We start from the raw sequence: 72,089 nt of genomic DNA on the forward strand, positions 1-72,089 counted from the left end.
CCATTTGGTTCACCTATTCCCTTACAATCTTTTCATCTTTTATGCGGAGGGGAGTTTTTTTGTGGGAATACTCTTTAGCCCTAGAAGAGAAACCCCATTTTAGCTTTTATCTCTTGGAAGTAGGTGGGCTCTTATAAAGTTATCTCTTCTAAAGAGGCATAGGCTACACACTCTTTGCCAAAAAATACCCAAGTCTTCTTTGTAATGTATATTGGTCTAGTGATATGATTACTCTATTAGAAAATCTAGTCTCTATGTTAGCTACATTGTTTGTGTTGGAATTCTTTACAATAACTAATACGGGGGTGAATTATTTATCCAAGGTCTAGATGCAAAATTAAAACTCTTAACAACTTAGTGAACTGATATCCATAAATCATTTCCATCATGTATGCATCCATTAGATTATACAATCACTTAAACTTGTAGGTTATTATCAAATCAATTAATAGATTATACAATCACTTAAAAATGTAAGAATGAGACATAATAGATTGAACAACACATTTGACACAATAATTTAACATGGAAAATCAATTTGAGAAAAACCATCAATAACATGCTACTCATTCTCACTCTTTTAAAGTGATGCCCATTAAAAGGCCAACCATATTAAAGGTTACGATGCACACTATTAAATGTGACCTAGTTAAAGGATTTCAATTACCATGTTAGTTGCGAGCCTTGTTAGAGGATTTTAGATCATTCACTTGGAATATTACTCGGTTAAAGGATTTACAAATGACTATTAGGTCAACCTTAATCCAAAGGATTTACCCTAGACTAGTAAAATGATTAAAAAGTAATAGTAAGGCTTGATCTTATAACAACTTACAACTCCATTTGCAGATTACAAATCTTTGTTTCAGTTCTCCATTCTTCTTGGCTTTCACACACTTCAGCTCTAATAACTTACTCACCCTTCAAGTATTCATACCCTTAGCCTTCTTTCTTTGCTTGCCAATGTAGTCTCTTATCTTGGGTCACTAAATGAAGCAATAAACTAGACCCCTTTTCTTCCTAAAGTTCTCACACATGACAACCTTTTCTTCTAACTAGCCATTTCTATAAATAGAAAATTAAGATCTTTGATGTTCATTCTCTATCATCCATTTTAGAATTAGGTTAGATTAGGTAGGATTCAATGAATCTACCCATCATTTCATTCCCTTCTAGATACTTGTTCTTCAATCCTCTTTGAGTTTTCCTCAAAATGGTTCACCTTGAATTATGTGCCACCAGCTCAACAAGCTTATCTTGCACATGATTCACACAATCCAAGAAATCAAACTTTTTGGATTAGATTTATTGAATTCACAATCTTTCTCATAATTCTTACACTTGGCATTAACTTGCTTCTAATGCTCAAGACATACTGTATTGCTCAAGATCCACTATTAAAACACTTAGTAAGAACTAAAGTTTACTGGTGCTCAATATCAACTAAACTTTACATGGCTTACACTATATCACTTCAGTTACATTGAACTTTGACTTTACTTAGCTCCAACTATTTTTTTTCTCAACCTACACTAAGTTTACTTGGCACCTACTATGCAAATTGTTAAGCTTGGTAGACATACTTCATTTAACTTGTTCTTCTAAACTTATTCAATGTATCCATCCTTTGCATCCTTAAGTAGATTATCAATACACTATAATATTACTATCTTAACTAATCCTTGTATATCTTTTCCATATCATAACACAAGCTTTCCTCTAGGTGCTATTGTTACCTCATTTAATCAAATCCTCTTCATTAATCAAAAAAATGATAGTAGTTAAATCATCTAAGCAATTGTCTTATGAACAACTAACAAGTTTGACATTAGGAAAAAAACAATGATTGAAACACATTATCATACTTGTATCAATCTATTTTCAACAATCTCCCTCTTTAGCATTGATGGAAAACCAAACTGACCAACTTAATCAGTACAACCAAAAAAATACCAAAAGGGAAAATAATTCCTTATATTAAAATCTCTCCCTCTATGACCAGCAACTTTAATCTTTTGAATAGGTCACAAAATTCTATTCTAATCAATAGAGAATTAATGAACTCATCCTTATGATACCATCTCAATCACTTCCTATATTTCCTTTGACATCAAATCCCTCTTAGTAGGTATTCATGTTTATTCTGTGTTTACTTTTATCTCCCTTTGTAGTTAGGATTTCTCCCTTAGCAAGATCGGGAGGATCAGGATTTCTCCCTCATTTCTCCCTTAGTAGAATTTCCCCCTCTTTGACAACAATATGAAATACTTTTCATCTTAATATGCCAATATTAAAAAATTTAGTTTCCCCCTTGATCACCTAGCATGTCACCAATTTGTAACTGCAACACTTTGATTTCTTTAGGAAGCTCCTAAAGTATGATCCACTACATCAATGTGTAACATATGTCGATCAATTTTTTTGATGTAGTGCAATTTTCATGCTTCTTAGATAGCCTTTGATAGGGCATCACCCCTAGTTTACCTCTTAGATACTCACAATATTCGTTAGGTAATGCTTTTGTGAAGATATCAACTATTTTCTATTTTGTGTTAACATATTCCATTTTCACCTCTTTATCTTGAACTCACTCTCTCAAGTAATGATACTTGATTGCAATGTTCTTAGATCTTGTATGCATCACAAGATTTATAGCACTTGTGCTATCACAATAAAGTGTCATAGGTTCAATCATTTCCTCCTTCATACCTTTGAGTTGTTGTTTGATCCATACAATGTTTGTATAATTTACGATAATCGCAAGATATTCAACTTTAGCAGTAGATTGAGATATATAGTTTTCTTTCTTGCTAGTCCATCTAACTAGCCTTTTTCCTAAGAAAAATGCTCTTCCATTGTTACTCTTTCTGTTATCAATATTTCCAGCATAATTAGCACTAGTGTAGGCTCTCAATTCAAAATTTTCATTTTTCTTGTACTATAGACCATAGTCTTCTATTCCTTTTGAACAGATATCTCATTATTCTCTTAACAACCATCAAATGATTCTCCCTATATTAGGAGAGAATCTTTCAACTATCCCAATAGATAATGCAATATCAGGTCTATTGTGTACTACATATTGTAATTTTCCAATCATAGACCTATACAATGTTTGATTTACCTTAGCTAAATCATCATTCTTTGACAATTTATGTCTTGTCACCATAGGTGTGCTTACTTGCTTTGAATTTTCAAATCCAATTTTTTTTAATAGCTCCTTTACATATTTTGACTGACTGATGTATATACCATACTTCATCTGATGCACTTACAAACCCACAAATAACTTGATCTCTCCAAACATAGACATCTCAAATTCTCTCTTCATTTGATCTGCAAAAGATTTACACAAAGTATCTTGACCTCCAAATATGATATCATCAACAAAAATTTTAGATAGTAAAATATATTTTCCTTTCTTTTTCTTGAAGTAGAGATTGTTGTTATCATCAGTCCTTTCAATCCAATCTTCACAAGATAATTATGAAGTATTTCATACCATGCTCTTAGTGATTGCTTCAAACCATATAAAGCTTTTTGTAGTCTATATAAAATTTTTATTTTATTAGCATCAAAGAATCCTTTTGGTTGTTCTATATAAATCTCTTCCTCTAATATACCATTCAGAAATGCAAACTTAACATCCAATTGGTAAACTTTGAAACCTTTGTATGTAGAGTAAGCAAGCAAAGTTCTTACTCATTCCATTCTTGCAAAAGGGGTGAATGTTTCTCCATAGTCTATCCCTTGTTCTTGGAAATATCCTTTACAAACTAATCTTTCATTGTTCCTTGTAACTTCACCATTTTCATCTAACTTATTTCTTTACACCCACTTGGTGCCAATCACATTTTTATCTTCTGGTCTAGAAACTAGAGTCCATGTCTTATTTTTCTTAATTTATTCAATCTCTTCTTTCATGGCTTTACTCTATTCCATATCTTCAAAGGCATATTTCATTGTTTTATTTTCTTGCATGCTTACCAAACATGTATCATTTCTCAACATGTTCCTTGTCATTGGTATTGCATCTTTATCTCTAATGATTTGTGTAGTAGGGTGATCACCCTTAACATACTTAGACAATCTTGGTTCAACTTAGCTTTCCTCATTTGGTCTCTCAAATTTTGAATCACTATGTACATCTCTATTAGGTAGTTCAAAATCTCTTTCATGCATACTAATCTCAAAATCATAATGTGCCTCAACTTCATTCTATAACTCAGCACCTGAATATAGCTTGGTTCCTGAATGCAACTCGACATTCATAGTATGTGACTTTATAGTCACTAAAACTTGGTGTTGATTTACAACTTGATTTACAACATCTTTATTAGTAGACATACCTTCCTAAAAGTATACGAATGATTTTTATTCTTCTAGTTTCTTCATAGGTTTAGCCTCATATACTTCTATATATTCATCAAATTTCACAATTGTACTTTCCACAACTTTGTTAGTGTTAGTATTTAAACACTTATAAGCTTTACTTATTGTGGAATAACCAAGGAATATACCTTCTTCACTTTTTGCATCTAATTTACTATTCTTGAAATCCTTGAGAATGTAACACTTGCTTCCAAATAACATAAAATATTTTACATTGGGTGAGTATGCATACCATAGTTCAAAAGGTGTTGAATGAGTATCTTTCTTGACTTGCTCATGGTTCAAGGTATAGATAGTTGTACTTATATATTCCCTCTAGTATTTCAAAGAAATATTTTTTCTCCATCATGAGTGTCCTAGCATAGACCATTACAGATATGTTCCTCCTTTCAGCAATTCCATTTTGTGGAGGGGTCCTAGGAGCATATGTTTGTCTTTTGATTCCTCTATCATTACAAAACATCTCAAACTCATTTGATGTAAATTCTCCTCCTTTGTTAAATCTCAAACATTTAAAAACTTTTGACTATTTCTTTCTCAACTCTTGCTAAGTACCACTTAAACATTTGGAAAACAATGAAAAAGGATGTGGTTAAAGTGGTTTAGGAGTTCTTTGGAGCCAGGAATTTGCTTAAAGAACTCAATGCTACCTTTCTAGTTCTCATCCCTAAAATCTTGGGTGTTGATTCTCTAGATAAATTCAGGCCCATTAGCCTCTGTAATTCCTTCTATAAGATCATTGCCAAGGTTCTCACTTCTAGGCTCCTTAGAGTTCTCCCTCTAATTATCTCTCCTCAGCAAACCGGCTTTGTCCCTGCTAGGCAGATCCTTGATTCAATTGTTTCAGTTCATGAGGTCATCCACTCTCTTGATGCAAGAAAAAAGGAAGGTTTCCTTCTTAAGCTGGACTTGTCAAAAGCTTATGATAGGGTTGACTGGAAGTTTCTCTTTGTTGTTCTTCATGCCTTTGGCCTCGATGATCAGGTCTGCAAACTCATCTCTTAGCTTGTGTCTTCACCCTCTTTGTTGGTTCTAGTCAACGGCCACCCCTCTCCTTTCTTCTCCCCCTCTAGGGGTCTAAGGCAAGAAGACCCCATCTCTTCGGTCCTATTTGTTATCATGGCGGAATACCTTGGCAGACTCATTCAAAAGAAGATCAAGGATAGGTGTTTAGTGGGTTTGAGGCCTTCTTTGGGTCCTTCCTCTTTCACTCATCAGCAATTTTTGGATGACATGATTTTGGGGGGCAAAGCTTTGGTTCAAGAGGCCAGGACCTTCAAAAGCATTCTTAATTCCTACACCAGGGGTTCTAGCCAAGCTATTAACTTGGACAAGAGCTCTGTCTTCTCCCTCAACACTCCTCTAGAGAGGCAGAGGAAAATTGCTCGAATTCTAGGTTGTGGCATTGGGTCCCTACCAGCGACTTATCTTGGGCTTCCTCTAGGCTCCAAACCCCCGAACTCCTTTTGGACAAGAATTATCAATAACTTCAACAAGAAACTTGTTGCCTGGAAAGGGGCCACCCTCAGTTAGGTAGGTAAATGCACCCTAGTTAACTTGATTCTCCAGAACCTCCCCACCTATGCCCTTAGTATCTTTGGGATTCCAGTTAAGTTTGTGGATAGAATGGAGAGGACTCAGAGGGACTTTCTCTAGACTAGAACTGATGACCATAAGAGATACCACCTGGTAGCCTAAGACTAGGTTTGCTTGCCCAAAAGCCAGGGAGGTCTTGGAATCAGGAAAGTTTCTCACCTCAATCAATCCCTCTTAGCTAAACTCCCTTGGCACATCTTCCAAGGCACAGGGGTTTGGAGGGACATTTTGGCTAAGAAGTATCTGGGAGGCCTGTCTCTCTCCTCCATTTTCCAGGGGGCTGAGCTACCATTGGGTTCTTACATTTGGAAAGGTATTTTGAAGGCCCTCCCCCTTGCCAAATATAGGGCCAAATTGAAAATTGGAATGGGAGACAAAATCCTTTTTTGGCAGGATAGCTAGCTTTTTCAAGAACCACTCAATAACCATCCTTCTTTTGGCAGGTGGGCTGATCAGGCAATAGGAAAATATGGTATGTTGGTTAGGAACTATAGAAATGGGAATGATTGGCATAATCTGGTGGAACTTTTGTAGGATCTCGAGCCTTTGATGGCCTCTTTGAATGCTACTAACATCAACCAGATAGGCAACGCCTTAGTCTGGGGACACTCTTCTGGAGGCCATTATACTATAGCCTCAGGCTATCTTTCCCTTGTGGGAATAGGGGAGAAATCTATTTGGGCCAAGGCCTGGACCCCTTGATTAACGCCCAAAATCAACATTTTCTTTTGGCTCCTCTTGCAATAAAAGATCCTTACCTTGGATAATTTAGCCAAAAGAGGCCAAATTATTCCCAATAGATGTTGCCTCTATAAAATTGACCTGGAAACAGTTAATCACATTTTCATTCACTGCCCCTTTTCCTTTAGAGTGTGGAGTCTTCTGATTTCCAATATGAACTTCTACTGGTGCCCACCAGCCAGTATCCAATATTTCTTCATTTAGTAGAGAAGAAACCAAAAAGGCTTGGAATCCCAAATTTTGAGTTCCTGGATTATCCCACACTTTTGCTGGGGAATCTGGAAGGAACACAACAACAAGATATTCAGAGACAGAGACGCTCCTGAGGGTATTATAGTAGAGAAAATTGATAGCCTCATGAAAGAGAACTATTCCACAACTAGAGATGGAAACATAAAGGATGGAGGGAAAATTAAGACTAGGAAAGAAGACATGATCAAAAGAAGACAACAGGCTTCTTGGTCTTTCCCCCTCGAAAACTTGCATAAAGCCAATTTTGATGGAGCAGCTAAGGGGAACCCTAGTCCCACCGGATGTGGTGGAATCATAAGAAACAGCTTGGGAGGGGGCATTGCTGCTATCTCCTCCCCTATTGGTCACCAAACCAGCCATTTGGCTGAAATGAGTGCAGCTAGACTCACTGTTAAGCTGGCCCTGGACTCAGGGATCAAACAACTATGGCTTGAAGGTGACTCCTTAAATATAATTAATTGTATTTTAGGAGTAACCAAACCATCATGGACCATTGAAAGCATAATTGAGGACCTAAAAATGGACTTGATAAAATTTAAAAATTACCACGTCAGCCATGTCTACCATGAAGCTAACGTGGTTGCTGATTGGTTCGCAAATGTAGCGATCACATTCAATTCGCTGATGACATGGGGAAACAATAATCATTTTCTAACGGTAGCTATTGAGCTCATTCGAAAGGAGAAAATTCAAGGTACCAACTTTAAATATTTTTATGATGATGACACATGCTAAATCATGTTTTAAAAAGGGAATCAATAGGAGTTATGCGGAACCCCCATCATTTCATAACAACATGTACAGATTACACGAGCAGAAGAAAGCCAGAGTTAAGCCCAAAAACACACGCATTAAAGCTCTTGTCCTTAGCAATTTATCCATCTTTGAGCTCTGTAATTCTATTTAGGGTTTAGAGTTAGAGTGGCATAAAATCACAATGGTGGGAGAAAGGATTAGAAGAGAACCATGAGGAGAAATGGAGAGCTGGAAAGGAAAAGGGCAAGTTTGGAAAAAACTCCAAAAGGGCGGCATAACTAGCTTCATGGAGAGGCTTCATGGTTTTGACACAGGGGTTACCAAGATAATGATTGAAACCTTGCACAAAAAAAAGGTCATAATTGATGGTGTTTCCCACCAAATCATAGAGGGTTTCATTGTGGAGTTGATAGGCTTCTCCCAGGAAGGCATTAGCTTCTTCAGGGATAAGAAGATGTTTGCCAATGTTGTCAACGCTTTCGTCAAGAATGACAAGGAGAAAAGAAAACTGATAAAGATTGACACCTTCTACAACATAGAGTCCATCAAGAAGTTCTAGGGGCTTGTTCTAAGGATCATCATAGAGTATGTCACTTTGGAGCCCAGGTTTGATAGAGTCAGAACCCATCATTTTGTTTTGCTTAATCATTTTAGACATAAAGTGAAAATCTCCTTTCCTTTCTATATTTTTACTTCTTTGACTAAGAATATAGAGAGTTACAAAAATTGTCCTATCAAGAATCCCACCCTTCATGAAGGTCTTCTTCTCTTCATTTTTGAGTTTTTGAAAACCCAAACAAGAGTCAAGCCCATTGGGGCTTCCAGTCGCTCCTCAGAGGACACTGCTAGCTCAGAATCTGGGGAAGTCCACGTTGTGAAATCTATCAAGTCTGAAACCCCAAAAGCCAAACCTTGTCCCTGCTTCCCTAGTAGGAAGAGCCCCAGGTGCCCTCCCCCTAACCCCCCTACCCCTCATCCTAAGGAGTCTAGTGAGGAGTCAGACACGGAGTTGGAGGAATCGGATTCAATGGCAGAGAAGGAAAGTGCGTTGGAATATGACAAGGAAAAAGATAAAGACAAGAAGGAAGTAATCCCCTTGGTAACCCAAGATAACCCCAAGAAAAGAAAATTGGACCAAACCCCTACCCATGATCATCTCAACGATAACGCTAATTTTCCCCCCAGCCCCACTAGGCCCACCTCCCCCTTGGAGATCCCCATTTTTCCCCTAGAAGAGATGATAGAAATTATGGTTGAAAAGGGAGGGGAGGCCATGAGGAAAAACAAGAGAAGAGCCTGGCAAAATTTCAATATGGATAGTGTTAGCATGGGCATTATTAGAGAACCTGCTAAAATCTAGGTGTTGGGGGATCTTGACAGTAGCACCCACTATGATGAGCTCCTTGACCCAAATCTTCTGGTTATCTCTAACAATGCCCATGAAACATGTTTCAACTTCCTCAATAATGCAAAGAATAGCTTGATTGACAACTTTCGCTCCATTAAGTGGCTTTTTCAGGAAATTGAGACTCTGAAGGACAGGTCCAACCAAACCAACAACAGGGGGGAAGTCAAGGATCATGAGGCCAGAGGCAGTAAAGACCAGGTGGGTAGCCAGGAAAAAGATAGAACCAAGGACCCCAATGACAATCAGGAGGATAGAATCACCCGACTTGAGTAGAAGGTCTAAAGGCTAGATTTTGTCCACCAGGTTGTGACTAAATAGATTGTGGATACCCTCCATACCTTGAATGAGAACATTGTTAATCTGGGGGACTATCTGACCAATGTTGATCTTGTGGGGAATGTGGAGCAGAGTATAGAGAATGGAACCAGTCGAGAGGATCCTTAGAAAGAGACTGGAATCCAAGAAAGCCAGGGGGACTAGATGCATTCCCCCCCCCCCCCCCCCCCCCCCCCGTGACCTAGGAGAAGGAGGCCATCTAGAAGGAAAGCGACGCTGTAGAAATCCTACAGGCAATGGAGAAGAAGGGACACTAGTCTGCCCACCAGGCTCTATTCCTGGCCTTTGCTTCCCTAGCTTTGGGCCTTTTGTTTCTGGCCTTTTGAGGTTGTTTTTTGTTTTTTCTGACTTTTATTATTTAAGTTGTTTAATGCTGTAAAACTTTGGGTTTTGGGATCCATGTAAAACCTATTTTCCTAATCAAAAACATTTGGAAAGCATCAAATTTCTATTTCAAAAACATAACTGTCATCATTCTACAATAATAATCAACAACTAGCATAATGTACTTATCTCCTTTGTAGCTTTGCATGTCAATTGGTCCACACAAGTTAGTATGGACAATCTCTAATATCCTTTAGAGGTATGCATCTTATTCTTAAAAATTGATTGTGAAATTTTTCCTAAATGACATTGTTTGCAAATTATATTGTCAGGCTTCTTCAACTTAGGTTAACCTCTCACTCTTCTCATGTTACTGATACTAACCAAGTTATCAAAATTGACATGACATAGCCTCTTGTGGCATAACCACACATCATAAAATTCTACAATTAATCAAGTAACATCCTCTATATCAAGGTAGAATAGATTACCTCTAGTTTGATCACCTTTTCCAATTAGTTTTCCATTAGTGTCATATATTTTAGAAATCTTGTTCTCAAACTAAACCTTACAATCTGAATTATTTAGCTATAACATAGCCAACAAATTATAGTTATGTTCTTCAACATAATAAGAATCATTGCATAAAATATTTTTTTGTGTGTTTGATAGAACCTTTTCCTTTTATCAGATAGGGTGCATCATTACCAAACCTTACACTATTTCCATCATAATAATTCAAGGCAATGAACTTACTTTTATCTCTAGTCATGTGATGTGAACAGCCACTATCAATGATCCATTTATCATTTTTGTTCACACAAGACACTAGAAAAATTACCTCATCCTCATCAAATTCAACCTTCATTGCAACATACACCACTTCATCATCAAGATCATTAGATCCATCTTTTGTTTCCTTAGAAATGTAGCAAGACTTCTTGTCTTTGTGTTTGTAATCTTTTTTGTCTTCATGTATTCTACATTTTAACTTGTGTACACCTCTATAATTCTTCTTCTCTTGACATCTAGTAGTAATATGAGCAACCTTATTAAAATTAAAATGCATAATAGGTAACTTATCTTTGAACTTTCTCTTACCTCTATGAAATCTCCTTGCTAGTAGTGCTTCATTTTATTCTACATCTTCCTCATTTCTATCTTTGTCACTAGAGCCTTATTTTTCCTTCTTCTTCTTCTTTGCATTAGGTTCCTTCAATGACAGCTTGGATTTGGAAGTAGATTTAACATTGCTAGGTTTGAAATTATCAAAATTAGATAGCTCAAAAATAGTGAGCATACCTACCAAACCTTCAAGATTCAGATTAGGACATGGTACACATATTAGTTCTTGTATTGTAGAAACTCTAATAGATCATAAATGGGAAACAATGTTCTCAAAATATTTCTTAGTACAGTTTCATCATATATTATACCATTAGCTCCTCTTATTGCATTAACAACATCTTTTATCCTAGAGCAATATTGAACAATATTCTCACCTTCTTGCATTCTCATATCATCGAACTTACCTCTAAGCTCTTTAGATTTGGCTCTTAGAACATTTGTGTCTCCTCCATAAATAGTTTGAAAAGCATCCAACATTTTATTTACACTATCATAACCCTTGATGGTAGGAAATCTCCAAAATTTCCTAGTTCTGTTCTTTTTTAAAGATATTCAATAGTTAGGGCTCCAACAAGATCAACATGCTCTGTGGTGATGGTAGATTGGGTGTAATCTCCAAGACCTCCTAGGTGTAGCTTCATCAAAATTTACCATGTAGGAAAGTTATCTCTATCAAGATTGGGTACCTCTCTTTTTGACATCTTGATATTTTTGCATCTAATACCTTCAAACTAGTCCTCTTAAGGAGATGGCTCTGATACCAATTATTGGAATTCTTTAGAATAATTGAGAGGGGGGTGTATTAGTTATCAAAAGTCCAGATGTACAATTAAAAATTTTCATAGCTTAGTGAAGTCATATCCATAAGTCATTTTCATCCTAAATGCATCCATAAGTTTATACAATCACTTAAACTTGTAGGTTATTGTCAAATCAACTTTGTATAAATATAAGCATGAAGCATAACTGTAGGACCAAAAAATGGGCCAATTTCTAACATACTATGAGCAAATAAAAAACCCAATAATCATATATTAATACCCTCTAGTCTACCATGAAAGCCATATAGATAGGGCATGTCGTATGGTTGTTGTTCAACACATATCAATCATGTGATTGGGCGATACTCCCATATCCAAATCTATAATATCACCACACCAACCAATTGTGATGTGGCTTGCAAGTATACCACCTAATGTAAATCATGATACAAATGTGCCTAAGTAAAAATCCCCTATGTAAATATCTATCATAATTCAACCATATCATGAATAATGTGTCTCCATGCAACTAGACATGGATGCCCTCACCAATTTGGAAGGAGGAATCTTCCTATTAACCTTGCATATAGGATTGTAAGTAATGGATAATACTGCAGCATCTGAAACCATGGGATTCTACCATCCTTGATGTCATCAATTGGAAAGAGGTATTTTCATGTCATGCAATCATCTATCTTATCATAATACACTAGAGTCCCTACCATAGAGATCTTGAGAATCCTATATTCATCCTCTAGTGATAAATAGGTGTTGTGGCTCAACTACCACTACTTAGCCATAGTTGTCAATAATCCTTGGTTTACCTAGAATCATAGCATCTAAAGAAAATATGAAATTCCACATCTATCTATAACATGTTGATCCTCTATTGATAATCTATCAGTTGACTCCAATGTCCATGGATACAACTTGCAAACCATGAGATTTCACCCACACACCTATTTATACAAGAATCAAACAATTACAATAGTCCACCAATAAAAATAATTATCCTACATCAATCATGGTCAACAACATCTAGCTACCTAGCTAATGATTTGATTAGGAACTAGTTATTCGTCTATCTCTACATCTTGAGTTAGACACAATGTTTTTCACACCATTGTATCTTGCGTAGGGAACAATGTATCTATCCAACCTATTGGATTGCTCCTACATATCACTATATGATTCCACTCCCATATTGCTTTGGTTTTGTGGAAAAATATTACTAATCATTTTTCACATCGAACTATCATTGTTTTGGAGGATCTATCATCAAAGAAATCCTACATTTGCTAAGAGACCTTCAACAATTACATTAGAAATTAAATGTACTACTATGTCATTTAAATGTGCTATTTCAAATAACAAATGTGATAAAACATTTTGGCCACTATTATAATCAACAAATGCACTACAAATCTATGCAAAATTGCTCTTATACCTATTGGATGTGCTCAAAGCTGAAATTTTTACACACTTTTCTCATGGAAAACTTGCACATATACATATGTGCTATTATATCCTGCATATGCATTATAATAACTTAAAAATGTGCTATATCATTAAATTGCACTTAACATATCAACTTATGCATCAAAAACACAATTAGATGTGCATTTTACCAAATTATAGCATCAACAAAAGTTCTACAATGCCCTATGGATGCACTACTATATTTAAATGTGCTTTTTCATGAAAAGCATACTTGTATTCCTCAAATCATGCTAAATTCAATAAAATCGATTACAAATCTAAAAATTCATACTTAAGGAGGTTTTTAGTTAGATATTGGGGCACCATACTTGACTGGATGCTAATATCCTTGGAGGTGTAAATATGATTAGGTAAAAGGGTCTTTTGACTTATTTAAGCCTGCTTAGGGGCATTTTTGACTTAGTTTTTACCCCTTCCTCTTATTATTTCCCTAAAAAAAATTCTACAATGTTCCTCATCAGCCATAATTATCAGTGTTATTCATTTACCAAAATTTCACTCCTTTGTGAATATTTTCAAAATTAAATCTAGAACATCAGTATCTTCAAAATCATAATTAATTTAAATTTCATTTATGAGGGGACATCATATCCATATCAACATACAACATTTTTTAACATTCAAAACATTATCTCCCATCCAAACATCAACCAATCAATCAAACAAGGGCATCTAAGCAAGGTTTTCAAAATAGGGGCTTTTTAAATAAGAAATTTTAAACATTGCAATACCTACATCAAACATCAAATCATCAACAATCACACACCATATTTTCATTAGAAAACAAACCATCAGTAATCAGGCACCACATCCTCATCAAATCATCAAATTATCAACAACTAGGCATTGCATCAACATCAAATTAGTATATCATTGGCAACCAAGTATTAGACCATAAAAGTTGACTTAAAAATTAGAAGAATCAAGATATTCTTTAAACTAAAATGATTTTCATTTTTGTTCAACGAGGGGTATTTAAAGACACCCTAAAATTGGAAAAACTATAGAACCATGATTTCCATCAAATCAGTAAAGATTAAGGACAAAATAAGATGAAATGATGAAAAATAATATGTTAGGATTAAACACAGACAGATATAACAATTACATGCAAACATACACAATATTAGAAAATATTGAATTACACAAAAGAGAAAAAAAGACACCAAGGTTTAATGTGGTCCACCCAATCCCTATACTAGGTCCACCAAACAACAAGTCCAATATGATTATGATCTAGTGATTACAACCTGATTACAATCTGTAATCCCTTACAACTCAATACCACTGCAAGAAGAAATTTATGTATCACACCTTATGAAAGATACCTAACTATAAGGCCTTTTATACAAGTATTTCTACCACTTTAGGGTTAAAGTTAATTACACCATGTCAGGCATAAAATTTTGATAAGATAGCCCCAAAAAAAATTTCTCAAGGGCTACACCCCCAAACTCTTGAAAGTTGAGAAATTATGGAGTATGTATAGTACTTTCTTGATCAGTCACCAAAAACTAACAATCTCCCACTTGGGGATTGATCAAGCTCCACAATAGACAACAATCTCCTATTTGGAGACTGATCCTATAGCTATGTTGCTACTCCATGAGGCTCCCATAGGATTAGAGCACCCTGGACTCTATTGTTCTTGTATTTTATTTAGTCTAGAAGACAAACCAAAGATGAAGAGGAGTTCATCTTCTCCCTTGTCACTACCTTTTCAAACATATCTGTTGGATTGTCATCTATATGTATCTTGTCTAGATTTAATTGTCCATCATCCAAAACTTACTAAATGATATGGTAGTGCAATTGTATGTGTTTTTTCTTTGAATGTAAAGTAGAATTATTTGCAAGATGAATGAAACTCCTTTTATTTGTAGACAAATAATTATCCTTCTAAGGGTGTCCCAATTATTCTAAGAAGAGTTGAAGCCACATCATCTCCTTGGCTATCTCTGTAGTAGTAGCATACTCTATCTCTATAGTAATAACATACTTAGCCTCTATAGTGAATAAAGTGTTCACCTTCTAAAACCTAGAAACCTATCGCACTGCTACCCCACCAATAGTAAATACTTAACCTATAGTACTTCACCTTGTATCAATATCCCCTTTCAAATTTGAGTCAACATAGCCTTGTAAATTAATATTAGATCCCCCAAAATGTAAATACTTACTAGATTCTCCACTCAAAATATCTAAAAATCCATTTTTTTACATTCCAATGCTCAAGCCTTGGATGACTCATATACCTGCTAACAACTCCCACTACATGTACAATACCTAGCCTAGTACATAATGAAGCATACATCAAGCTTCCTATAACTAAATAATAAGGTACCTTGGACATCTTATCCTCCTCTTCTTGAGTCTTTGGACACATCTCCTTAGTCAACTTAAAATGACCAAGTGTATCATCTTAAAATGGAAGCACTTTCACATTAAGAGCGTTTAGCCCTTTGAGTAACTAGACTGGGATGATGTCAAGCACCTTGAATGGGTCTTTGCATGGATTTGGATGTTCCCTCCTACTCTCTCTCTCTCTCTCTCTCTCTCTCTAGCCTATTTGTAAAAAATTGCTCTATGAAACTAAGGACTTTGGCCTCTGGGTCAAGGTCAACCTTGACACTGATCTACATCAAGGATAACCTCAACCTTGACCTAGGGTAGAGTTGAGCTCATCCCTAACCCCAAGTCCTATTTTTAATTTCTAGGAGTTTCAAGATCCTGAGCTTCATAAAGTTTCTTGTCCTACTTCTATGTTGGTTGTTTAGGGGTTTTAGAATGGTAGACTCTTAAATTACATTTAATCTAGGTCTATTCCTAGGGGTTAAGGTTAAATGGGGTTTAATGCTCCTATGTCAGCTATCTTCCCTCATTTTAACATCTACAGCCTATGCATGATCAATTTACTTTCTATCCATATATTTTACGAGTGCATCTACTATCTATGAGCAACTACCTACTTTTCAAGTGAGCAAGCATTCTATCATTCAATCACTTAAGTTCTCCATTGAAGATCAAGGATTGAAGCATTCAAGCCTTTGAAGGGATTTGATTCAAGCATTCAAGATTCATCATTCAATACCCTAGATCTAGCCATCATGGTGGTGTGATCTTCCTTCAAGATCCCTTGTTCATCTTCAATATCTATTCATACTTGTTTCAATATATAGGTGTAGAACAATGAATTGGAGAGCATATTTGGATACCCTTTTTGTCAAACTTGTGAGATTTTCAAACAAAAATTTTGTCAGAGCAGTGTAGGTCAAGGTCAACTTTTTGGGGTATAATTGTGCCCTCGAATAAGATTGTTCCTCTCCAACAGGGTCAAGGTTGAGGCCCCTTAAAAAAGACAACTGATTTCTGGGTTTTCTCTATCTTGACATTTTCAATCCAAAATAGGTTACAAAATTCCCCAAAATTGCATACAAACATCAAAAAATAGAACTTTCCAGGATCAAGGTTAGTATTTGACTTTTATCTCTTTTAGGATTTAAGTGCATACTCCCCCCTAACAGAAAGATTATATAAAATCCTTTCTCCCTATTTTCCATCACTTGATCCATTTCTGCATTGATCACTCTCTCTTGCTAAATCAATTTAGATCATTCTTTTTGGAAATTAGGGTTGAGAATATGTTTCCATTTTCTTTCTATTCATTTTAGTGAACCCGTGATGGAGAACTCTTTCCTTTTGTTACTAGATTTGTATCTTCAATTATATCTTCCATGTTAATTAGATTTATTTCATTTATATATTTCAAAAATATAAAATAAATTTTAACATCTCTTTCAAATTACAAAACATCTCTTGCATTATGTTTACTATGAATATAATGAAGATTCTTTAGTGTGTGGTTATGTTTGTTATTACTTTTGTTTTGGCATCTCTTTACAATAATTATGATTTTTGTTAGAGTATCATTCATTTTATTATGTTCATCATATTTCATTTTATTCTTTCTTTTTCTTTTGTGAATTTAACTGATACTAGTCTTTCTACATTTAAAACTTTTATTAAAGATTCATGTGGTAGAATTATTGTTCTTTTGGATTATGTGTAGGATTTGGTAGATGATACACCATCTCCTAATCTTCCTAATATAAATCCTATTATTCTTAATTTGATGCCTGATTCTCTATCTGTTAATCCTCATTCTTCTTATGATGTCATTCAAGCTATAGTTCAGAATACAAATGTGCCAAACTTCTTTGATTTACCTTCTCCTTTGATTCATGATGATATTAAGGGAAAGAGTAAAGACACTTCTTCCAAACCTATTATTTTTCCTTATACAACCTTTTCTCATGAACATGATAAACAATCATCTCCTATAGAAGATTTACATGATATGTATAATACATGATATATGATGATCACTAAACAAGGTTATAAAGGTTGAGGTCTTGGAGTTAATGAGTATGGTATTAAGTATCCAATACATATACTCTCTAAACCAGATTTGCATGGTGTTGGTTGTTTGAAATCTCATGTTAAGGAAGGTGATGTTAATCATCATTCTCTTCTTCATAAACTTCTTGATACACCTACCTTGGAAAACTCTAATATTCGTCAAGAGGTGGCTAAATAAGTATGTGTTGAATTAATGAATTCGAAAAAAATAAATATTAAAACCTATGATGAAAGATGCTTTATCCAATTACAATTTTCCTTTTCATTATAATAATACGAACTTACTTGTTGATTGTAGACATTTTAAATTGTATGTTTATGAACGAGCTGCTTTAGGAATTATATCTCATTATCATGTAGTTTTACAATTCCTTCATATATTTGATATGAGGGATTCTCCTCCTACTGATATAATATAGATCTCTTCTCCTCTTGTCTCTTGACTAGGGGGCAAGAGGTGTATTTTCATCTAGTCTCTTAAAGATCCATTAGGCTTTTGGCATATTTTGTGCCTTGAGCTTAATTGGTATTTTTTTTGTTCTATTTCTCTATTGTTTAGTATTATGTTTATAACCATCCATATAATCTATTCAATATATCATTTCTATGACATTTTTTTTTGCAAAGGTATGCCTTTTCTTCCTCCCTATGGGGCAAGGTACTTCCTTCTTTCTCTTTCTCTAGGGAACTATTTTCCATAGTTTAGTAGTACTTATTTATAGTGCAATATTATTTATTCATATTGATAGATGTTTTGACTATGGATAATATTTTTATATAAGAGGTTGTTGTCTTGGATCATCACCTCTTCTCTATGTTTTAAATTATTTTCTTTATAAACTCTTACCCTTTCTCTGGTGTTAGAATTTTTTTCCTCATTCCAATGACTCCTTTCCCTCTTCCTTGGAGGGGGCTTCATGATTGAATCTTTGGTCTTATTTGATTTGAATGATGGTATTTTATCTAAAAGAACTCCTCTATGATGTGCATCTTGTTGATAAGATCTTTTTTTCTTTGAGGATCCTTTTTCCATAAGTGGCATATCCTTTTCATGATTATCTATTTTCTTGGATGTAGGGATCAATATTCCTCATTAAGAATATAGTATACATTGTTGATTAAATAGGCTATCTCCTTGCCTTGTGAAGTAGTTCTCCTCTTCCTCTTCCTTATCATGTCTACTAGACAACCACGATAAGGAGGGGGGCATATATAGGGTCTCCCTTGTACTGTAGTTTTCTATTTATATGCTAAATCTCAAAGGGTATGAGTTGCTAAATTCTGAAGAGATACAAATTTTCCAAAAAAAATTATATATATGCTAAATCCTCTAAAGGTAATGCACATAGGTTGCTAAATCTTGAAAGGAAACACATTTCTAAATCCTCTGAAGGTAATGCACATAAGTTGCTAAATCCTTAAGAGATACACATTTTTCAAATTTTTAATAAGCTAAATCTTTCAAAGGTAATGCAAATAAGTTGGTAAATCAATTAGGAGATGTACATTTCATATTCATAGTTATACAAGAAGGTGGATCTATGAATATTCTAGAAGTTATTAGAAGATGCATTTATAATTGCAAGCATAGTTTATGGGTGAACTATCAAGTTTGGCCACTTGTTTGGCTCTCTCACTCTTTTGGTGATTCATGGTAGGGTAGGCATCTTACTGGGTGAGGTAATCACTTTTCCCTTTCTTTCTTTTACTCTCTCATGCTAGTAGGAATGGATCATGAAGCTATGTTATTTGTAGTATTTTTGTTTTCTTTCTTATGTAATCACTTATGTTTTTATGATAGATTTTCAAATATGATATTAGTGTGGGAAATATTTCTTAGCAAGGATTCTTGTGCTAGTTGATTTGGGTTTTTTTGCACTAACCCTTTTATGTTTTTTTTTTGGTTTTCATTTTGCACTCTCATGCATGTATGTTGAGCTAGAATCTTTAGCCTAGGGGATTATGTCCTTAGTTAAGTTTTATTTTATCACGTTATGAATCCAGTTGGACCTCTTCTTTCTTCTCTTACTTTACAAAGATTTTTCATTGAGTTTGTACTCTTGCTAAAATGGGGCTTTAATCTATCATCTTAAAATGGAAGAAGTACCATGTTAATAGGATTTAGCCCTTTAAGTAAGTGGTCTGGGGTCATGTCAAGTTCCTTGAATGGGTCTTTATATGGATTTAGATTTTTTCCCTTATTCTTTATCTCTCTCTATTTGTGGCCTATTTCTAACTAACTACTCTTTAAAACTAAGGACTTTGGCCTCTAGCTCAAGGGTGACCTTTTGCATCAAGGTCAAACTCGACTCTACCCTAGGTTAACGATGATCTTGACCCTTGTTGGTGCTCAAAATTGCCTGCTTGATTTTGAGTACTATTGAGAAATTTAAGCCCTATAAATGTTTTAATGCATACGTACCCGACTGTCAGTCTGAGGCCTAAGAGGTGTTTAATGCTTCTAGCACCTTTCATTTAGTATGACTACTTGTTTCATGAAGCTAAACTGACATTCTGAGCCTTTTCATGAAGTCCTATTTCAAGCACATTTCAAATCTATATTTCAGCCTATGTCAGATAGCGATAGGAGGCCTTGTTTGCAAGTGAATATCTCACACCCATAAATGTTTTGTGATACACTGATTTTTGAGTGTCTAGTGTCAATATCCAAGAACCTCTGTTTCAGATTTTGAGTCATTTCAAGTCCAGTTAACTAGGTTTTGAATCCCTCAAACTTGGCAGTTTAGTCTTTTCACACATAATTGCACACATTTCTGGGAAGCCCTATTTGACGAGTAATAACTTTTGTCCAGTTCACCAAAATGTTAAAATTCCTTTTGTGTTGCATTGTAGATGTTAGAGACTTGTTATGTTTCAAGTTTCAACTTATGACAAATCTATTTGATCCATTTTCAAATGTGATTCCAATTTTTATCTTTTTATCAGTGTCAGCATTTGCAGATTTGTTGAGACCCCTGTTCGAGACATCATAACTTGATATCTGTGAATGGTAAGATCAAATGGATTGTATCACTACATTATACTATAAAAATTTTCCAAGTGTCAGTTTTTAATTCTTGAAAAATCCATTTGCACACTTTTCTAGGTCAATTCCATTTGCAAAAATCGCTTTTCAGATATTGTTTCCAGTCTGTAAAACTAAAGTAGCCAACTTTGACTGCACGCCATTCACGCCCAGTTATTCATCATGAGCCCAAATCATATATTTATACTCTCCTCATGACAAAGAACCAACGCCCCATTTTTTATTCTTCCATGTGCTCATTTGCCCAATTTTCAAAGCCAAATCTAAACCCAGTTTGTTGTTTTCTGACTTGTTTACTTGCAGGTAATTCTGAGAAGGCAACTTTGACAACAAATATCTTTTGACTACGAATTCATCATAAGACAAGATCTGATAGGGTGAAAGTGTGTGGAAAAAAGAATCAATGTGTCAGTTTTCAAAGCTCGATCATAGGTTTGGGTTAATTTTTAAGCCCAGTCAATGGACCTCCTTGCACAAAATTGACAAGTTGTAGAAAGAGGTGAATTAGAGTTTCAAATGTTGATTTGGGGGTTGAATTTGATCTGGATTTGTATTAGATGACTAATGGGTCTACTTGACAGTTCAATTTTTTGAAAACAAAACAAAAATAAGCCAGACCCACTTTGGGGCCCGACTAATTCTATCAAACTATAAAGATGGTCGTAGGAGATTCATAGCTTGGTTGAGAATGATTTAATCTTAAAAATGATAGTAGAAGTATTTGAGTGTTCAAATTCACTAAAAATTTGGCTCATATCTGACACAACTTGTCGCAAAAGAAATTTTAAATCAAATTCTTGCACGAAGTTTAGAACTATTTACATTTGTGTATGAGTGTTATTTTATGAATAAATTGTGAAGGGCAATTTACTAAAAGTTTTTTCTTTTCACTTGAGTAGTGTGCTTGAGAAAAAAAACAAAGGAAATTCCTTACTTCATAGAATTCTAAAAGTGGCCCTTCACCTGGCAATGCTTGTAATGAAGTTACAATGTGTTCTTTGTGGGATTCATATTTGAACCTTAATGGTAATCATGGAGGTCAATTTTCACAATCCAAGGTGGTCAAATATAGAGTTGAAAAGAGTCATGCTATGGAAAGATGTCATTAGTTTAGAAAGGAAAGGCCTCTCTTTTCCTAGTATGATAGTGAGTATAAGAATGGGTTTAAAAGATGAGAAGAGGTCCCCATGGAGATGACTTTGAAGGAGATAATCAAGAAACACATGCAAGAAGGGGACTCTCTCAATGTTCTGCCTTTTTATATATGAGTTATTTAAATGTGTGAGTTTCTTTGATAAGGCAATTGGCACCTCATTCAGCTTGTGGGAAAACCATATCCAGATGTCAGACTTCAGTCTTTGTGCACGATGACTCACGGAGGCCAAAGAGATCTTGAAAGAAACCATTGGAAAGACTATGAACAAAACTGCAACACATATAGAACAAAGGCCTCATGCCAAAATGAAGCAGATGGAATTTGTGGACTACCACAGTGTGAAATGATGGATAGTTAGTAGTAGGGGTGATCCACGTTGAGAGAAAACTTGCCCACAAAGAAGCAATGATATAAAAGGCATGAACATCCACATCCAATGTGGAGAAGTTGCCAACAAAAAGGCCTACATCCTGTGCTAGAAAAAGAGATCCACACAGCATAAAAAACCCACACATTATAGGAGGTGAGCCCACTAAAAAGCTGCATATGAAATAAAAAGAAGTTGTCATTAAGAGAAGTCACCAGCAGTATGTGAAGAGATCGCTGCATGAAAATGAGCCTGATGGTGAAGACCAAAGTAATGTTTTTCAATTCATTATGCAGGTTGATTGGCCAATGATGAGATATGGCAACAATGATTTCTATTCCTTCCAGTCAAGGAAACATCATGATCAGGTTATCATCTCCTCACAAAGCTAGAGGAAGGGAAGACTATCATTGCAATTTGATCTATTGAGGCTTCATCGATTGGGCAATGTCTGAGCTGATCTGTCATCCTCAATTGATGAGAAAAGTCAGAGACAAAGTGGAATAATTTGTTAGAATGGAAGAGAGAGAAATAGAAACCCATCTTCCTTAGCTGAAGTACATACAAGCGGTTGTGATAGAAAACCCTTTGTTTGCACCCACCAATGCGACTGATGTTTCCGCACACATATCCAGAATCATTAAAGGAAATAGTGGGGTATTCTATTCCACTGAATTTGCATGTGATGATGAATGTGTGGAGCATAGCTAGAGATCCAAAAGCATAGAGGAAGCCACCAAGTATATAAAGAGAGACACCAAATTTTGACAGGGAGACCTCTGCTCATGTGTGAATTCTTTCACCGTGACTATTAGGCCTCGATGCCGACCCATATGAAGGTTTTTCAATATAGTTTGTTTGTATTAAAATCTCCTTTTGACGGCACTCCATGGAATTTGTAACCAATGTTTCAAGATTCATTGCTAGAACATACATTTCATGCTGAGTATGAACATTCATGGCAGGGAGTAAAGCATGTGGGAGAAAACATGAAAACCTTTTATCCGACATTGAGTGTGTGAGGACTTTTTGAGTGATTTAAATATAAATCCACTCGTATTAGAAGATGTCTACAAGAAAAGGCCTTTTGACAAGTCACAATGTATGTGTGGGGCCCCAATGGTCAATTTGGATGTGGATGCTCAGCTGGCACCAAAGAAGTGTAATTTTGAATTAAAGTCCACATGTGACGATGTGGTGCTAATGCATAGGATTGCACCACAAGGTGCATCCTGTGGTTGGAACATTCCTGCATTAATAAGTTGTGTGAAGGATAAGCAATGCGAGAATCCACCTAGGTGCCACGTGGCAGTGGGCTTGAGGTGCATTCCAAGGTGGTGATCTAGAACAAGTCCAAAATACAAGCGCTTAGATCATGCCACATGGTAGATCGAGTGGCTGGTATAATACCACAAAAGAAAGATGCTCACCAATTAAATAATACAAGATTGTGGGATGGTGACACGTGGTGTGGGCCTGGCTAGTGAAAACATGGAGATGTTGAGTAAGCATTGAGGTGGTAATGATGTAGATTAGGCGGGCCAATCAAGGGCTACCATGTGGCAGCCCGAGTGGTGCCTAGTGGGCCCAATGAGGAAGAAAGAAAAAAATTGATGAATATAAAAAATAATTTTTAATTATTTTTTGCAAAAAAGGGATGCGTACAAGTTTTTAAATTGTGAAAAGACATCTTCTAACGTTCAGACATTAGAATGTTTTAAAATTTTTGAAATTTTAAATTTCAAATAGTTATAGACCTAGACACCTATACCAAGAGGATTTTTTCAAATAAAGATTTTGAAGGTTTTTGGTAGGCAAAATATACACTCCAATATACCATCAAAACTGGAACGAGCTGAATTTTCTGAATATGGAGTTATTTTTTGCACAGAATGCCACTAGTTCATGGTATAGGAGGATTTCAATCAGAGATTGATTTGTGTGTTCTAAGGGGTGTTTTGACTATCCAGTTGTAGAATTTAGTGGAAAAACATCATAAAGATATTTAGTGACTATTGTATCAGATTATTTTGAGTTTTTGTGATGTTTTGGCCTCAATTTGATAAATTGGCACATATCCAATTTCAGTTATCAGATATTTTGGCAAACAAAAGTTTTCATCATTTTGACAAAGATATTTGCAAATCAATTATAGGATGATGATAGAAAACTAGATTAGATCAAAATGGTAGAGAGAAGAGAGAGGTGATTCAATTCCAAGAGATTGAATTTCAAGTGGAAGGTGGCAGTTGCATAGCAGATCCAAGAATTCACTTCTTGGTATATCTTTCTATCTTTCATCCATTGAAGGGAGTTCTAGTTTTTGTCACTGAGAAACCAGTTGCTTCCAATATTTGGAGAAAAAGTAGTCACTGCTGAGATACCAGGTTTTGGATCCAATTTTGATGTGTTCCCATAATGTGATACCACATATTTTTCAGCAGAATTCTCTTGTATGAATAGCATTAGGAATGTTAATACAAATAGTTTAGATCTATAAGGTATTTTCATGTTTTCATTTTCATGCATATGACTATATAATTTCAAGGAAATAACACAAAGAGCAGAGGAATTTCATTAGTTTCATTCTCATTCCTGTCTTGGGTCTCAATGAATTTTCAATGTTTTATAATATTTGAACAAAGAGCTTAGGTCATAGTTGTAGTCTGTTAAAGTTGTATGTTGTTTTATTGTTGCTTATGACTCAAGGAGTTATGTAAATGCTTTAGGGAATCAACAGGGTTGCAAGTTTATTGAGAAGGATATCATGTAAGAATGAGATTTAGATTGAACATGGATGTCTATTTACAAGGTGAATGGATAGATCGTATATTTGAAGATTCAAATAAGTCTCAGATATCCATATGTGTGTTTTTTATTCATAGATTTTCCCAATGGTTAAGGCACTGTACAGTTTACAGTATCACTAGGTCTTACTATTGCATATTTGAGAATTGGTTGAAAATCAACATCAACAATCAAACATTCTTTCCCTTTCATGTTGAAGGACTTAAATGATTAACCCTCACTCAGCTTCTGAGATTCATAGATTTGCATTTAGCTATTGTAGATCTATGTTTTTTCTTAAGCCATTAGGAGATATTAGGGTTTTCATCTGCTTAATAGATTTAGGGATATGTTTTTGCACTGGTACAATATCAACTGAATCTCAAGTCCTCCTACCTAGGTTTTGCAGAGCTTGAAGTAGAAGAAGGGTCAAACCTTATAGTTCGCCCAGTGTCTAAAATGGCATGTTGAAAATTTGAGTTAGCTACCCCTAAATATGTCATATCCTCATTGGGATAATTGAAAACCCTCCAACATTTTCAAACATGAACAAAATGGTGACTCTATTGGGGACTGTATTGAATCAGATTTAAGACAAACCTTGAGAATTTGAAAAGAAGAGATTTAATACAGTAGGAGAAGTGCATTAAAATGTTTCAGCAGTAAGTTCCCTGATGTTCTTTCCAATTTTCTTACTCCAAATTATGCACCCCGGTGAAGTTTTATCCATTTGCAGTAGCAGCTATGAGGTTGAATGTAGATTGTCTTGTTCTTACATTTCATTTTCAATTAGTTCAACTGGATCTTGTTTTCAAAGTGTTGTTGTAATTTCAAAGTTAGAATTGTTTAGCAATGGTTTCTCTCTTGTAAGTGTTTAAATTTTTTGCAAAATTCTATAAAGTGAAATTCTAGTTCAGATCTGTCATTATGATTTATGTTAAATCTTTCTCACAATTGTGAGTGGCAACTCTCTTTAAAAGGATCTCTAAACTAGTGTAGACCAGTTACATAAAATTGCTTTCAAGTGTTTTCAATTGAATCAGACAGATCTGGAAGTTGTGTCAAATTTTAAACAGAAAAGGAGAGTATATGAATTTTTGACCAATAGGTTTCAGAGTGTTGTTGATTTACTATCATAAGAATTTTTAATGTTAAATGTGAATCATTGTTGTGATTTCATTTTTCTCCTCAAGGAGATGGTGACTCTATAAAGGATTTGATTAGTGGTGTAAGGAATTGAGATCAACACTAGGCCAAACAACAAATCAATGTTTTCAGCAACAACACTTGAGGTATTTTACAATTTCATGTGATTTTGTTTCCATAAAAGTAAGCTTTACATATGTATTTTCTGTCAAGTGAGTTTCGACACTAAGAAGAGGAGAATAGCTTGAAAAGTTTCATAAACTTCATTGGTCAAGTTTCAGCTTGTTGTTTTAAAGTTGTAAAGTGTATTTGAAGTGTTCATTTGGTAGAGGGTTGTGTAGATCTTTTGCAAGTTGTAAATAAGAATTTATTATGGGTGAACAAGTTTCATATTTTGGAAAGAATGTCAAGTTTTATTTCACCTAGTATGTAGTCAGTCAGTAAAGTTTCTAGATCCATTTCTACCAAGAGATATATGCCATTAAGTTTCAATGGTATTCATGGTTTCCCAAATGTCATTCCTAATGAAATTTGAAATAAATTGCCTAAGTTTAGAGGAGACCATCTTGTTTCATCCAATCATCATGTTGAATTTTTCAGTGATTTGATGGGTGACTATGAGATTGCTCACGAAGACATTCACATGAAGTTATTTGTTCAAACCTTGGAAGGAGATGCTAGAGACTAGTTTTCATTTTTACTAGCACTTTCTATTTCATCCTGGAGTGAGTTTCATTTTTCCTTCATGGAGCAATTTGGAGAACAGGTAAGCATATCTGATTCCTATGATAATTTCTTGAAGATTCACATTGAGTGTGATGAACTTGTGCCTCAATTCAACATCAAATTTGCAAGAGTTTTGAATGAAATCCCTGAGAGTTATAGACCCGATGAACAAATGTGTTTGTCTGTTTACTTTGATGCATTTGACAAGAAAATGAATTAGCTACTAAGGGATAAAGAACCATAGACATTATATCAAGATTTTATGACTGCTAGAGATATTGAGAATAATTTGAAGTATGGATTGACTAGAGGTCATTTTTCCTTGAATGATTGCCAATATAATGGTCATGAAAGAAAATTTGACCATGGTGTTGATGCTTCAGTTTCAAATAAGAATATCAACACCCTTGTTGTAATATATAATCAGGTTGAAATTTCAAATTAGAATGTGTGTGTAGAGAAGAGTGAGTCTATTGAAAATGAAGTTACACATTTTCCTAGTGTTATAGCAGTAATAAGTATCTCAGACTTTGATAGGTTTGAGCATTGTGTTGATTTTATGAATCAAATATTTACTACAGTAGTAAGTTCCTCTCATGATAATTATGTACATAATGATGTTGCTAATGAGATTGACACACCTCGATCTTAGTTTTGTGCAACTGAAGAGGCTGAGAGTTATGTCTATGATCATGAGTTTGGTGTTTCTGATCTAACATGCTATGGAGAGAAAACACAACAGGAAGAGTGTGAGTCACATTCATCTCAGTCACAGTTAGAAGAACAGAGTGCATATATTTCCAATGCCTCAATAGTAGATGGTAATATGGATCAGTCGGATACACAAGAAATGATTTATCTTATTCATAGATTACATCATGTTGAAAGTGTTGTTAAATCAGAATTGGAAAGATATGCATCTCAATGTGAGTATGAGGAAGTTGAAAGTCATCTTCCAAGTGATGACAATGAAGTTTCTGATTTGATGTATAATCAAAATGCATCATATGAAGGAGATGATGAGAGTGGTTACTCGAGTCACAATGAGGAAAATGACACAATGTGTTCATCTTCACATGAATCTGATGTTGATTGGGAAGAAGAAAGCAATGATGATAGTGAACATTCATTCGAAAGTGAAGATATGAATTCTTTTTCTGAATCTAAAAAAGAAATTGCATCTCAATTCTTGTGTTACACAAATCAGTCAGCCAATGAAAAATTTGAAAGTGATTTGTCCACAAAGTATGAAGATAAAGAGATGGTAAAGTCAATTGATGTTAATGAGTTTGAATATGAAGATTTCAGTGATGATTTTTCAAGTGTTCTTACATTAGATAGTAAAGATTCAGCATATAGTGAGATGTTTAGGGATGAATCAAGGTCTATTCATAATGTTTATCCTAAACAAGTTAATGAAAATGATGTTATTATGAACACTATATGTCTAGTAGAAGAAATAGCAAGTGAGTCTTCATATAATTCGGACCTTTCTTCATACACTGAAAGTCTCCATGAAGACAGTGGTGTGAGAAGTGGTTTTAAATTATATACTAATGCTATGTATAATGAAGATCCTAATGATGATCAGCTTATGTTTTGTCCAGATGTTCAACAAGGATCACTACATGTAGTTATTAACCCACTGTTTGAAGAGAACTTTGAGTTTTCAAATTTAGTTGCGCTAGGTATAAATGATGATGAATTGTCATATTGTTGTGAGAAATTAGTTTATTCTTCTCCTAGATGTGATAATGAATATACTAATCGGCATTTTAATTGTGATTATGAGGACAAGGTGTTTGATGAGATGGTTATTGAAAATTTTCTTGCACCTCATAATGAATGTTATGATGAACTTTCTAATGTGAAGGCTAATCTAGTTCTTGATTGTGAAGAACCATTTAAAGATTATGGATTAGTTTCAAACTCTGATATGGATGACATATGTGAATACCAGTTAGATTGTTCCTCAGAGTACCATTCAGATATGCATAAGGATAGACAACTTCAAGGTGTGTGTGATCCTTTTCCCTATGTTGGATATGAAGCCTTCATATTCGAGAATGATGGCATGTGTGATTTGTCTAATAAAGAAGAGTTTCAATTTCAGTCTGATATGTTTGAGCATGCTAATCAGAACTTTCATAATGAGCAAGTGGTTGAAAGTGAATTTAGTTTTTACATGCATTATGAAGGTGAGGTTGTACATTCAGTTTTACCAAGAGAGTTGGTTCATGATGCTAAGATGATTGGTGAAATTGATAGAAGAAATATTTTCAGTTTACCTCATATATGTTTAGATGAAAATCAGATTTATGATAGAGGTAAAGGTTTTTGTTGAAGCTCGGTGGCCCGAGGCCATTGTTTGTACATAGTAGTGGTAGTCATTTTTTGTTTTCAATAAAGCTGTTTGAAAGAGTTTTTTCTGTCAAGTGTGTGGTTTAATTCCTCCAAAGATCTCAAATCTTCCATGCCCACAAGGGGCATGCATCCCCAGACAGAGCCACTATTGGTGATCAAAATTGCCTTCCTAATTTTGAGTACCATTGAGAAATTTAAGCCCTATAAATGTTTTAATGCATATGTACCCAGCTCTCAGTTTGACGCCTAAGAGGTGTTTAATGCTTCTAGCTCCTTTCATTTAGTATCCCTACTTGTTTCATGAAGCTAAATTGATTTTCTGAGCCTTTTCATGAAGTCCTATTTCAAGCACATTTCAAATCTGCATTTCACCCTTAGTGTCAGACACCGATAAGAGGCCTTGTTTGCAAGTGAATATCTCGCACCCATAAATATTTTGTGATTCAATTCTTTGGGAGTGTCTAGTGTCCATATCCAAGAACTTTTTTTTCATATTTCAAGTCATTTTGAGTCCATTTGACTAGGTTTTAAATCCCTCAAATTTGGTAGTTTACTGTTTTCAAAAATTTGCAAATTGCACACATTTCTAAGAAGCCCTGTTTGATGAGTAATAACTTTTGACCATTTGACTAAAATGTTAAAATTCCTTTTGTGTTGCATTGTAGATATCATAGACTTATTATGTTTCAAGTTTCAGCTTATGATGAATCAATTTGATCCATTTTCAAATGCGATTCCAAATGCATTTTTAATCTTTTTACTGGTGTCAGCATTTGCAAATTTTTCAACATCCCTATTCGAGACATCATAACTTGATATCTATGATTCATAAGTTTGAATGGATTGTATCACTACATTATACTCTAAAAATTCTCCAACTGTGTCAGTTTTTAAGTCTTGAAAGATCCATTTGCACACTTTTTCGAGTCAATTCCATTTGCAAAAATCACTTTTCAAACATTGTTTCTAGTCTGTAAACTCCAAGTGGCCTACTTTGACCACTTTCCATTTGTGCCTAGTTATTTTTCATGAGCCCAAATCATAGATTTAAACTCTCCTCATGACAGAGAACCTACACCTTAGTTTTCATTCTTCCATGTGCTCATTTGCCCAATTTTCAAAGCCAAATCCGAACCCAGTTTGTTGTTTTCTGACTTGTTTACTTGTAGGTAATTCTAAGAAGGCAACTTTGATGAAAAATATCTTTTAACTAGGAATTCATAATAAGATGAGATCTAATAGGGTGAAAGTGTGTGGAACAAAGAATCAATGTGTCAGTTTTCAGAGCTCGATCATAGGTTTGGGTCAGTTTTTAAGGCTAGTCAATGGACCTACTGGCATGAAATTGACAAGTTGTAGAAAGAGGTGAATTAGAGTTTCAAATGTTGATTTAGGGGTTGAATTTGACTTGGATTTGTATTAGATGACTAATGGATCTACTTGATAGTTCAGTTGCTTGAAAAATATTTTTTTTTTAGCCAGACCCAGTTTGGTGCCTGACTAATTCTGTCAAACTATAAAGATGGTTGTAGGAGATTCAAAGCTTGGTTCAGAATGATTTAATCTTTAAAATGATAGCATAAGTATTTGAGTGTTCAAATTCACTGAAAATTTGGCTCATATCTGATACAACTTGTCACAAAAGAAATTTTAAATCAAATCCTTGAAGGAAGTTTAGAACTATTGACATCTGAGTACGAGTGTTATTTCAATTTACTAAAAGTTTTTTCTTTTTAGTGGACTAGTGTGCTTGAGAATGACAACAAAGGAAATTCTTTACTTCATAGAATTTTGAAAGTGGACCTTCACCTAGCAATGCTTGTAATGAAGTTATGATGTCTTCTTCATGGGATTCATATTTGAACCTTAATGGTAATCATTGAGGTCAATATTCACAATCCAAGGTGGTCAAATATAGATCTGAAAAGAGTCATGCTATGGAGAGACATCATTAGTTTAGCAAGGAAAGGCCTCTCTTTTCCTAGTATGATAGTGAGTATAAGAATGGGTTTAAAAGATGAGAAGAGGTCCCCATGGGGATGACTCTGAAGGAGGTAATCAAGCAACCCATGCAAGAAGAGGACTCTATCAATGTTCTTTCTTTTTATATATGAGTTATTTAAATGTATGATTTTCTTTGTTAAGGCAATCAGCTCCTCTTTCATATTGTGGGCAAACCATATCCAGAAGTTAGACTTCATTCTTTGTCCATGATGACTCGTGAAGGCCAAATAGATCTTGAAAGAAACCATTGGAAAGACTATGAAAAAATTGTAGCACATATAGAACAAAAGCCTCATGCCAAAATGAAGTGGAGGGAACTTGTGGACTACCACGGTGTAAAATGATGGACAGTCAGTAGCAGGGGTGATCCACGTTGAGAGGAAACTTGCCCACAAAGAAGCAATGACATAAAAGACATGAACTTCCACATCCAATGTGGAGAAGTCACCAACAAAAAGGCTTACATCCTACACTAGAAAAAGAGATCCACATAGCATAAAAAACCCACGCATTATAGAAGGTGAGCCCACTAAAAAGTTACATACGAAATAAAAAGAGGTCGCCATTAAGAGAAGTCACCAGTGGTATGTGAAGAGATCGCTATATGAAAAGGAGCCTGATGGTGAATACCCAAATAATGTTTTTCAATTCAATAGGTAGGTCAATTGGCCAATGATGAGATATGGCAATAGTGATTTTTGTTCCTTCTAGTCAAGGAAACATCATGATCAGGTTGTCATCTCCTCACAAAGCTAGAGGAAGGGAAGACTATCATTGCAATTTGATCTGTTGAGGCTTCATGGATTGGGTGGTGTCTGAGCTGATCCATCATCCTCAATTGATGAGAAAAGTTTGAGAGAAAGTGGATTCATTTGTTGGAATGGAAGAGAGAGTAACAGAAACTCATCTTTCTTAGCTGAAGTACTTACAAGAAGTTGTGATAGAAAACCCTCTGTCTACACCTACCAATGCGACTGATGTTTCTACACACATATCCCAAATCATTAAGGAAATTAGTGGGGTATTCTATTCCATTGAATTCACATGTGATGGTGAATGTGTGGAGCATAGCTAGAGATCCAAAAGCATAGAGGAAGCCACCAAGTATATAAAGAGAGACACCAAATTTGCATAGGGAGACCTCTGCTCATGTGTGAATTCTTTCGTTGTGACTATTTGGACTCGATGTTGACCCTTATGAAGGTTTTTCAATATAGTTTGTTTGTCTTAAAATCTCCTTTTGATGGCACTCCATGGTAACCAATGTTTCAAGATTCATTGCTAGAACATACATTTCATGCTGAGTATGAACATCCATGGCTGGGAGTAAAGTGTGTGGGAGCAAACATGAAAACCTTTTATCCCACATTGAGTGGGTGAGGACTTTTTGAGTGATTTAAATATAAATCCACTCCTATCATGGGTTGTCTGCAAGACAGGGCCTTTTGACAGGTTGCAATGTATGTGTGGGGCCCCTATGGTTGATTTGGACATGGATGCTAAGTTTGTGCCAATAAGGAAGTGTAATTTTGAATGAAGGTCTGGATGTGACGATGTGGCACTAACGCATAGGATTGTGCCATGTTTTGCATCATGTGGTCGACCCATTCCCGCATTAATAAGGTGCACAAAGGATAAGCAATGTGAGAATGTGCTCGAGCACCATGTGGCAATGGGCTCGGGGCACATTCCAAGGTGGTGATCCAGAACAAGTCCAAATTAGAAGTGCTCAGATCGTGTCACATGGCAGATCAAGCTACTGGTGCAATCCCAGAAAAGAAAGATGCTCACTGATTAAATAATGTGGGATTATAGGATGGTGACACATGGCATGGGCTTGGCTGGTAGAAACATGGAGATGTTGACTGAGCAATGAGGTGGTAATGATGTAGATTAGGAGGGCCAATCAAGGGTCACCACATGGTAGCTTGCGTGGCACCTAGTGGGCCTTTGATGAATATAAAAAAATAATTTTTAATTTTTTTTGTAGAAAAGGGATGCGTATAAGTTTTTAAATTGTGAAAAGGCATTTTCTAATGTTCATACATTAGAATATTTTAAAAATTTTGAAATTTTAAATTTCAAATAGTTGTAGACCTAGACACTTGTACCAGGGTAACTTTTTCAAATCAAGATTATGAAGGTTTCTGGTAGGCAAAATATATGCTCCAATATACCATCGGAACTGGAACAAGCTGAATTTTTCAAATATAGAGTTATTTTTTGCACAGAATGCCACTGGTTTGTGCTATAGGAAATTTTCTCTTAGAAATTGATTTGTGTGTTCTAAGGGGTGTTTTGATTATGTAGCTGCAAAATTTAGTGAAAAAACATCATAAAGATATCCAGTGACTATTGTATCAGATTATTTTGAGTTTTTGTGATGTTTTGGCCTCAATTTGATAAATTGGCACATATCCAGGTTCAATTATCAAATATTTTGGCAAACAAAAGTTTTTATCATTTCAGCAAAGATATTTGCAAATTAGTTATAGGATGATGATAAAAAACCATATCAGATCAAAATGGTAGAGAGAAGAGAGAGGTGATTCAATTTCAAGAGATTGAATTTCAAGTGGACAGGTGGTAGTTGCATAAAAAATCTAAGAATTCACTTCTTGCTATACTTTCATCCATTAAAGGGGGTTCTAATTTTTTTCACTAAGAAACCAATTGGTTCCAGTCTTTGGAGAAAAACTAGTCACTGTTGAGATACTAGGTTTTGGATCCAATTATGATGTGCTCCCATACTATGATACCACATATTTTTTTAGTAGAATTCTCTTGTATGAATAGCATTAGGAATGTTAATACAGATAGTTCAGATCTATTAGGTAATTTCATGTTTTCATTTTCATGCATATGACTATATAATTTCAAGGAAATAATACAAAGAGTAGAGGAATTTCATTAGTTTCATTCTAATTCTTGTCTCGAGTCTCAATGAATTTTCAATGTTTTATGATCTTTGAACAAAGAGCTTAGGTCATAGTTTTAGTCCATTAAGGTTGTATGTTGTTTTATTGTTGCTTATGACTCAAGGAGTTATGTAAATGCTTCAGGGAAACAATAGGGTTGCAAGTTTATTGAGAAGGATATCATGTAAGAATGAGATTCAGATTGAACATAGATGTCTATTTACAAGATGAATGGATAGATCATATATCTGAATATTTAAATAAGTCTCAAATATTCATATGTGTTTTTTTTATTCATAGATTTTCCCAATGGTTAAGGCATTGGTCAATTTACAGGATCACTAGGTCCTACTACTACATATTTGAGGATTGGTTGAAAATCAACATCAATAATCAAACGTTCTTTCCCTTTCATGTTGAAGTACTTAAAGGATTAACCCTCACTAAACTTCTGAGATTCATATATTTGTGTTTAGCTATTGTAGATCTGTGTCTTTTCTTAAGCCATTAGGAGATATTAGGGTTTTTGTCTACTTAATAGATTCAGGGATATGTTTTTGCACTGGTATGGTATCGATTGACTCTTAGGTCCACCTACCTAGGTTTTACAGAGCTTGAAGTAGAAGAAGGGTCAAGCCTTATAGTTGGCCCATTGTCTGAAATGGCATGTTGAAAATGGGAGTTTGTTGCCCATAGATATGTCATATTCTCATTGGAATAATTGAAAACCCTCTAGTATTTTCAAACACCAACAACCTTGACCTAGGGCAGGGTTGACCTTGTCCCTGACCCTAGGTCCCATTTTTTATTTCTAGGAGTTTTGATATCTCTAGCTTCAAAAAGTTTATTTTCTCACTTTTAGGCTAGTTGTTTCAAGTTTTGAAATGGTAGATTCTTAAATTAGATTTAATCTATGTTCATTCTTAAGGGTTAAGGTTAAATGAGATGTAATGGTTCTATGTCAACCTTCTCTAGGAGTTGGTGCTCTAGATCTATGTGTAAGGGAGCCTTCTTCCCTCATTTTAACATCTACAATCTATGCACAATGAATCTACTTTCTATCAATATATTTCATGGGCACATCTACTATCTATGAGAAACTACCTACTTTTGAAGTGACCAAGCATTATATAATTCAAGCATTGAAGTTATCCATTCACGATCAAGGATTGAAGCATTCAAGCCTTTTAAGGGATATGGTTCAAGCATTTAAGATTCATCATTCAAAACCATAAATCTAGCCATCATGGTGGTCTTATCTTTCTTCAAGATCATTTGTTCATCTTCAAGATATATTCATACATATTTCAAGACACAGGTGTGGAACAACAAATTGGAGAGTAGATTTTGATACCCTTTTCATCGAACCTACAAGATCTGCAAACAAAAATTTTGTCAGAGCAATGTAGGTCAAGGTCAACTTTTTAGGGTACAAATGTGCCCTAAGGTAAGATTTTACCCCACCAATAATGTCAAGGTTGACCTCCCTTTAAAAAAAAAAAAATTCTATGTTTTCTTTGATGGAAATACAATATGGGAAAAGTAAACTCTGAGGGGGCTGAATGAGTACTTTAACCATAAATTCATTTACCACACATCCATCTCAGAATTTGCATGTAAACTAAAATAGCTAGATAAACATATTCATCCATAGTATGAAATAAAATAACATTCAACACATGTCTGTCACAAGACATTTTGTAACCTAGAAACCCTTTAATGAGAAGTTAAAACTATAGTGGGCATGACACCCAAAAATCTCCACCACTATAGTAATAAAGTGTACCCAATAAAGGTTTCAATGTATAATCATGAAACATGATCCACCCTGTGAAAGGTCTACCTTGTTAAAGGCTTACAAGATTGTTAGATCTTTCCCTATTAAAGGATCTCAACACCCTGTTAGAAATGTGTCTAGTAAAAGGACGTTAACTTACAATGAAGCAAGCACCCTATTAAAGGATTTACAATAGCACGTGAAGACTACTTTTTTAAGAGATTTAACTAATTCACCTATTAGAATGTCTTAGCAATGATCCTATGGTTAGAACTCTATTGCTACATAGCCTATCACCTCTTTCCTTATGTTTACTTGATCCTCACTGCTCAGATGTATCTCTTTTGTCCTCTAACTTATTTTCTTTGTTCTCCTCTAATTGATTCTACAATGCATCTCAATTCACAATAGCTTAGTCACCATGAATTCTTTATTTTTGCATGAAAACTTCTTTCTTTTATCCTTCTACATTAATAAAAAATTTAGGGTTTCTCCTCCTTAAGAAGACCTAGGTGACTTAGGGTTAGGTATGAATCAACAATTGTAATTCATCCATCTAGCTGCTTAATACTTTCCTTTAACTAATTGGTTTCATGTACTACATAGGGATTCTCAATTAAGATTTTCTCTCATCATATAGGATCACAAAACAATCCTGAAGTTGGGTCCAAAATGGTTTACATAGCACTTTGTGCTATTACAAACAACTATGTCAAAACTGTATTACAAGACAATTGAAGTCCTTGATGCTTGGCCTCAACTACAACTTCAATGTTGTAACTCGACATCTGAATGACTTGACATCTATTGGTTACTTTGCATATAAATCACTCAACATCATTTATCTTCTTGTCACTTGAGTGACTCTACACAAACTATTTACTTGGCACATACTAAGTATCTCACTTAGCATGCACTATCTGGCATGTTATGCTTGACATGCATTGAGTTCTAACTTGTAAATGACTCAAGTTTATAGACACACATATGCCAAAAACCATTTTGAGATTAAAAATATCCCTCTTTGGCATATATGGAAAAAAAAATGCTTGTTCATGCATGAATGATCTTAACTTATGAGCATAACTCAAATACTCACTATCTTTCTTCGACATATGTACAAAATTTTCCAAAACTTGTGTTAACAATCATACCTCAAAGTCTTATAACTCCCTTGAATTGATTGTGTTGTTTTGAATTTGAACCTATACTCCTACTGAGTAAATATTCATATGTTGAATTGTATTTTACTTTGTTTCTCTCTAGCTTTGACTCCCCCTTTGTTTGATCTCCCCCAAAAACTTATTACTCCCCCTTTTTGGCACTAATGTCAAAGGGTTATACACACATAGTCTGTTTTCTAAAGAAATATTTATGGACCTCAAGTATGATCTTCAAAGCTACATCCTAGTTATCACAAGCTACCTCCAATAACTTGATTTGGATGGCTAACTCGGTAGCAAGATGAACTAAGTCTTCGCGTGTAGAGATATCAAAATCTTACTTCATCATTGTTTCTACAACTGCTAATTTCTTATGTAGTATCTCCATGTGTGTAGTCAAAATGGACTGGATACTAATTAGTGTAGCCCAAATATTTGCATCTTGAGCATGCAGGGCTACCAAGTGACATGGAGAATTCATCAAATTCCCAAAGTTCTTTTGATTCTATGCTGGAGAATTGGGTAGAGTAGTAGTTGTCATCCTCATATCTCCTTCTAAATTTGCAATATGGAATTTTACTTCTTGTGTGAATAGGTTTTTATCACACAATTTGGTGTAAAGTGAGAAAATATTCTCTAAAAATTTCTTTACAATGTCAATCTTGGTTGTTAACTCAACCTAATTATGTGCAATGGCACTTGATATCTTTTCATTGACTTGGTTTTGAAATTTCCTTTCAGACCATTCAAGTAGTTTAACATTTTAATCTAGATCTATATGATTTACCTACTCTACTATATTTGTAAACTACTCCATGATAGGCTTGCCTTCTGCAAGTGTAGGCAAGCTGAATGCATCAAGAAATATTTCCTTGATATCATGCAATGATTGTTTCTACCTATGCTCCCTTTTGAGCAGTTCCTTGTGCTTATTCCTTGCAAGATCATCCTAAAGTATGCTCATTTTTTCAATAGTGATTATTGCAAGATCAAATTTTGGCAACATAATTACCTCATCCAAGTTTACATCACCATATGATGTAACTTCCTCTACCTTATATGTGTTGGGACTAGCCCTTGATGACTATAGTGTTGTAGCTTCTACACTCGACTAGTGAAGAGCTTGACTTAGAGGAGTAGCAATTTCTAGCAAAGTGACTAGTATTTGTATTGCTAATTCCTCCTTAGGATTAGTAGTCAAGACTGACTCTTTAGTCCTATTCTTTTCTTTCTTTTCAATCTCAATTGTACCTTGAGTTTGTGTTGTAGGTACAGAAGTATCTACCTAACCTATTTGAGCTAGTGTCTCTTCTTGTGATTCTATAGAAACTTCTTGTACTAACACATTTTGCACCATTGTGCTGATATTTTTCATTGTTGTCACTTTCCTTTGGTACACTACAATGGGCATTATAGGTTGTACCACAGTAAACTAAGCAGTTTGAGTTATGGCTTGATTTCCTTCCTCTGTAGATGTTTTTTCTTCCTTCTCAATTTCATCTACACTCACCAATATAGGATAATTGCATAATTGTGCCTTGGTGGTGGTTTCTAAAAATATATTCTTCATGTCCTCCTCTATTAGGGGATTGATGTTGTAAGCTACAATATGAAAAACATCCTTGATCTTTATTTTATCTATGTTGGCATCTGTCACATGTTGTGAACTGGCACTCAACATTTGTATATCTAGTATACTTTGTTATGTTTTTTGTTTATCTTTAGTTTTTTCCTATGTATATACATTTATCTCAATTTCATCTTTAGTAACCTCAGTTACTTCTTGTTCATTTTTTTCTTCACCTACCTCAATAGGTGTCTGCTCAATTGCCCTAGGTGTTGTCAGTCCATATATTGACTTCCATATTTGAGTGGTCTTATGAACAACACCCTCAATGTTCTTTTGTAAAATACTAAATGCTCTATATTTAGGAACAAATCTCCCTTTATATTTGTTAATGACCTTTGACATTGTGGCCTTATCCAATTCTAGAATCACTTGAGCAAGTGTAGTCTCTTTGATTTTTCTTTTAGCAATGAGACTATATTGCCATTTTTGCTCAACTCTTGCATATAAACATTTAGGTATGGAGTTGGAAAGCTCAATTTGTGCCTTCTTGAATTTCTCCATCATGGCATATATTGGCTCTTCCACTTGGTTCATCTCAATCTTTGCAAGTTTGTCAAACTCAACATATGTGAATCTAGATATGGTAGCATTATTCTTTATATTTTTATACAAGTTTTCCAAATTAGAAGAAGGACTGTGACTTACCATTTTAAATTGGCTATTGCCATTAGATTTTATCCTCTCTTCATCTGACTTGGTTGTACAAATGTACTTTTTCCTTTGTCTATTCTCAAACTCATCTTCCTTTGTAGTTGTCCTAGTTCTCTTCCCTTTTAACTTTTGCACTTCTTGAACCTTCTTAGTAGTAGCCCTTGTGCTAGCCCTAGTTGTAGGAACTCTAGGCTTAGCTTGTGTAGGTTTTACAACTTTCTTTGGTTTCATAACTGCTAGAGCTTTAGCCTTTCCTTTCTTCTTTTCTTGGGCTAGAAGTGCTTCATTGGCTTCTTCTCCCTCAACACCTTTGCCCAGTTTGGCTTCCTCTTCACCTTGGTCTTCTCCTTGACCTTCAATAATGGCCAGTGGTGCTTGGGTAGGTGCATCTTCACCTTCATCATCATCATCATTTTCTTCTTATTATTATTCTTCTTTTGTCCCTTCACCAAATTTTTCTTTTAGCTTCTTAATAGTTTTTTTATTTTTCCTTATTAAAGAAGTTATCTTCAAATCTATGGTTATCTTTGACTTGGCTACATCATAACTACAAAAAATTGTAGCTTATTTATCTACTTCTTTAGCTAGTAAAGCAGTAATTACTGCAAATACCTCATCCACATTTATCTCGTAACCTAGAAGCTTTAACCATCTCACCCTTGGAACTGCAACCTATACATATGTGAAATAGTATCAACTAGAAAGAAAACATCATTGAACTTCTTCTCAACTAGTGACACTAGAATCCTATGTCTTTATTTCATTTAAAGACTTCAAAGTAGCTAGTCATTATAGACTAAATTTTTTTCTCCAAGTTGCTTAATGTATTCTCCTATCTCTACTACAATAGATCTATTTATTTTCCATGCAACTTTACCAAAATAAGGGAATGTAGTCTACACATAGAAAAATATACATACAAGTATTGAACCAAACTTGCGTCGTACACTCTTGGTTTTCCTTATAGCTCCCAAGTTTTATGATAATTGTTGTAACTTCAACTCGATAAGATCATAAGAATGATCCTTCTTGACTATCTTGTAGCCAACATCAATAATAATGCAAGGTACAAAATAATTTATGTGCAATTATCCTTACTACAAAAGGAAATAGGGGATGATGGTGTCAATTTTCATTCCTCTCTTATTCCATACTGCCCCTATATTTTTCTTAATAACCTCTTTTGCATCACTTCTCATGGTCTTAGATATGTCTAGGGTTGGATACCCTATTGCCCTCTCCACAATCCTCTTGATGATTTTTATAGGGTCATCCTCCAACCATATAGAATTGTCATGAATTATACTAAGAACAATCTTAATCCATTATGTTTTTTTAACAGGTTTGGAAAATCTAGGGCATGACTTAACCCTTTTCTCTCTACAACCTTGAATTCTTCTTTCAATACACCATTCTCACACAATTTTCCATAATGATCTCTTATCTCCATGTCACCTATGCTACACACCTTACATATGTAACAACATCTTACATCTTGAATCATTAAAACTTGTGGTGGTATCATGGATAACACACCAGATGGGTTTTGTTTGTTTGCAATGTCAAGAATTTCTTTAAAGTTCAGTTGTCTTATCTCATTATTGATTAATTGAACATTCAAAACTTTCTTTGCCTCTTTAACCTTACAAGCAGAAGAACTAGATTTCATATTTGATACCTAGGGTTTGCACAAATTCAATCAAAGTATCTCGACACATAATAAATACCTTCACAAACCTGATGAATGGTGTTGAAGAGTGGTTGGATTTAGTCTGTAAATGCTTTGAATGATCTCTCCAATTTTCGTTAAGCTCTTCATGCTCTCTCCAAATTTGAACGATGTCAATTGAATCAAAATATTGACCATATAGCCCTCAAAAATTTGTAATTAATTCTTAGAGCTTACATAGATGTAAGGTCAACTATAATAGCAATTATGAATCACTTTGCTTCCATGTAGTTTTCTTCTCACTTCGAAACCACTATGATCTCAACCAACATTATCACCTTCGATAGCCCAACATCAACTAACTCTTGCTCAAAAATCACAATGAAACTTTTCTTTCTCAACAACAACATGAAAACTTATAGATTTCTTCAAAGTTCTAACCAATACTTTTCATTGTACTTCATGCATATATGATCTTTTTAGAACTCCATCCTTGGAATTGATGTATAATTGAACTTTGAAATATTAGTCCCACACGTACCTTTTGATTGCCTAGTTGGGCATGGTGTGATCACTTGATCCATTGGATGAAGTGATCCCATCTGAAATTGATGTACTACAATCTTCCTTCTTCTTCCATGTTTTGTTCATCTACACTTTAACTTCTTCAACATCAACCTTTTCTTTACCTTTTTTGAACTTACTACTTGGTGCCTTTGACTTTGTTGGACAATATCTACTTATGTGACCAGCATTTAAACAACTAAAACATGTAGTCTAACTTAGCCATCTACTATAATCACTTTTGAAATGTGTTCTTATGCAGTTCTCAGGAACATGTCCATATTCTTTATGATAGTGACAACTATACCTTGTATTATAATCCTAATTATAATAGTTGACATTGTGCTTTACCTTTGTCTAATTGTTTGATGACCACTTGGGCTTGGATCTACACTCATACGCTCTATGTCCATACTTTTGACCATTATAGTAGTATAATTCAAACCTTTGTGTGCTTATAGTCTTGGTTCTGCATTCATGTGCCTGATGTCCTTTCTTTTTGCACTTGTGGTAGTGACCCATGAACTTCTACTTATGATTCTGATTTGCAGTCTTGCTTTTGCAAACATTAGTAGTATGTCCTAATTTTACACAATTATGTAAAGTAAGTTTGGAGCTCTTACCATTGCTATTCCTTTGTTCAGCAATTTTAGATGATTCAACTTCTTTAGTACTAGTCTCTATGAGATCCCATCAATTGTTCAAAATACTTGATGCCTTTACTAGGTCTATTGAAACTTTCAACAAATTCTTTTTCCCTTTTTAGATCATTTCTTAGTTGTTCATTCAAAAACTTTAGTGTTGTGATCTCAATATATTTTCCATTCAATTCATGATTCAAAATCATCATTTAATTCAATGTTTCCAGTTTCATGTGAGAAATTGCATTCACCTCAAATGTCTTCTCTTTCAATTTATTGGTTAGTATCCTTTTTTCACCTTCAATCATGACTTTATCTTCTTTAGTTTTCTTTTTATGCTCAGTCACCTCACATAGCAATACTAATTGGACTTCTTGTTCTATCTTGAGATTTCTTACCTCTTCAATTAGGGCTCCATTCTTTTCCATTAGATCTGCAATTGTTGTACCAAAGTCACTTGTGTTTCCATCTGGAAATAATTTAGTAGTATCAATCCCTTTGTAGTGTGTGTCATTTTCTTCAGTAGTTATCTCTTTCCTTCTCTTTAATGATCACTTCAACTCATCTCTTGCTTCATTTAGTTGATGTTGGGCAAGCTAGATTTTGATCTTCTAGTTCTCAATAGTCTTTCCCAACTTGTTGACTTCCATCTCCAAGATCTTTTCTGAAAGTTGCAAAGCTTTCCTTTCTAGAGAAACTTTTCTCTAATACCAATCGTTGGAAATACAATATGGAAAAAGTAAACTTTGAGGAGGTCGGGGGGGGGGGAGGGTGAATCAATACTTCAAAAATTTACCAATAAATTCATTCACCACATATCCATCTCAAAATTTGCATGTAAACTAAAATAGCTAGCTAAGCCTATTCATCCAGGGTATGAAAGAAAATATCATTCAACTCATGTATGACACAAGATATTTGGTTACTCAGAAACCCTTCAATGAGAACGTAAAACTAGGGTGGGGATGACACCCGAAAATCTCCTCTATTGCAGTAACAAAGTGTATCCAATGAAAGTTACAATATTTGATCATGAAAAATAATCTACCCTATGAAAGGTCTAAAATTTTAAAGGCTCACATGATTGTTAGATCTTACCCAATTAAAATATTTCAACACCTTACTAGAAGTGTGCATGGTAAAAGGAATTTAATTTATAATGAAGTAAGCACCCTATTAAAGGATTTAAAACATCCTGTTAGAATTACTCTATTAAGAGATTTATTTGATTCACCTATTATAATGTCACAACAATGATCCTATAGTTAGCACTCTACAGTTAGTCTAGAATAGGTTGTAGAATTCCCTGAAATTACAGACAAACATTAGAAAACAACACTTTCCAGATTCAAGGCTAGTATTTGTCTTTATTTATTTTAGGATTTAAGCACACACTCCCCCCATAATAGAAAGATTATATAACCTCCTTTCTTCAAATTTTCCATCACTTGATCCATTTCTACATTGATTGCTCTCTTGTGCTTAATCAATTTGGATCATTTCTTTTGGAAAATAGGGTTGAGAAGAGGTCTCCATTTTTTTTCTATTTACAAGGTAAAGATGTGTTGATACTTTTAGCATTCTCCATAGAAAAACATTGCAACACCTTCACAACATAATCAGCTTGAGATAAAGTTAATTTCTTTCTCTTCTTATCTCCACAAATATTCATACCTAGGATTTGGTCTGCTGCCTCCAAATCCTTCATAGCAAATGAATGTGCTAATTAGCATTTCTCCCCCTTATTGTGATCCATGTGAGACCCAACTATAAGCATATCATCAACATATAAACATAAAATAATGTAATTTTCATTATCCAACCTCTTAAAATAAATAAATTGATCCAAATGACACCTATTGTAGCCATGCTCATGAATAAAACTATTAAATTTTAGATACCATTGCCATGGTGCTCGCTACAAGACATATAAATTTTTCTTCAATCTACAAATTAACTTATCCTTACCTTTGACCTTAAATCACTATGGTTGTGCCACAAATATCTCTTCATCAAAATCACCACATGAAGAAAGGTTGTTTCAACATTAAGTTGCTCTAAATGCAAATCTTCAATAGCCACAATACTTAAAATAGTACAAATAGAAGTCATTTTTGAAATAAGAGAGAATATCTCATCAAAATCAATGCCTTTTTTCTATGCAAATCCTTTTACAACTAACCTATATTTAAATATTTTCTTACCTCCATCCTCTTCTTTCAACTTGTAAACCCATTTATTATATAAAGCCCATTTACTTATAGCCAACATGCATATATCCCAACTCTTATTTTTCAAAAAGGAGTCCATTTTGTCTCCTATTGCATACTCCTACTAAGTATTAGTATCCACCTACATAGCTTCATCATAAAATTCAGGTTCACCAACATCTATTTGTAAAATAGGCTACAAGGAGTGTGAAAATCACTTTGGAGGTCTACTTAACCTTGTTGACTATCTAACAATCATTGGGGTGTATGGGATTTGTTGCTGCAGTTGTTTTAGATCATGAGGAATTAATGGAACATCATCTTTTAGAGTATCATCTAGCACTACATAATCATCTTCTTTCTTGACTAAATTCTAGATTTTGATTTAAATGCTTTGATGATTATGGGGAGTGTAGATGAGAGTTCTAGGACATAGGGATAGAAAAATTACTAAACTAAAATAATAAATTAATAGATATATTTATTTTCATATTTGTGAATTTAATGCAATTTAGTTTATAGTTCAGTCTAATTAATATTGGTAAAAATACCTACAAATGTATCATAAGAGGTCCTTATGTATCATATGGTAATGTAAGAATCATTATTACCTAATAAGACCTATTATATCCTAATAATACATATTAAGACTTATTAGAATGTATAAAAAATATCATGACCTATTAGGACTCCTATGTCCCCTTAAGACACATGCATGTATGGATAACATACCTAAAAATGTATCATAAGTGATCTTAATGTGTTTTTTGGTAATGTAAGACTCATTATTACCTACAAATACCTATTATGTGCTAGAAAACATATCAATACCTATTAGAACATATACCAGACATAATGACCTAGTCAGACTCCCTAGGTCCCCTTAACATATATATGGGTAAAACTACCTACAAATGTATCATAAGAGCTCCTTATGTGTCATTTGGTAATGTAAGAATCATAATTACTTAATAAGACCTATTATATCCTAATAATACATATTAAGACTTATTAGAAACTATAAAAAATATTATGACCTATTAGGACTCCTATGTCCCCTTAAGAGACACATGTATGGATAATGTACCTAAAAATGTATCATAAGTGATCTTAATGTGTTGTTTGGTTATGTAAGACTCGTTATTACCTAGACATACCTATTATGTGTTAGTAAACATATCAATACCTATTAGAACCTATAACAAACATAATGACCTAGTAGGACTCCCTAGGTCCCCTTAACATATATATGGGTAAAAATACCTACAAATGTATCACAAGAGGTCCTTATGTGTCATTTGGTAATATAAGAATCATTATTACCTAATAAGACCTATTATATCCTAATAATACATATTAAGACTTATTAGAAACTGTAAAAAATATTATGACCTATTAGGACTCCTATGTCCCCTTAAGACACACATGTATGGATAACGTACCTAAAAATGTATCATAAGTGATCTTAATGTGTTGTTTGGTAAGGTAAGACTCATTATTACCTAACAATACCTATTATGTGCTAGTAAACATATCAATACCTATTAGAACTTATAACAAACATAATGACCTAGTAGGACTCCCTAAGTCTCCTTAACATATATATGGGTAAAAAATCCTACAAATGTATCATAATAGGTCCTTATGTGTCATTTGGTAATGTAAGAATCATTATTTCCTAATAACACCTATTATATCCTAATAATACATATTAAGACTTATTAGAACCTATAAAAATTTGTATTACCTATTAGAACTCCTATATCCCCTTAAGACACACATTTATGGATAATGTACCTAAAAATGTATCATAAGTGATCTTAATGTGTTGTTTGGTAATCTAGGACTCATTATTACATCACAATACCTATTATGTGCTAGTAAACATATCAATACCTATTAGAACCTATAACAAACATAATGACCTAGTAGGACTCCCTAGGTCCCCTTAACATATATATGGCTAAAAATACTTACAAATGTATCATAAGAGGTCCTTATGTGTCATTTGGTAATGTAAGAATCATTATTACCTAATAAATGGCTCATAGCAATAAGTTCAAAATTAGCTTAATTAGTGCAAACATAATGGGACAATGGGTTTAAAAAGTAGCAAATCTAAATGAGCACACGAGAACACCATAAGAAACTTGAATAGGTAGCTTGAACTCTATTTAACTTTATAATTAGATCTACAACTAAATTACATGAGCATATTAGAATATTAAGTCCTTAAACATTTTGTAAGTGATATGTCATGTAGACTACACTATTGAATCCTCAAGCACTCTATTATGAATTGTGTAAGTGGTTTATTAGAATGGAATCACTAGAGTTCTTTTGAGTGACTTGTTTGAGCAACGTTACTCCATACACTTATCACTCTTGTTTCAACATCCTTATAGTTAGGTAACATTTAAAATATCATTGTTTTAATATCCCCTTTTGAATATTTCATTATTATCTCACCTTATAGATTATTACATTGTCTATTGGGCACATATCTTACCTTAGTTTGTATTCTTTATTGATTTGTGTTCTTGAAGTTGGTTGAATCTCCATAGTTTTATCTTTATCAACCTATTATGTTTGGGGCAGGTGTGTGTGTGTGTGTGTGTGTGTGTGTGTGTGTGTGTGCGCGCGCGCGCGCCTGTGTTTGCATGTGTCTATCTTGTTATATGATTTATTATTTAAGCATAATACTATTAAGCATAAATATAGGTAAATGACATTATTCAAAGGCATCACTGTATTCCTTCCACACCTGTCTTTCTTGTTCTCTAACTCATATTAGTAAAAATTTTTGGTATATTGTTACTATGATTTAAATTGTAAATAAAAATAGATGCTTTTTAATTGAGTAAGTTTTACCTCAAAATATTTATTGTTCTACTAATATGGTGCCTGATTAATTATATTAATCTTACTTTCTATAAGATCAAACTAGTTGTTAAAATGAACATCATGAATATCTAAGTGTGGTTCATTCGGTTAGTAAAGTGCCTATGTTATGGTTAGAATGTGGCATAGGATATGATTGTAGTTGATATAGGGTGATGTTAGAAGGTTTATTTAATGTCAAATTTAATTTCACCATAAGAGATTATTGTTTCACTTAGATCCCATCAGGTTATGTTAGAAACTGGACAATCTGCCCTAAAGTTTTTCTACATTTTTAACTAATGACTTGCTACATTTTTACGTAATGTTTTTCTACATTTTAAAACTAATTTATTTTACATTTTTATCTTTTTTTTTCTACACTTTTAACTAATATTATTCTAAGTTTTTACCGAGTGTTTGACTACATTCTTTCTTATGTTTTAAATAATTTACTAACAAATTAATTTAAGTACCATTCTAAGAGAATTTATTTAATTTAATTTCTAAAAAATTAATTTATTAAAAAAATTTAAATATATTTAAAAATTAGCAATATTAAATATTTCACTCATAAAATAGGTAAAAAAACAATTAATATAAGTACCATTAACATTTACTAATCAAAAAACACATTCAAAAAAAATTAAATGGAAAAAAAACCCACTAACCTGTTATGGCCGAAACACCTAGACTACTCTCCAAGAACTCAAGAGCCGTGACAGTCAAAATAATAGCCAGAAAGGGTTTTTCAGCCATTTTATAAAACTGCAAGGTTTTGATCGTAATCTTTCCAGCAGAAATGGTACACCCCATATAGGCATAGGAAACTGCCATGTATGTATGGCCAAAACTATTTTGGCTAGAATAGTTCTAGCTGAAATTGTTTCGATCGAAATACCTTTTGGTATCACCAAAGGTGACATAGGTTTGTGCTTCCACCCAACCTTTACTTCCAAATACCTTAAAATATTTCACATTGGGTGAGTATCCATACCATAGTTCAAAAGGTGTTGAATGAGTACCTTTCTTAACTTGTTCATAATTCAAGGTATAGATAGTTGTACTTACTACTTCTCTATAGTATTTCAAAGCAACATTCTTCTCCATCATGAGCGTTCTAGCACAATCCATTATAGATATGTTCCTTCTTTTATCTATCCCATTTTGTGGAGGGGTTCTAGGTGTAGATGTCTATCTTTTGATTCCTCTATCATTATAGAACATCTCAAACTCATTTAATGTGAATTCTCCTCCTCTATCTGATCTCAAACACTTCAAACTTTTACCTATTTCCTTCTGAACTATTACTAAGTAACACATAAACATTTGAAAAGTATTGGATTCTTGTTTCAAAAAAATAACTATCATCATTCTAGAATAATCATCAACAAGTAGAATGATGTACTTATCTCGTTTATATCTTTTCACATCAATTAGACCACACAAGTTAGTATGAAAAATCTCTAGTATTGCTTTAGAGGTATAAGTTTCACTCTTCAAACTTGACATTCTCATTTTTCCTAACTGACATTTTTTGCACATTACATTATCAGGCTTCTTCAACTTAGAAAAACCTATAACTTTTCTCATGCTACTAATACTTACCGTGTTATCAAAATTGACATGACATAATCTTTTGTGCCATAGCCACACATCATCAAATTTTACAACTAGACAAGTAGCATCCTCTAGGTCAAGATAGAATAGATTACTCCTAGTTTGATCAACCTTTCGAGTCAATTTCCCATCAGTGTCATATATCTTAGCAATCTTGTTTTCAAACTCAACCTTACAACCTGAATTATTTAGTTGTGACACACTCAACAGATCATAGTTAAGTCCTTCAACATAGTAAGCATTGTCACATAAAATCTTATCTATGAGTTTGATAGAACCTTTTCCCTTTATCAAACATGGTGCATCATTACCAAATCTTATACTATTTTCATCATAATAATTCAGGGTAATGAACTTACTTTTGTCTCTGGTCATATGATGTGAACACCTACTATCAATGATCCATTTATCATTCTTGTTCACACAAGTCACAAGTGTAATTGCCTCATCTTCAACAGACTTATCCTTAATTGCAACATATGCCACTTCATCATCATGTTGATTGGATTCATCTATTTTTTCATCTTCAACAATGTAGCATGACTTCTTGCCTTTGTCTCTGTAGTCCTTGTTGTCTTCATCTCTTCTACTCTTGCATTTGTCACCACCTCTATAACTATTCTTTTCTAGGCATCTAGTAGCAATATGACCAACCTCATTACAATTGAAACAAATGATAGGTAATTTACCTTTGAACTTACCTTTACCTTTATGGAATCTTCTTTGTAGTAGTGCTTCAAGTTTTCCTACATCCTCCTCATCTGTATCATTGTTAGTGGACACATACTTCTTCTTTTTCTTCTTTTTCTTCTCTTCAAGTTCCTTTAATGATACCTTAGCTTTGAAAGTAGATTCAATACTTTCAAGTTTATAATTATCAAAGTTAGATAACTCAAAAGTAGTGAGTCTACCTACCAGACCTTCAAGTGATAGATCATTCCCTAGTATACATCTCATTTCTTGAATTACAAAAACTCTAATAGCATATCCAAGAAATAGTGCTCTTAAAATTTTTCTTAGCATAGTATCATCATCTAATTTTCCAATAGCTCCTCTTATTGCATTAACAACTTATTTTATCATTGCAACATATTGAGCAATATTTTCACCTTCTTCCATTCCCATATTGAATCAATCTTACTTCTAAGACTTTCAGCTTTAGCTCTTAGAAGATTTGCACCTCTGTAATGCCCCGCCAAGGGATCCAAAAGAATTAACCTAAAGTTTCACTAAGTTTGCTAAACATTTTTTTTTTTTTTTTTTAAAGTAAGAATGTATAACATACACATCAAACACATAGTAGCGGAAGCAATAACATGTAATCATCGACAAACATACATTGCAAGTTACATTTCCTAAGGATCCCAAGACGTTGAGTCACATTTAAATTTAATTAATTCTAAGTCTAACAACTATCACATACATATGAAAGAATAATCAGAAAGTCCCATGTCCATAATATACATTTGTTCCGAATGCCTCTTGGAAAATTAATTCGGAATGCTCAATCATCCTCTGTACAAGTCACAGGGTATGAAAGGCTTAAAAGAATATACATATGTAAAGATAAAGATACAACATCCTCAAATCCATGATACAAGGTACAGTAAAAATATATGAATCTATTCACCATACATGATACATCCATACATCCATAATGATAAAACATCTATCATAAAATCTAACCATCCATCATAATAATCCAAGAACATAGTGAAGATAAATGCCAATCATGAAAACTTCAGCCACGGTGATCATGGAACGGATCTCAATGGTAAGAGTAAAAAGCACTACCACCCGACCGCGTGGAACCTGAATGGTCCACTCCCACTGTGCTGAGGAGATAGTCTCAAGTCCCAAATAGGATAATGAAACCTATAATCATAAATACTCTCTAAGTCCAGGAAATCCTATAAGTATGCTAACTCAAGGGTTCCTAAAAAGATCAACATCTAAATCCCAGAGGTACCACAAGACACGTAGGAAACCTAATATGCAAGTGGAAAAGTGTCATCGCAAAAGTCATGTAGAAGTTACCCGAGCAATCCCTTAGGAATCCTGGGTCCCTACTGATCCCTGCGGCCACTAGTATCCTCTCGTACTGACGAGGCATACTATGGAGTGCAAGGTCGTAACCAAGCATTCTCTCTACCCCATCCTAGTCTGTACTAGCACTCAAGGCATGGGAGAGAACATACAATTATCTTGTTAGGTTCATTTTCCCTCATTTAGTGTAAATTTTTTCACTTATTAAAACAACTTACAATGGGTTACTCTAGGCAGCCTCTTAGGGCCCCGATCCGCATTGCAAGCCACTTCCCGACTCTACACATAGATAACCTACCCTAGGCTCATGAAATCATAAATCAAAGAATCATAATAAAACCACCTCAGTCCTATACAAGCAACTGAAAAGACATCATAAAAGATAAGCCACAAAACTACATCAGTTCTTCATGAGCAACAGATAAGCACCAAATAATAATCATATGACCACGACAGTTCTCTATCAGCAACTGAAGGTATCAATGATAGATCACAAAATCCAATGGTTCTCCAATGAGCAACCAGAAAGTATCCCAATAGTATATTACAATACTGATCGAAGACTCCAAAATGGTCAAGTCAAAACATGACATCATCAAGAACATAACAAACACTTTAGTCCTCTCAAGCGATCGAAAAGCAATCCAAGTATAACTGATCGAGACTCAAAAATGGTTATCAAATATAACTGATCGAGACTCAAAAATGGTTAAGTCAGGTATCTTAAATACATACATCTTAGCTTCACACAAGGAAACTGGAAAGCAATAACAAACAGTAATCACAAACATGTCATAGAGCATATCAACACATCAACAGGGTTGGGTTTAAAAGATCGAGATCAAAACAACATAACATCACATTCACATAATCCCCGAGCCTCTGGTAACAACCTAGGACTGGTCAATGCTAGGACAAAACCTAAACACCCCATAATACAGATAACAAATAGAAATATAGAATAGTCTCACAATTTGATTTAATCCTAATAATGTAACGTTAATTCAAATGTACGAGTTTCTATTCTCATTTCCAGTGTATAATTTAGGTACTTATGAATTACAATATATCCCTTAACCTATCCTTATATTACCAACTCCTAGAATTATCAATTATTAATAATTAATATAATTACTAATAATTTTATTAATTAAAATAACCTTATTTTAAATACATTATTATTAAATAAACAATAATAAAACTTTGTTAATACTTTCATTTAAATACTAATTAAGAATTATTAATAATCTTATTAATAATTTAATTTAATAATAATTAATAATATCATTAAAACTCTTTTTTTTTATAAATATTATTAATTAAAATAATAATTAAATACAATTAATATTATTAAAATTAATAATTAAAATCAAAACAAAACATAAATAAAACTTTACATTACTTGATATAGGCCATCGGCCTTTAATTGGCCAGCGCGGCAGGCCTGCTGACGCAGGCTGCCGCAGTACCTACGCCAGCAGACTGCCAACGGCAGTCTTAAAAGGTAGGTACCGGGGGGGGTGTGGGTATTCCCGCCCCCTCCCATAAACATTTAAATTTTTTATTTTATTTTTATTTTATTTTTTTTATTTGTTTAAAATTTTATATAATACTTTTCAAATATATTTAATTTTAAAAACATTGTTTTAAACAATTTTCTTTTTCAATATATATATATTTATTTATTTATTTATTTATTTAATAAATGATTAAAATTTTAATCTGATAGAACTAACCACTTAGATCTCTAAATTAAAATATTCGTTAAAAGAATATCATCTCTTTTCAGTATAAAAATTTATATAACAAATTTCTTCTCTTTCATTTTAATACAATTTTTCAATCAAGATTTTCTTTTCTTTCAAAAGCTCTCCCTAGTTTAATTTGTAAAATTCTATCATCTAGAACGAGGGTTTCAAATTGATTTATTCTTCCAATTCTATTATATAGATGAAATACAATATATTATCATAAGGTTCATAAGAGGGCTAAAGGATCAAACAGTGAAATCCAGACAATTCGGATTGATAATCCACAAGCACGAAGAAGACAAGATTATCAAATTGCATAATTCAACCCATGATCAAACACAAGACCCTACCTCAACCTGATGCTATTATGCAATCTCCAAAAACTGTAAGAGAATTCACTCCTCTTCAATAACCTTCTTCTGAAAATCTTCTTTAGAATTTGCCTTCTGAAATTTGCTTCCAAAAGTTGTCTCCCAAAATTTTTGTCTTCCCCAAATTCCTTTTCCAAAGTCATGTCCCAATTCGTGTCCCCCAAGAATGAACCCCCAATGTTGTGGTAAGCAATTTTCTCCTCAAATCGGGGCACTGATTGTGCGTTCACCCGAGAAGACTCTTTGCACAACTGAGTTAACTCCCCAATTAACCTTTATTATCTTTTCTTTTATTTTGCCTTCATTTTTCATGCACATTAAGTTGAATTATTAAATAACTTTATTTAATATTCCACTTGACTTCTATTTTAAATTAATTTATTACTTTCATCTTATGTGCACTTTTTAAAAAATTAAAATAACATTATTAATTTCTATAATTTAATCTTTTAATTTAATTCTCATATTTAAACTCATGCTTAGATCATGCGATCTAGAATTCTTAATAATTTAATATCTTTCAACTTTTAATTTATTTTAGAACTTAATTGATAACATATTTAATTAATTTAAATAACAATAATATTTAGCATTTATTTAAAAATGAACTCCAAATATATTATCATTAAATTAAATAAATATTATCCTGTTCTAAATTTATCTTTGAACTTTAATCCCCAAATTTAATTCTTTTATTTAATTAATTTCTCAAATAATTAAATATTAAAGACATCATATTAATTCTCCATTAAATTAAATCATTAATTAATCTTTTTAATTAGACTTAACTAATAGAAAACACATCAAGGACTCATATAACAACATACGAAAACCCTACATAGAAAAATACATACTAAATCAAACAAAAAGGGTTATAATCACGAAATTACATCCTTTGATGCATTCGGAGGGTACTTAACTCAGATACTTGTCCTAATTATCAATTAGGACAATTGGCTAAAGGGTTTAGGATTTGGACTTAAGAGTTTATCTCCCCTCTCTTACCATTGAGACAATGCGATAGGGTACACTCATCTTGGCAATTCAGGGAAGTCGATACCCGGTACCTGCAACCTGCATAAAATCCACGCATGTACAAACACAATATTCTAAGCTAAACAGACAATGGCAGGAAGTGGCACATCGTGTAGATCCCGACTAGCAGGTGACTATGACTCCCTTCCTTAACCACATCAGAAACACCATACATAAATAAAACAAACACGCACACCATACACATGCAGTATGGGGTAAGTATCCATAAGAAAGCACATGTGATAATAAACCATCTAACTAATCATCATCGATAACTGAAAGCATTGAATAATCATCATACATGCATGAAATATAGAGTACCAAGTAATCTCATCATATAATAAACTGAGTGTAAAACAACATCTTATAATCTCTAAAATAATAATACTAATCATCAAACATAAATTGGCCTAAAAGAGTTTGGCAATGAAGACTAAAATGTGACTTAGGGGCAGGCACTACAACCTCCTCAATAGATAGTGGTTAGGGCATCCCAGATTTTCTTTGCACTGTCAAGACCTTTGATATCATCATGTTGGAAATATTCAAGACTATGCTAAGTTACTGAGAGGGAAGGCGTGAATCAATAACTTCTAAAACTTTAACAAATTCAATTCTTAATCCAATAAATCAATTAGCACTTAATTCATCACATCTAATCTAATTGAATGCATGAGAAACTGAAAACATGAAAGCATCCAGAACACTTGAACACAAAGATTTGATGACCTAGAAACCTTCCAAATAGAATGTAAAACTAGGGTGGCCCACAAACTTTAGTATTGTAGCATAAAGTGTGCTTATTAAGTCTTATATTGATCAGTTTTGATGATCTGCCCAATTAGGAGCAAATAAGACTGCTAGGTCCACCTTGTGAGAGGATTTACAAACATACTATGAAGTATGCACTCCATAAAGAGATTTAGAAAATACTATTAGGTCTATCTTGTTAAAGGATTTTGACTGGTTCGCCTATTAGGATGAAGCAGTAGATCTCTAATTTGCAACTGAGTTTGCTGATAGAGATTCCTTAGTGTATTGATCACCTTTCTGTGATAGATTTATCACTACTGCTCCTTGTACTGATATGGCCTTTACAATTCTTTAGCTACTGCATTCACATATGCTTACATATTCACATTCTTTCACTTGCATTATACATTCATTGCATTGGATATGATACAATACATCACATATATATACTAATCCAATTTACAAAATTAAAAAGTTAGCCATGACACAAGTTAACACAAATATTACAAGTTAGCCCACATGGAGATACTCAGGTTCTGAAGACTGACTTAGTGAGGTTCTAATACTTGGCATCCACTATCACTGCTTGGCATCATCATGCTCTTGGTAGATGTAGAAGCTTGATCCATACTGATCATTTTCAAGTATTCTTGAACTTGGCCTACACTGGTGAGTTGATAGATATTGTGCAACTTGGTAAACATTGAATCGCTTGGTTACCATGAAGTAACTCAGTTAACACTGGCTTCACATCACCTAAACCATGAACTTGGTAGATACTATAATGCTCAATAAACATAGGCTTTACATTACATGAACTGCAAAATCAGTAACCACTAATAAGCTTGGTATACACTGAACTACTCGATTTGAACTGCTGAACTTCATGCTAACTAAATTTACTCAATAACCACTGGAATTAGTCCAAAAGACTAGGTATCAACTGTAGAAGCTTGGTTGCTACTGAATTACATGAAAAACACTATAAACTATTCAATGGGCTTGGTAACTATATATAATTTGAATGAGTGTGTGTTACTAATAACAAACTTGATAGATATGTCAACATATCAAATTCAGTATATCCTAGGGTAGAGGCAATCTCTAGCATTGCCTAGTTGTGTTCTTTCTTCTTTCTCATATCCTCAGCAGTTGGGGCACCAACAAGATTAACATGCTCAGTGGTAATGGTAGATTGTGTATGATCTCCAATTCCTCCAAGATGTAACTTCATCAAACTTTTCCATGCATTAAAGTTATCTCTATTGAGCTTGGGTACTTCTCTTTTTGTCATCTTGATCTTTGTGCTTCTAGTACCTTCAAACTAGTCCTCTTAAGCAAATGACTCTAATACCAATTTTTGGAATACTTTATAATAACTGAGTGGGGAGGGGGGGGGGGGAGGGGCATGAATTAGTTATCCAAGGTCTAGATGTATAAATAAAACTTTTCACATCTTAGTGAACCAATAAAACATTGTTCATCATGCATGCATGAATAAGATTATGAAAGCACTTAAAACTTGTAGGTTACTATCAAATCAATTTGCATAGAAGTAAACATGAAAGTAATAGATTCATCAACACACTCGACAAAATGATTTATGTGAAAACCCAATTTGAGAAAAACCACCAGTAACATGCTACTCTTTTTTCACTCTTCTGAAGTAATGCCCTGTGAAAGGCCAACCTTGTTAAAGGTTACAATACACACTATTAAATGTGATCCTATTAGAGGATTTCAATCACCCTATTAGGAGTGAGTTTTGTTAGAAGACTTTAGACCATTCACTTGGAATGTCACTTGTTTAAAAGATTTACAAATGACTGTTAGGTCAACCTTAATCCAAAAGATTTACCCTAGACTAATACATTTGTTCTAGAGAGTGATAGTAAGGCTTTGATCTGATAACAACTTGAAACTTCATTTGTAGATTATAGATCACTATTCAATTCTCCATTCTACTTGGCCTTCATGCATTGTAGCTTTGATTCATATTCTTAAGCCTTCTTTCTTAACATGTCATTGCAAACTCTTCTCTTAGGTCACTTGATGAAGCGAAACCCTTGACTCCTTATCTTCCTTAGGTTCTCACACATGACAACCTTGCTTCATGACCAACCATTCGTATAAATAGGAAATTAAGATATTTTGCTGCTCATTATCCATTTTCCAATTTAGGGTTTTGATGGATTAGATATGATACAATGAATCTATCCCACATTCTATATCTCTTCTAGAAGCTTCCCCTAGAATCCTCTTGAATTTACTTAAAACTAGTTTACCTTGAATTCTATGTGACCAGCTCATCAACCTTATCTTCCACCTAGTTCATATAATCCAAGAAAAAAAACTTGTTAGCTCAGATCCATCAAATTCATGATCTTTTAAATAATGCAACAGCTTGGCATTGTCTACCTTCTTATGCTTTGCACATTCTATGTTGCTCAACATCCTTTGTAAAATCACTCCACACAAACTGAAGCTTATTAGTATTTAGCATCAACTAAACCTTACTTGACATTGATTGCTTTACTAGACATACACTAGAATGAACTTTTACTGGGCTCCTTCTAATTTTTTGCTTGGCTTGCACTGACTTTTCTCAGCACAGGAAACAAAATCTTAGAAGAACTCCTAGACATTTCTTTTGGAGTGAAACAAAAGAAAAGAAAGAAAATTAATAAAATGGGACAAGTTTTTTCATCCAAAAAATTGAGGTCTGGGTATTAAGAATCTCAGCTAGGAAAATGAGGCACTAGGAGTAGAACTAGTATGGAGAATGTATCAAGAAAAAAAAAACAAAATGGGCCAAGATTCTATGTAATAAAAATCTTAATCCGAATGATCCAATTTATTTGTTTAGGATTAGGAACCCCTTGACAAGTTCAGAATTGTGAAATTTTATGATTAGATGCTGGTCCATGACTAGCAAGTATGTAACCTAGGATTTGGGTAGAGGTGATGCTACTATTTCTGGGGAAGAATCTGAGGATGGTCAACCCCCTCTCATCAATTTAGACATCCTTGGAAGTATCATAAATGAGCTTACAAATTTATGGGGTCTGAAGGTCTTAGACTACAAAAATCTTAAAAAGATTGATGAGGAATATCAAAGAGTATGGAAATTATTGGAGAATGTAGATATATCTTTGGATGATTAAACCAACTTAGAACATGTTCTCAAAGAATACATAGTGAACCATAAAAATCAGGATGATAAACTCATCTTGGGCACATCCAAAGATGGATCATACAAAGTTAAGTTAGGATACAATATCATTATCAATTCTCATAGGTGGGAAAACATTAGCCTTCCTTTGGAATTATGCTAAGATGCAACTTGCCTACCTAAGGCTGGAATCTTTCTTTGCATAGCATTCCAAAATTGAATTCTAACTACAAACCACTTTACCAAAATGGAATTTGAAGGTCCATCTAGATGTAGCTTATGTAAGGCTAAATCTACGATGTTTGATCATCTTCTCTTTAATTTCCCCTTTTCTCAAGAAAGTTGGCATTGGCTTAAAAATAAGCTTAATTAGACTTCTCCACATTCTTAGAATCTATCTTCTCATCTTTTGGTTTGGCCTATTAAGAATAAGATTAGTATATATGACAAACTTTGGAAGATAACTACTACAATCCTAATGTGGGAAATTTGGAACAAGAGGAATAAACGAGTCTTCAATGATTCAAAATATATCATCTAATGTTTTCTAAATAAGGTTGAAGCATCTATTATAGAAGTTTTGAATAACTATCTATAGAAGATGGTGAAAATTGAAGAGATTTTTTCTAAATGGGGTGGAATTATGAAAAGGAGTTGGAAACATCTTATTAATCCCTCAACATTATATGCAAAAAAGGATCTTAGAATTGGGAAAGAGTGTAAATGGGAAGCCCCCCAAAAGGATGGAAGAAATTAAATTTTGATGGAGCATCGAGAGGAAACCTTGGGAAAGCAAGAATTAGATGCATAATTAGGTCAAAAACTAATGGATCATAAAAAGAGAAAAACTCTTGGGTATTGCTACAAATAATATAGTAGAATTAGAAGCCCTTCGGGAAAGTTTATAATCAAGTCTAAAAAATAAGATGTCGAGATTAACTATTAAATTATATTCTCAAATTATTATAAATGCTATTAGAAAACACCAGACACCAAACTGGGTGATGAAATCCAAACTTGAAAGTTTATTATGTTTGATAGATCAATTTGAAGAGACCATATTCAAACATATTTACCATGAAGGTAATATAAAGGCTAATGAGTTAGCCAATAAAGGAGTTAAGGGAGTAGACTTCATGCTTTAATCTTCTTCACTCTTTCCAAATTTTAATTAGATTTAAAATATATATATCCTAGGTAATAGTTAGATATGTTAAGTCGATTAGAAATAACTTTAGTAGATCGACATTTGTCATAACTTATCTTGATGATGGCATGAATCATCAATAGAGGCACTTTAAATTTGGGAATTTCTATTGTTTAATCATGTAGAGGCACAATAATTATGTTTCATTTTTTCCCACTTCGTGTCCATTTGTGAGTATTTATTATGTGGCGTATTTCACATTTTTCACAATCTGGAGTGTTGCACCTTCTATTTCTATGCTCTTTCCTCTCTTTTTTTTTTTCTTTTTAGTAGGTGTGTGTTTTCTTCTCCTTTGGTTTTCTAAACAATTATGGAGTTTCCTATTTTCCTTTTTCACTCACTAGAAGTTAGGACTATGACATTTAGAGGATCTGTTAAATAGGAATGATGGACTCAGATCATCAATCCTGTAGATGATGTGTCTAGTTCTATTGTCTCTTGGGCCATTGGTGAAAATATGTTCAATTATGACTTTTCTTGGTAGAATAATAGTTCTGTCATTGGCTCCTTTATAGGTTACTTTTATATGTCAAACATTGATAGGGGGAATTTATCAAGCTCTTCTATAATATCTTTGACCCAACATGGTTAGCTAGTCTAGAAAATGTTGTACTTAGCATTGACCAAAAATTGAGAATCCCACTTCCTGAAGTATATATGGCATACCCTCTGGGTGGTCATCTCTGTATATTAGGGATAACATTCAATTTTTTCTAGCTAGCCTAAAATGGAGGCTAATATCAACTTCCTCATTCATTGGAGAGGAATCATAGAGGATCTGAGTAAGGAATGGCTTGTAAATTTTCTACGATTGTTTGAAGATTACATCAAGCCAGAAATCTCATTTGAAGACCTAGACATGCTGGAAGTCATTCTGCCCAATTTAATCAAGTCTAGCAAAGAACTTATGGCTTGTGTTATCCCTCCTGATTCGAATGTAGATGACATGGAAAAAGAGAGAGACAGCCTCGTGATTTTCCAAAGGAAAAAGGGGGAATCTCAATGCTAACTCAAGCAAGTGTTCTTTGTTCTTGTGTTCCTCTTTTGGCTATTTAGGTTTTTAGTTTTGGTTTATATGTTTCTCTATGTTTGCCTCCTAGTGTATCTTGTCTCTAGGTTTGTCTTTGACTATTGGGCTTCCTTTTGGCATTTCCCTACCTCCCAGCTTAGTTGGTTACCTCTCTTGTTTCTTTTTTGGTTTCTATCTTTCTGGCCTTTTAGGTCTGTGCCAGTTCTCTATAAATGTAGATAAACTTATTAATGAATATATGTTGATGGTTTTAGCAATTTTATATAGTTTAATTTTCTGTTACTTTATTGGGTTAAATTTTCTAAAATTTTTAATGATGAGAGAGGCTTGTTTAAATTATCAAGCCTCTCTATAATGATCAGTAAGATGTTAACTTAATTAAACCTCAAGGTCTATGAACCTGATTTTTGATGCAACCTGGTAATTAGTATTATCTACTCATTTCCCTTTGTAATCATTTTGATTAATATGAAGTTTTTAATTCTACACGTATTGGAAAATTTAGATTTTAACTCTTGGAAATATATCCCCCTTGATTTTGATTAATCTAATAATCATAAATCTAGGTAGTATGAATTTTCTATATAATGGCAATTGATTCTTTTGGCAATTCAAGACAACTCTACACAAATCTATAATTAGTAGGAACCATACGAAAATAAGTAGCTAGATCAATGAGTATTATAATTTAACATATTAAGTTAAACTATACATTATTGATATGAATACTTTACTTGAACAATATGGACTAGGTAGGAGCTCTATATATCAAATCCAATCTAAGTAAGATATTGCAAAATTTCACAAGAAGAGAGTAAGGATAAGGAAACACTTACAAAAAAATCGTAAACAAAAATAGTAAATTGCCATCAGCACAAATCAATAGGAGGTAATCCTTCATTGTTTATCACTTATGCCTAATATTAGATAGTTTGACTTTATGTAAATTAACTAATAATAACATAGTGCAATAACTATTAATGTGGAGTATGAAGTGTGGTAATTGCAAAAAGGAAGGAAATGGAACCATTATATAAGGACTTTTCCTTGAAGATCCTTCTAATGTTTTTGTTTTGTTTTCTTGACTTATCCCATTTTTATTTTTATACACTTCAACACTAATTATTAATCCCCAATTGGAAGTTAGTTGTGTTTTATCATGTAGATGTTAGTTAGATCACTACCCCAAGGAAGGATATTCGATGCAAAGAGTTTGGAACCTAGCTTCTCATTGAACACTTAGTTTTCAAAATTCCAAGGAAGTTATTTTGTATAAAATTGATTGGACAATTAATTTATAACTCTAAAAGGAAGTGTTTACATATACAATGGGGTATGCTCATTTTGCATTTGTGTAATATAGGACTTTGGTCCTGGGCAAGACTGTAGGTTAACTTACTTTGTTCTTTCCTCCTAGTGTATGTTTGAATGGATATCTCTGTAATTTCATGTTCATTCATTTGATATAATATAAGGCTTTGGCCATTTACTGATTAAAAAAAAAAGATTACATATAATCACTATAAAAATATATGTATAATTAATCAAAAAATATAATACTTAACCAATATATAATATATAAATATTGTAATATATTATTCATAGATTGTATAAAATAGAAAATTTATATTAGTGACTGAATATATGATAATTAAGTCATAATTATGATTAATAATAAAAAATATAAAATAAAATAGAACATATAAAGATTAAATAAATAATAATAACTCATATTAATGAGTTATATAATTACAATTTATTTATCTAATAATAATAATATATATACAATAAAAAGTATGAATTTGAAAGGATTGATTAAATGATGAATTGATAATAATCCCCATATTATATTCATCTTTCATAAGGCTTAATAGCATATCAAAACAAATAAATTACAATTGAAAAGAAGGCTAAATTATAGAAAAAGGACAATAATACCATTGTTTTAAATCAACAATACAAAAAGCAAAAAACAAAAATGATAAAGAAAAAACCAAAGAGAGCAAAAGCACAAAAATTTATAATATAATATGAAAAAAATAAAAGGGAAAAAAAACCTATCCAATAAAGATTATAATAATTCTTAAATTTAAAATATACAAATGTAGAAATACAAAATAATATCAATAAAATAAAATTATTTTAAAAAGATAAATTCTACGACACATTGGTCATGATAATCTACTAGTTTCCGACTAGTTCAATACTCATAGGCATGCAATCAAAATCTAACATGTTAAAGATATCAGTGCCTTAACCCTCTTGTTCATCAATCCATTGTTATTGCCATCCTCCAAAGTTATAATCTGAATAGGTTGTGTGTGAATAGATGGTGGCGTTACATTCGAACTCATTTTCCATTCTACCTCAGTAGCCCTAGCTAGATGAGTCCTCTAACTCAAGGGAAGGTGATCCTCTTCATCTTCTTCATCCTCTCTAGGATTGGTTTCTGGGACTAAAGGAATAGGAATAACCTTTCTTTGCAATTTTTGTCCTCTAGTCCTTTTGATTGGATTTTTTGTCTTAGCTCTCTTAGGAGCTCATGGAGAGGCTTCTTCCTCTTGAACATCTACGGACACCTCTTGTGCTTCTTCTTTAGGTCTATGTCTCTATTCTGGTAATGGGACTTACAGATTATCCTGAGTTTGAGTGGCTTCTACATTTTCTGGCTCTTGGTTCTCAAGTGCTTGAGTTGCCTCTAGGGCTTGAGTCCCTTCAACTTTGGGCTCAACTTTTTGAGGAGAATTTATTTTTCTTTTATTCTTGCCCTTTTTTTTTTAAGTATCCAAGTGCCTTTCTGTCCAAAAGATCCCAGTCATCATTTGACATAGATCCCCAATTCTTCATTTTTTCTTCCAATGGCTTCCATAAATCTTTCTAATAAAGATAGTCTTTCATTTGCATCTTCCATAACTAAAAATTTTGCCCATTAAAATTGTCAACCCTCAGCTTACCCTCATCTTCCATCACTCCCACTCAACCATGAGACTTTCCTGTAGAGGATAACTAGAAAACAGCCTCATTTTCATACTAATTGTTAGGATTAAACCTCAAATAGAAATAATAATTACATGCAAATATAACCAATATCAAAAAATAAAGAAAACAAGACACCAATATTTAACGCGGTTCACCCAATCCCTGGGCTATGTCCACCAAATAGCAAGTCCAATATTATTACGATCTAGTGATTACAACCTAATTACAATTTGCAATCCCTTACAACTTAATAAAGCTACAAGAAGCAATTTTTTGCATCACTCCTAATGAAAAAACCTAACCCTAAGGCCTTTTATACATGTAATTTTATGCTACTTTAGGGTTACAACATGTCGACCATATGTCGGCTATACATCAACCATGACCCAAAAAAAATTTTGGCTGATGCCTTTAACCTGAAAGAATAAATGAAGTATGTAGAGTACTTCCCTGACCAGTCACTACAAATGAACATGAGATGCCATCTAAAATAGATCTCTTAGTTACAAACCCTATCTATTTTTCTGATATTAATTTAAGGAGATATTGTTTAAGTCGGTTTTCTAAAGCTTTCAAGAAGATTTAATAGATAGTATTGTAGAGAGCAATAGATCTAACATCTCCTAGTTCTTCAACCTTATTTTTCTTTGGAATTAGAGTTAGGAATGTGTGACTGATTTTTGCTAAAAGTGTCCCCCCATTTCTTGATGCTTCAATTTATTTCCACAAATCTTCTCCTATTATTTTCCAACAATTTTGGAAGAAGAGAACATGAAATCCATCTAGTCCTGGTGATTTTTCTAGATTTATATTAAAGAGATATTTTTTAATCTCTTGTAGTGTGAAAGGTTTATTGAGGGATTTATTATCTTCTGTTGTGATAACCTTAGGTATTTCTTTCATAATCTCTTCTTGTTCTATTATGTTAGAAGTTTCATAATTATTAAGGTTATCTTTTAAGTAATCTACAAAGGTTTCTGCTATTTCAGCTAGATTGTCTATAAAATTACCTTGTGAGTTTTTTATTTTTGATATATTGTTAAAGGCTCTCTGTTGTAGGGTACCTGTATGAAAGTATTTGGTATTGCGATCTCCTTCTGCTAACCATTTCTCCCTAGATTTTCCTTCCAAAACACCTCTTCTCTAGCTAAAATTTCTTCTTGTTTTAGTAGGTATTCTTTTTCTAGCAAATAAGTTTCGTTATTCATTCCCTTTTTGATAACTTATTTATTTAATTTTTCCAATTTTTCTTCTATATCAAATTTTCTTTAAATATATTTTTGAATTGTACTTTATTCCATTTTAGAATCTTTTCTTTTATCATTTTTAGTTTGGATACAAAGCAAAACATTTTTGAGCCATGTGCTTTTTCTTCTTGCCACCAATTTTTTATATTATTGATGAAGTTTTTGTCAATAAACCACATTTTTTCACACTTAAATGGGTTTCTAGTGGGTTTGGATGATTCCTTGATTTCTATTTTTTGAGAAAATGATCTGAACCTACCATTGGTAGGATTTCTGCCATGATTTCTCTTTCCAAACTACTTAAATCTCCTTTAAAAAAGAATATATCCAATGTTTATGCTATGTAGCTAAAGTCTTTCCTTGTGTTATTCCATATTTATATTCCATTTTCTATTGGAATATCTATGAGCGAATTTCTCTCTCTCTATTCTCTAAAATCTTTTGCTACTCTTGGGATTGTTTGAATACCCCCATGTTTTTGTTCCCTTTTTAATATTGCATTAAAATCACCTCCAATGATAATATTCTCATTTTGTAATGTATTTAAGAATGTACTGATCTGATTTCATACTACTAATTTGTCTGTTGATAGTGTAGGCCCATACACATTTATAACTATGATCTGGAGATTATTTTTTGTGCTTGAAACTCTATTTCCCAACGAATTAGAATTTGAGGTTATTATTTCTAGTTGATTTTTTGGCGATTCCATACTATTCCCAATCCCCTTGAAGCACCCTATGATATATTGAATTCAAATTTTTAGATTCCTAATTTCTATCCTAGCTTTGTTCCTTCATCTTTGTTTAATTTTGTTTCATGAATTAATAAGATTTTTGTTTCAAATAATGTGAGATTAAGCTTCAATAAGTGTTTCTTACTAGGGGCATTTAGACCCCTAGCATTCCATGTTTTAATTCTCATTGGACCTTGGGAAGGTTCTTGCCCTTCCCGCCTTGTAATATTTCTCTTATCTTAGTTTGTTCCTTTGCTTTCCATGCTACCTCCCTAAGCTCTTTAAGTGATTTTCATCCTTGTTTCAAATTTTTTTTTTGACAATTAGATATTTTCAGCCCTTCTTGATTAATGGATATATCTAGATTTTCCAAATTTAATTGATTTCTTACCTTTACTACAATTTCTAAATCTTCTATTTTCTAATCATCCTCTGTTACAAGTTCTTTAATCAATTGATCATTTATTGGGTATTCTTTTGCTTCTATATTCTTATGAACCTTGATTCTATCTTTTTCTAATCTTTCTTCCCTATGGACTTTTTCCTCTATGAGTCTAAACTCTTCCCATGGTGAGTTGTCTTATTTGACTGCTATTCTATATTGTTTCTTTGATTATAGTTTCTATCTCTACTGGTATTAATAACTCCATCTCTCTTATGTCTTAGGTCCTGCTTATCTCTTCCTTTTCTAGATGAAACGTATCCATCCCATTGTTAGGTGTCTACCAGAGCTTATAACTTTTTTTCTTTGATATTTTTCCTAATGGTAACATTGCTCCATTGAGTTGATTCAGCTAGTAGGATGCAAGGGCTTTAATATTCTTTTCCTATTGATGCTTCTCCTTTTCTATATGCTTTTGTTCTTGATTAACATTTTCCTCTAATCCCATTATTATATTGTTCTCAGTTGTCTGTCTATTGCCATCTTTTACATTCTGATCCATATATATCTCATCTTCTAGTAGTTTTGTCTTTGTATTTCTTCCTCTTTCTTTATTATTTTCTAATTCAGACCTCATGATTTCCTTGCCTTTATGTTCTGTATGATTTCTATTTGCTATGATAAATTGATCTTCCAGATCATTATGTAAGAGCAAAACCTCATGGGAAAGCATATTCAATTTTTTCACATTGAGCTTTATTTCTTCTAGTGTTTCCTTTTCTATTTTGCCGTCTTTTTAGTTCCTATATTTATCCATTAAAATTTGGTAATCCATATTTTTCTTCCATCTATACTCCATATCATCTACTCTTCTTATGTTTTCCCTCTAGTCTACTTGCTTTGTCTCTTTTTCCTTCAGGCCTTGGTTTTTTGTGTTCTCTTTGTTCTCTAATTTTCTTTGATCCCTATTTTCTTCTACCTTTTTCTCCCTTTTTCTGATGATCCCTAAAGTTTCCTTCAAATTAATCTTTATTTTTTTTTCTTAAAGTTTTCTCCTATTATTTTATTTATTTCTGCTATATATTCAGTAAAGGTTAATTTATATATTGATATGTTTATTATGATTTTTCTACTTATAGATTCAAATTGTTTTATTTTTATTGAGACTAAGAATCATATCTTACTTCTTTTATTATGATTTACTTTTAATTCTATTAGATTTCTAAAGATTTCCCTATTCTTTTTATTATATTGATATCATTTAGTTCGAATGGAATATTTGCACATTCCAAAAATTTAATTGATTGTATCTGTTGATTTTTGTTTTCATTAAAATTGGGTTGCTATGCTATTAATTTAATAGGATGCCCCTTATAAAAATAGTTTGATAGTTCTATCAATTCATTCCTAATTTTATGATCTGGACATTGGAGATACCAATATCGATTTTCATGAGGAGTTATGTTACTTACCTTTGCTCCGCAGATTTTTTTTAGGTTCCTTTCCATATTGGCTTTGTATTTTGCTAGACTATTCCATATTACATAGATTCCTAGTTTAGAACATTCCTACCATTTTCCTTCATTGTGTTTGTTGCTAATGATAATAGTTTCAATGTTTTCAAAATTGTTTGTTTTTTTTTTATGAGGATTTGTAAATTCAATATGCTTATTGGTTTCAAACTACTTTTTCCTATATGGAGGAATATAAATGGATGCTTGGGATGTCTTTGTTACCTTCTTAGTTGATCTATCTATTGGATACAATTGTCCAATTGTGTGTTGTCTTTGATGTTACACAAATGTCATATCAGTTATCAAATAGAGTCTACCAAGCTCAGTTGGTCAGCAAGGCAAAAGACAGAGTCTACCAAGCTCAAAAGGTTAGCAAAGAAGGCTTACAGTGTCTACCGAGCATTCTAAAGCTTTACCTTGTGCACACAGTTGTTATTGAGCTTTCAAGGTTAAACAAGGAAATTCAGTTGTTACTGAGTTGATTCAATCATCAACGGGAAATATGGCAGAGATTTTTCTTACCGAGTTAACTTGATAGCTAAAGGATTTTGCAGATTTTGCAGTATTAACCAAGTTAATATGGTTAACTCAGGAAATTATTTCTGGAAGTACTGCTTACCGAGCAGGGTCGGCCAATGAAAGATTTCATTGATTTGTGGAATAAATTTTATTTGTTTAATGTAATATTTGTAGCTAACTGATGTATGGTTTATTGGTAAATATAACTTGTGAATGAGCCAACTTGATAATCTAAATGGTTTATATAAGAGGTCAAGTTGCGAATTCTAAGTGTGTGCATGAACTTGATATGATTCAAGTGTGAAGGAGGATTGATTATTGGGTGAGCAAATTTTGAAGAATGATTAGAGATAATTGAGGAGCAGCAGAGCTATATTTGATTGAGGAGGATCTAATGGTGCAAAATAGAAATATGTAATCAACAAATTCAGTTGCATCATATTCAAGTCAATTCATTGTTACTTTCTAACCATTGTAGTAGTGATTTCAAAATCTCTTAATAGAGTTGGTTTAATAGCCATTTTGTAAATCCTCTAACAACATGGCCAGTTTAGTTGAATTGTTCTAAAGACCTCTAGCAAGGCCACTCCTAATAGGGTGATTAAATCCTCTAACAGGGTCACACCTAATAGTGTGTATTGTAACCTTTAACAGGGTTGACTCCTAATAGGACTCACTTCAGAAGAGTGAAAATTGGTAACTAGTTACTTGGTGGTTTTTCCCATATTGGGTTTCCACATTAAATCTAGTGTCTCTTGTGTTCATGTTATTTACTTTTGCATGCATACTAATAATTATGAATGTCTAAAGATCAGTAACAAGTCAATCTATCGAGGTACAACATTTTTGTGATGTGTTTACCAAGTGACAACAGTAACTAGTTATTTAAGACATCTAAGGGATCATGATTTTTTTTTGTGGTAACTAATTCACCCCCTGTCTTAGTTACTTCATCTATAATTCAAACACTATCAATGGGGTTTTTTAGTATAGATAGAAATGATTTTTTCTTTTTCTATTAGGGTTTTAGATTGGATCTTATAGTGTTTAGAAGATCCTAAGGGTATATTACTGGGTTCTGAGATCTTTATGGGTTGAGATATCATATAAGTAAGCACTCTGCTTATTAATATTAGGGATAGGCCTATCTTGTTTACCTAAATTACTAATAGATTTGGTTTACATGAAAAAAGCCTCTTGGTTCTTCAATCGTTGATCCAAGCCTTCTTTCTTGGTATGGGGTTTTGTGATCAGCTTTTCATCTCTATGCTTTTGATACTTTCTATTTTTAACTAGCTTCCAGCCATCTTCTTCATTATTCTTCTGGTTTTTGATAACGACTACACTTCATTTTGCATGAAGCTCGATTAGGGTTTCAAAACCATTTGTCCTTTCTAATGTTTTACAAATTTTTTTTCTCTTCCTAGATCACAGAGAGTAAATCAAAATGATTTTTAACTTGTTTATCACTCCCTCAATAATCTGAGATTAATTCTCTAAGGTATTTGCCAAAAATCTTCGTTTGGGGTTATTCACAAGTAAACTTGTTTATTTTTTCTTGATTTTAGTGAAGTTTCTTGAATGCCCTTCTTTTTTTGATACTTTTGTCATTTTCACTAGGTAGAGCTTTATTATTTAATTTTAATAACTCTAAATAATATTTATGTTATTAATAAGTTATGAATAATATTACAAATAAAATAAAAATAATTTAGTATTCTAATTGGTAGTATTAGTTATCCAATAGGTTTTTCCTGCCAAATTGCTAATGTACAATTGCAAGGAAAACCTCTCTCATGGCTAAACTCACAAATCCTCCTAGACTAAGCTATAAAAGTAGAAAGTAGTTATATGAAAATCATGCCTTGGGCTCACATTTACTTTTTCCCACTCATTCACATTATGATGATAACATTTTATAATAAGAGCTTTGTAAGCTAGAGTCCCACATCATGCAATATATGGATGTTATGCAATATATAGATGAAAGTATAAATAAAGAATAAAATAAATATAAATTTAGGGAGAAAACAACTAAAAATATATAGAGTGGAATTTAAAAAATAGATTGCCTATTTAAATAAACGATATTTATGTAAAAGTATTTAAGTAAAGAAATTAATTTAATAGTTATTATTTATCATTGAAAAATGTTTATAGAAAATTAGGCAATCTTTAATTATTTTATAATTAAATTTTATTAAAGATAAGATTTATAAAAACATAAATAATAATATTTTATTAATTTATTAAATATGTTTTATTTCCTAAAATCATGTTAATGTGTAAGTGATAAAATCATATTTCTAAAAAAACCAAAATCCTATAATATTTCATTCAACTATTGCTAACTCGCAACATTAAGCTCAAAATTTGGACATTTTTTCACTTTTGGATATATATGATAAGTTAAAATTTCACTAGTTTGTATAGATTGGTGTGTTATATGTTTATTAAATTATATACATGAAACTCTACATTATTAAAAAGATATATATAATATTATCGATAACATAAAAATAATTCAGTATTCCAAGTTGTAGTACTAATTAGCCAATAGGTTTTTCCTCCCAAATTGCTAATGTACAATTGTAAGGAAAAACTCTCTCATGGCTAAAATCACAAATCCTCCTAGATTGACCTATAAAAGTAGAAAGTAGTTATATATGTAAATCATGCTCTAGGCTCACATTTACTTTTTTCCACTCATTCACATTACAATGATAACATCTGTTAACAAGAGCTTTATAAGCTAGAGTCTCACCTCATGCAATATATGGATGTCATGCAATATATAGATGAAAGTAGAAGTAAAGAATAAAAGAAATATAAATCAAGGGAGAAAACAATTAAAAATATATAGAGTGGAATTTTAAAAATAAATCACATATTTAAATAAGTGATATTTATGTAAAAATATTGAAGTAAGGAATTTCATTTAATAGTTATTATTTATCACTGAAAAATGTTTATAGAAAATTAGGTAATCTTTAATTATTTTATAATTAAATTTTATTAAAGATAAGATTTATTAAACTTAAATAATAATAATTCATTAATTTATTCAAATTTAACTTTATCCACCCAACAATTCTAAAAAGATACCTAGAGTTGTAAACTTCAATGCTTCAGGCATGAGGAATACTAAATTACACCACACAATTACACCATTTTTTTTTTAAATTTTAAAATGGAAAAGATAAAGATATTAAATTCTTTTCATAAATTCTAATATCTGAAGAGAAAAAAATTGAGAAAATTTAGGTTACATTTAATGGAAAGAATGAAGTAGAGAAGATTGACGAACTATTATCTAATAGTTTAGGGGAAATGTGGTAGAAAATTCATTGTACCATGAAAGTGGCATGACATTCGTATCACCATATATCTCTGGTCGTTGCAACTTCTGAGCATTCAACGTGGAAAACTATTATACATCTTATTATACGTATTTCATCCCTGATAGCCTTTATTTGTCCTCATATGTGGACCAGATATGGAGCCTTTCTGACGTTGACCTCGTCGAGTATACAAGTACATCTGTATTATCCAGCTCGGCTATGCATGCATCATTTCCTTCTTCTTTGATTTGTTTAGAAGATCACGCGAGGGATGGAATAGATTCGCACCCAGAATTCAAGTCCGTGCAACCACAAGTTATGGAGACCTCCTTAATTTACCGACTTCCCACCGTATCAAGATGCTCGGCACTGTCATTTCTCAGTTTTCCCATGTGGAATGTTTGTTTGTTTTGTTCTTTTCTCTTGGGCATGTCTTAAAATTAAGTCTCTTCAATTTAGGGTGCGCATGAATTTCTATTAATTGTTCATATTAGATGTAACTATGAATTCAATTGTAAACGTACTCGGGTTTTTAACAAGTCAGGTTAACTATGCCATATAATTTTTTTAAAAGTAGTTGAAGTATTTAAAACCAAGATTGAAATGTATGAAGTTTTTAGATATTGGTAATTAGTATTAAATTTCAACTTGTATTTTTTCTCTATTTTTCTATATTGCATAATATCATTTTTTTCTTATTTATTTTTTTCTAGTTGAGTTTAGCTATATGTTAAAGGTTAGAATATAGAGTATTGTGCGAGTTACAATTCAAACTAATATAATTTATCATTCTAATTAACATAAACTTTTACGTTTGTCTTTTTTACTATTCCACTTTTCTAAGAGGGTATCAGAGCAATTATATTTTCAAACATGTTATTAGAGCCATGTCATCAATTTACACCAATATATTAGGTTGGTAGAGATACAATAATTTATGATCCCTTTTTAAGGTGTAAACATTAATGAGTTTCTACTTTTCTTGAGGCAATTTATTGTTGCAGATTTAGAGAAAAAAAATGTTCAATCTTACTTGCACTATGCTTTATAAAAGGAAAATTTCAGTTTATCAAT

The sequence above is a fragment of the Cupressus sempervirens genome, chromosome 5 (genome assembly GCF_028749045.1).
Source record: "Cupressus sempervirens isolate cs-2001-9-10 chromosome 5, ASM2874904v1, whole genome shotgun sequence".
Classification (NCBI taxonomy): Eukaryota; Viridiplantae; Streptophyta; class Pinopsida; order Cupressales; family Cupressaceae; genus Cupressus; species Cupressus sempervirens.